Source organism: Columba livia, chromosome 1 (assembly GCF_036013475.1).
Source record: "Columba livia isolate bColLiv1 breed racing homer chromosome 1, bColLiv1.pat.W.v2, whole genome shotgun sequence".
NCBI classification, from domain to species: Eukaryota; Metazoa; Chordata; class Aves; order Columbiformes; family Columbidae; genus Columba; species Columba livia.
In genome coordinates this window covers 200,033,102-200,105,190 of record NC_088602.1, presented here as the reverse complement: position 1 = coordinate 200,105,190, position 72,089 = coordinate 200,033,102, and the positions used below count along the sequence as shown (strand labels likewise).

At 38.5% G+C, this 72,089-nt stretch overlaps 1 protein-coding gene across 7 annotated transcripts; it reads left to right on the top strand.

Moving 5' to 3' along the window:
• Window positions 1–20,963: 20,963 nt before the first annotated feature.
• Window positions 20,964–65,383, top strand: GNAT3 (G protein subunit alpha transducin 3). Of its 7 annotated transcripts, none has more exons than XM_065049185.1 (12): window positions 21,436–21,517; window positions 22,449–22,555; window positions 25,705–25,780; window positions 29,619–29,734; window positions 45,613–45,655; window positions 47,081–47,222; window positions 50,606–50,763; window positions 54,966–55,094; window positions 59,429–59,558; window positions 59,769–59,922; window positions 60,749–62,825; window positions 62,896–65,381. In XM_065049185.1, exons 4-11 carry the CDS (start codon window positions 29,728–29,730, stop codon window positions 60,937–60,939), a joined length of 954 nt encoding a protein of 317 aa, XP_064905257.1. In that variant the 5' UTR covers window positions 21,436–21,517; window positions 22,449–22,555; window positions 25,705–25,780; window positions 29,619–29,727; the 3' UTR covers window positions 60,940–62,825; window positions 62,896–65,381. The 7 variants fall into 7 exon arrangements, with proteins under 7 accessions (XP_064905256.1, XP_064905257.1, XP_064905258.1 ...); XM_065049186.1 differs by having other exon boundaries at window positions 22,449–22,560; XM_065049183.1 differs by lacking the exon at window positions 22,449–22,555 and having other exon boundaries at window positions 21,444–21,517.
• The last annotated feature ends 6,706 nt before the right edge of the window (window positions 65,384–72,089 follow it).

Here is a 72,089-nt window from a genome sequence, read left to right as displayed (position 1 = left end):
TTTCAGTCTTGCCAAACAGTATTTGGTTTTAATCATGAAAAAATATAAATCTCTAGGTTGCTCAGTTAAATAGTTCTCTACTATCTCTTAGAACAGAATAAGAAAGTCTTTTTGTCATTTTTTTAGCCATATAACCCAGAACTCTGCCCACCAGAGTCAGCTGGAGTGTTCCCAGCAGGATGCTCACAGTGCTCATCTCCCCTCCTACTGGAAAGATTCTTAACATTTGTTCTTCAACTCAGCAGATGTTAATTGGCTTCCATTTCTTTGGCTGCTCATTTGTATTTTCCAAACACAAGCACCATGTCTGTAAAACATCTTTTGATGAAAAATGTAAGGCTGAGCATGCCTCATGTCTTTCGAACAAGCATTAACTTTCAGTATACCCCATGTGTGTTTCAGCACATCCCTTCTTGGAACAACTTTGTTTGAGAGTTCTTGATTAACAAAAATATATCTTCAAGGACATAGGAAGGTGCAGCATGTAAAACCATAGGCTTTACAAAGGACTGACAAACAGTTCCTTTCTACTTTAGCAAACACTGGAACTGATTTTTTTATTTTTCTTTTTCTTTTTTCTTTTCCTGCTGAAAATGAGAAAGCAATGTCAAATTAAAGATATATATGTATATATATATATATATATATTTTTTTTTTTTAGAGATTTTATTGAATAGCTCTGTGAAACTAAACTCAGTAGAAGACACACTCTAAACAAATAAAGCCACTCGAAAGACTTTGTTTTAAAAATCAGGCCACAGGTATACCAGCAGAAGATATCATTAACATTAATATCTTAATATGTGAATTTACAATTTACAATTTCTATCTTTTAAGTTATTATATAAAAACTGTAAGCTTCACTGATCTGGTCATTGCATTTCTGAAATAAAGGCTCCTTTAACAAGGTACAGAAATGCCTTGACTGTTCTTGCTTCCTTGAGGCATCATTCCCTTGTGAACTGACCAACATTAAGGATTTGATCTATTTATGTCTTGAATAAACACTCTTTTATCCAAGGTTTGCAAACTTAAACAGTTAAATTACCTTTTCCTTTATGGAATATGCAGACTTTCTAATTAATGAAAAGCCCAAATAACAACTTGCATTCAAAATCCTCTGATATTTGCATTATTATCAGGGTCAGAATGCAAACTGGTGTGAAGAAGGGAAAGGTCTGTATCTTGTGGTCAAAGACTATCTGCCCTACTAGGCAGCTTTAACAGATGCTGATCCTTGTTAAACGACAAAGATACTGAACAAAATGTCACAAGAATGTTTCTTGCACTTTGTAAGGACTTGGAACAACACATGCACTTTGGGTCTCTAATGGCTCTGGCAGTAATTGTGGGAAGCATAGCAAACGATGTGATGCCGGAAAGTAAGAAGTCAAGAGCAAGAAACATATTGGGATTGAGACAGACCTTGACGTTCCAAAAGTCATACTTAAATAAGTGCCAAGAATGACTATTCAGAGGCCAGTAGCCCAAAGATACTTGGCTTCTCTTTTCATTTTTAATCATTTTGTTCCAGGCACATATAAACAATACTTAATTGTAAGAAAGCTGGGAGGAAACTTTCAACTCCAAAGAGTATGTAAAAGGGTAAAGGAAACTCTGATGTTAATAAGGGAGAACCAGAATTAAGTACTATCTGAACTTACAGCAAATAGACTAACAATCCTTGACCATGATTATGTTGTGAAAGAAAATTAGGAGAAAAGTAAAGATTCAAAACAGATACTAAAAATAACAAAGAAAATAAAAAACTAAGCAAGTGTGGTGGGTTGACCTTGACTGGCTGCCAGGTGCCCACCAAACTGATCTATCACTCCCTTTCCTCAACTGGACAGAGGAAGAAAATAGAATGGACTGAGATAAGGACATGAAGATGACTTCTCAATTATCATCATGGGCAAAACAGACTCATCTTAGGGAAATCAATTTAATTTATTGCCAGTTAAACAGAATAGGATGAGAAATAAGAATAAATCTGGAATAAGCTTGCCCTTACCTCTCCTTCTTCTCAGGCTCAACTTGCAACTTTTCTAACTCCTCCTCTCAAGCAGCACAGGGGGATGGGGAATGTGGGTTCTGGTCTGTTCATAGCACTTAATCTCTGACACTGCTTCCTTCCCTTTCCCTGTCACAGTGTGGTGTCCCTTCCATGGGATATAATCCTTAATTAACTTCTCCAACGTGAGTCCTTCCCACAAGCTTCAGTTCTTCAGAAAATACTCCAGTGTGGGTACTCTCCTTCAGTTCCTTCAGGAACAGACTGCTCCAGTCTGGGTCCCCCACGGGGTCACAAATCATGCCCACAAACCTGCTTCAGCACGGACTCCTCTGTCCACAGGACCACAGGTCCTTCCAGGAGCCTGCTCCAGTGTGGACTTCCCAAGGGGTCTCAGCCTCCCTTTGGTGCATCCACATGTTCCAGTCTGGGGTCCTCCATGGACTGCAGGTGGATATCTGCTCCACCATGGACCTCCAAGGGCTGCAGGGGGACAGCTGGCCTCACCATTTTCTGCACCACAAGGGAATCTCTGCTCTGGCATATGGAGTACCTCCTGCCTCTCCTTCACTGACTTTGGTGTCTGCAGAGTTTTTGCTCTCACATATTCTCCTTCTTTTCTCTCACAGATGTTTCACACCTTTTTGTTTACCCTTTCTTAAATATGTTATCACAGCCACTGACATTGCTGGCTGGTTCATCTTTGGCCAGAAACGGGTCCATCTTGGAGCCAGTTGCAACTGGCTCTGTCAGGACACGGGGACAGCTTCTGGTGTCTTCTCACAGAAGCCACCCCTGCAGCCCCTCCTTGCCCCATTTACTTGTCATATAAATCCAATACAGAAAAAAAACCACAATGTAGACAGTGAAATTATTGTGAAAGGGTAAACTGGCAGAAATACTTCAGTTAGCTTCGACTTTTATGAGATCAGTATTAACCAATATGCTCATCATTTTACTGTGGATCTTACAATGTTTGATATGGTTATACTTCTATTTACAGAGCCAAGTGTAAGTGCTAGTATGAGTATCTCAGCTTTCACTTCTGAAAAAAAAAAAAAGTTTCTGGCTATTATTGCTATTGCAAAAAACTGAAGAAAAAAATAATTATTTTTGCAGTGAAACCAATCTCCTAATTCTAGCAAGGTTAACTTATTATTCCTGGGGGTGTGTGGTGGGGTTGTCTTGTTGAAAATTTACAGTTTTGCAAAATGTTAGCAGCAATTGTGGGAACTCTAGTAACTATGTTTTAAATAGTGATATATATTATAGTTATGAAATTCTTGAGAGCAAATAATTTTTAATTAGTTTTCCTCTTTTCCATAAATCTAACAGAGTGGTAATAATTTGAGAACTATACACAGAAAGAAATCCAACTTTTGCAGTTTGCTTGTAAAGAAATGAAAAGGCAATTACAAGAGTCAGTGCTATCTCAATGGTTCTTAAATAAGACATATCTGTTCACTTAAAATACATCATTAAAGGCTTCCAGAAAATGCCTGGTGAGGCAGATCCCTTCCTTTGGTTTCACTGAAGATCTGTTATATTTCAGTGGCAGGATCTATGTTTCAACTTTTTTTTTTTTTACTCAGAAGACTTTTGGACACCACTTCTGAATGTTCTTGAAAATGACCTCCCTTTCTTACAGATTTCTAATCTCAGACATGCAGGAAGCTGTTATCATAAATTTTCTATAAACAGCCTTGTTTTGATGGACTAACATTTCTGATTCTTCTAGCCCTGCACTGATTGTCTAACAATAACCTAACTGAAAAAGTAAGGAAATGTTCTGGACATTGCAGCTCTTTCAATAGCATCTGAGGAACCAGTTATTCTTTTAAATTTTTCTGAATAAAAGTAGTTAATTAAATCCCATTGAAAAACATTGCTTCTGAGGAAACCGTTCTGCTGGTGATTCCCCAGTGTCACAGGGTTTCTCTGCACAGGTAATAACGTGAACAAAACAAGGAAGACAGCGCTTAATCATTAAGCAGACAAGCCTGACCTTGTCTCAGTCATTAAGATGAGATCAAATGTGAGAGAGGATTTCTCAATTGTTTATTTTGTGCATTACCTATTTCTAGCATCTTGTCATCCATCTAGCAATTAGAAACTCTTTCACTTGCAATTGCTGCCTAAATCTGTAATTACTTCAAACTGTGTAGGTGGTTTAACACAGTCCTATTTAAAAAATAATAATTCAACAGTAGTTGAAGGCTTGATGAAAAAACAAACCTATTAATATACTACCTGAAATCGAACATCGTCAGTGTAGTTTCTGTTTGTATGTGGAAAAAGCCCTTCTAATAGCAGTAAAACTGAATTCAAGAAGTATTTACTTTAATTAGGCAAGTGTATTCATAGATGTATTATCACAAAGGCAGTTCATACTGATTTTTATGATAATACAACTGTTTGCAACTGTCTTGAAAAGATTAGTTTGCATCCATGTGTGATAAACAAATATGTGCATGTGTTTATTGTAAATCCTGGTGTTTTACTAAGGGAACAGGATTTTGAAGTTATATTCATTTTGTCATGTCATGAAATTTTCCAGGAGTATCTGTTTTTCATGACACACCACTGTCATCTTTTTTTTTTTTGCAAACTCTCCTATTATGTACATTTAACTAAAATAAAGATTATCTGAACTGCTCAACAGCATTAAATAAGTTATTACCCTAAAGGATTTCAATGTTGTGTAAACCATTTCTCTTCATATCCCAAGTCATGCCTTGGCCTGACTGGCAGCTCTGACTGATGAATGCAAATCCTGTCCTTTCTTTCCTCTCACTTCAACACACCTGCTTTAAATTATTGTTTTCCTGATAACTGTGATGGAGAAACCACTGGAGTAGATAGGAATTAAAACCGAGTTAACAGATTATTTGTCTGTCATAGTCAGCATGAAGAGTTGATGCTAATTGGATGCTCCAACCCAGTTTGAGGTTTTGTTTATCTGCAGCTGGGTTTACCTCTGAATACATATGAGTTAAAGAGACTGGAGGTGGAGGTGAGAACTAGCATTTTGTTTTTGTCTGTGTTTTATTTGTGCATGAAGAAAGCTGAAAGTTCAGTTGTGCAATCTGTGATTGAAGAGTCTGTTCTATATTCAGATACGATGGGTAAAGAGAAACTGGATGCTTTTTATTTCAGCAAGAGCTGTGGGCAATTGTTGAAATCAGAATTTTTATTTGGGGTGTCTAAGTTGTGATTTCTATGCTAAATTACATAAACCAAAATCCAGTTAAGCCCATGTGCCTTGTTTATACGGACCAAAACCCATAAAATAACAACTTTCACCTTTTGAGAAATATACCAACACATCCTTTTGTCCCCTGTGTGTATGAAAATCTTATTTTTGGTTAGGGGAGAACCTTAAATCCACAATAGTTAAGACTTACACACAGACCAGCAAGTAACCAACTGGGATTTCTCCAATTCAGTTAAAATATCACATTAATACACTTAAAAAAATCCTCACCTTATTTATTTAAAAGATCAATTGTAAGGCAAAGTCCTGAAGTCCTCTCTGGCAACAGGAGCTTATTTGAGAAACAATACAATAACAAGTGTTCGAAGTCTCTCAGAATTGAAACAGTCTGGAAAAACATGGTCACAAATGATTAACAGAAAAATTCCCTATCTGAGGCAGGACAGGCAGGTGTTACGCTACAGTATTCCATGTCACTGTAAAGAGCTTTTAGCTTATTCTGCTTTATGTGAAGTAGGTGTTAAAAATGTAGTGCAGAAAAACCCTAGAATATTTTTTTTTCATAGCTCTGGTCTTAGAAATAAATCAAGACAGTAGAGGATTGATCCATTTTTTATGATTCAGGGGGCATTTTAAAGGGTTAAGATAATATTGTTTTAAGTCAGTGAGATATTATGATATTAATAATATTAATGTGAAATAATATTAATTAATAATGAATAATATTAATATTACCAACAACACAAAGTATAGAGAAGAAATAAATAATAACTTTAGACCTGCAATTTGAATCATTTGGTGGAGGTTTTCTGGTTAGTGGCATCTGCCATGATCTCAGTTTCCCAGTGGAGATGAGTAATTTTCTGGGAAAGTGCACCAGACCATTTGAAATTTCTGGCCCTTAATAAAACTTTTATAAAAAAATACAAGAATCCTCAAGCTTTACATGTAAGCACAGTGGTTTTACAGCCAAAGAAGACAGGTGCTATGAGCACAGATCTGAAAGAGAAGGGCTGCACAGAAAACCTGAGAGGAAAGGACAACCACAGCAAAGTGAAACTGGGAAAGTTTCAACAAGGTGATAAAAAGAGACAGTCATCTGTTAGTAACCATACCTTCCACCAAGGTGAACTTCTTCCCAGTTAGTCTAAAATATTGAATTCTAGTCTTCAGAACATTTTAACTTGACTTTTGACTGTGTGATGATTAAGTCCCTGCTTCCCCTTCGCTGTTGTACAGCATCGTGTTTTGGATGGTAAAGGAACAAAATGGGACAGGCTGAGAAAGAATCTGAACTTGGATCTCCAGTCTCTGTTGTTAACCACCAGACTCCTACACAAAAGGAAAGTACTTTTGGCAAGAGCACAAAAACCTGGCACCTGAGATTAGATTCATCCTGTTCACTATGGTGTATATCCCAGCGTAACGAACCCCACTCCTACAGCCTTAGGTAAAGAGAAGAAATAATAAATTGACAAATGTAGTGACAATACAACCTTATTCAGGTAGGAAATATGAAAACTCAGTATTAAGGATTGCAGAAAAGTCTCATGACATTAAACAACTATTCAATAATTTTTTTTTTTTTTTCTGAAAACATAAATGAATTGATGTACATAGAAGAAAACAGTGCTAAAATTGCTGGAATTGAGCTGTTATCAGTCAGGAATCTGTGTGATGAGAGATTTTGGACAGAATATGCAGTTCCATGAGAGTGTCCTCTGAATTGCAGTCAGAAAAGCAAGCATAATGTTGAGAACCATACTGAATTATTTATCCTGCAAAAGAGACTACTGAGGCAAGACATTACAGGTTCTGTAAGTAGAATGATAAAAGTGAATTGTTTTTTCTTCCAGAAAGGAATTAAAGCTAGTATCCCTTAGAGTAAAATTAAAAAAAAAAAGTAATTGTAAACCAAAAGGTGTGCATTTACAGATTTATTCTATAGAACTACTTCCTCCTATTAACTTACTTGGGTTCAGAAAGTAACAGAAAAAGATTCTTAAAACAAAAACGTCTGTTTAAAGATATTTAGTACAAAAAGATCTTTGTCAGTTAGCTACAGCCTGCTGCAGGCTGAGGGATTACTCAAAATTATGAGATACAAATATTTGGCAGGATAGGTCCAGTATGCAGATGTTCTGATTGCTTCTAGCTGTTTGTCACTCCAACGTTTATTTATTGTGTAGGTGTCCATCTTTTAATGTACGTAGTAGATAAGGAATCTCTTCCCCTAGATACTCTAACAGGTTTATTCAAATTGAGTGGTTCAATTAAAGGAATCACAAAGAATTTCTTCAAGAACACAGTCAAATGAAAGTAGAGTATGCGACTTGTTTGAATGTCTCATTTGATTCTGAATTAGAAAAGAGAGACACATAGGATGCTTAGTAGTAAAGTTTTTCATTGATACAGGGTTTTGTTCTCCAGTGGGACTCACAATTATAATTAGTCAAGAGTCTCAAGGCTCTAAAAGTGTGACTTTTGTGATGGATTTTAAATTTTATTTCCTATTTATATTTTCTTAGAAGGAAAAGAGAAAATTCCTTCAAAAATGAGTGAAGTATTCAGAAAATATTCTGGCAGACTTCAAATGAGCCATTAGTATTCACCAATAATCCTGATAACATTTTTTTTTCCAATTTGTTGTTCTCTTTTCTGTCAATAGTTAATGCTATAGAAGTCTAAAGAACTTTTATTTGTTTTAAAATAGATCTTCCTTCTATACGACTAGTAGTCGTCTTTCTATACCCCACTATCAGTTTTCTCTCTTACTAATAGCCATTCATACTGTCTTTATCTAAGCTCCTCCAATTTTTAGGTTTCTTCTTCAAAGAAATGTGGCTTTCACCAAATAAATTCTTATTATTCTTCTGCACAATAGCATGATTTCCTAATATTTTTCTTATTATATTTTGTATTGCAGTAGTAATTCCCTTGTCCTCTGTGACTCCTTACTGGTATGATGTTTTGCTACTTATTTTCACTGACCCCAGTGAATTGCTCCGAGTTCACACAGTCATGCTTCCCTTAGTTTTAATTCCTGAAAAGGATCTCAGGATTTCTGGCCAAGATAACTGACTGTTATATCAGTCCCTGATGGGAAGGACGCTATAAATGTAACATGGACATTAATAATGAAATGTGGTGACAGGATGACCAGAAGCTCTTTCAGACCTTGGCTACACAAAATATTATCTGGACTTTTCCCACTAGAATATCTTCTCCCACTTACCATTCCATTCTCAATACAGGCTGGGAGATGAAGGGATTGAGAGCAGCCCTGCAGAGAAGGACGTGGGGATACTGACAAATGAAAAGCTGGACATAGCTCAGCAATGTGCACTTGCAGCTCAGAAATCCAACTGTATCTTGGGCTTCATCAAAAAGACTGTGGCCAACAGGTTGAGGGAGGTGATTCTGCCCCTCTGCTCTCCTCTATTGAGACCCCACCTGGAGTCCCGCATCCAGCTCTGGAGCCCTCAGCACAGGAAAGACATGGACCTGTTGGAACAGGTACACAGGAGGGCTACAGAAATGATCAGGGGGATATAACACCTCTCTGATGAGGACAGGCTGAGAGAGTAGGGGTTGTTCAGCTATGGAAATGGACTCCTCCATGGGCAATTGTTCCTCATAAGTGGGATTGTAGTCAAGAGCATCACCATTTCAAGATTTGAATCCATTCACACTTTCCTACCTAGCTCTGAATAACAGATTGTCTTTTGTCATAGTGCTGCTCAGAAGATACTGAAGGGATCAGGTGTTGATGGTTTTCTCCTACTTGATTCACCAAGATTAAGACTGTGCCTTACATCTCAGCATCTTTGAATATGTACACTCTGAAAGAAGAAATTCAGGTACCAAGACCATAGGCCTGTATATCTATATACAGAAGTAAGGATAGCCTGAACAGTGAGAGTGAGCACTATCTACATTTATCACTGTTTAGTGCAACCATTCCTCAACCATTTTGAACCACTCCAACTAGTTTTAGCACCATGGATATAGGACAATCAGTGCCACTTGGCCTCAATGGTCCTCATTGGTTCTGATCCCTTTTTATTTAACAGCATAAACACTCCTAGAGGTCTTAGGTGAATTAAGTTTTTTAGGATGCTTGTGAAGTCTAAATAGCAGTTAAAGATATCCCAGGCACAACTAGCCTAGCTAAAGTAATCTCCCTCTGTGCTCTTCGGAGGTAGTCGGGAAACTGGAGAAAAAATTCACATCTTTGGGGCTTTAGTCCTTTTCTTCTTTCTATAAACTGCAGGGGGAAGCTGAAGTGACTAACCTTTTAACCTCACTGAATCCACTAACTGTCTGGATTTGAGCCCCAAATCCTCTTGGGGTAATTTCTTTCCTCAAATAAATATATATGTAGGTATAAGAAGCAGAGTGACTGGGACTAGAGCAGAACATTTCTGTGCATGTATTTAAGGATGTGTTAAGGAAGTTTCTCTTTCCTAGGTTTCTCATAACAGATACTTAGGCATGTATTCCAGAAATTATTCGTAAATAAATAATTTACTGCAAAGTACAGCATAGAGCAGCTTGAGCTGAGTCCCTCCAGAAGAGGGACCTCAAATAAAGACAGCCTTAGGCAATTATGCCCTTACAATCTAAGCTTCCCACCCCTTGTGTATGAGTTTGAGACAACTGTAAAATTAGAGTCTAGGGCCACCCCATTTTTCACTGGATTCCTTCATTTTTATCAAGGTGGCTGTTTCTTATCTCTGTGGGTAGTTGTTTGTCTCTCACTGTCCAGCCTGGACATCAGTCTAGGTGCTGTCCATCAGTTGCCATTTTGCACATGCAGCTGGGATGTTGGAGAAAGACCTTGGCAATAGCCAAAACATTCTTCTGTTCCTTGTCTTCTGTTAGACACTGTTCTGTTCCTTTATTTATCTCCAGGGATGTAGCTCCCCTTATCTAGTGTCTTGAACCACTCTGAGACGCTTTTTGCTTAACAAAGCAGAATGTTCTAAAGTTCACATCCTGTAATCTGAGCAAACTTACTTATGCTAAGCAAAGAAGCAGTATACCTAATAACTCAATAAGCTGTGGAAGTCTGTTCCCTAACAGATGAAATATTGTAACATTTTCCAATGAGACCAGGGGTCTTACTCCTTGTCTTCACCAAGGAGAAAACCCACGGGGATCTTTTTGATTATATGAGGGCTTCATAACTTTACTCCTTTTTAGAGTTTTCCACTTCATTTACTCCAGTGCTGAGAAAATATTTTTTTCCTTCACAGAGCTGGAACACAAGATGCAGGGTTTTTTCTTAAAGCATGCATGAATTAAACTGTTCTTACAAAATATATTAATAATAATTAAAAATAAAAATAAAAACAGTGTGTTACCTGTAATTAAAAATAAGTATTTATTACAATTATTCATTAAGAAAAACCCATAAATGTTCCCAGGTGTAACATTGCACAAAATATGGTTTAATTAACACAATGCTTCCTAATCCAGAATTGCAGGGTGTGTACCAAATACTCCACACTACTCAGGCTGCATATTCTGGGCCATAAACAAAACCTTATCACATTTGTGATCCCCCTGGCTACTTCAAATCACAACCAATGTAAATTACTTTTCTCCCCCATTTTAAAATGGTTATGGAGCATTCCATAATTCCTGCTAGGTGAAACAGATAACACAAGTTAAATCCTGTGCACTGGTGACTTGAGTGCTTCACCTCTGCTGTTAACAATCACAGGACTTGGATGTCAAAATTAAAAAATAGCAATAATTACAGCATTTAAGATACAGTAAACACACAGCATGGCTTAAGCTGGGTCCAGGTCCTGTTCTCAGGACACATAGACTTCCTCCTAAGTCACTAGAAAAGACTGAATCTGTCTGTGACTTTCCAAATTTGATTTACATCACAAAGGCTTGAAGCACAAGACAGAAGCTGTGTCAACTACATCATGACAAGCTGGCGATCTTTGGGAGCCAAGTTTAAGGTTAAGCTTTGGAAGCATGTATAAGGAAATCAGCTCCAACAAAATGATCTCTAGGGTAAATGAACAAAGAACAAATTGCAAGAGGAAGTATAAGAAAAAAACACAAAGAGAGCTTGTGCACTATGAGTAAGACTTGTGACAGGAAAGCCACCAGTGAATGGTCACTTACATACAGAAATACTTACAGACACCGTCAAGGAAATCCTTCACTCAGAGTTGACCATTTAGACATCCTGGCTTAATTGCACACACAAAAAAAACACACACACATGAAAACGCAAAAAACCCCAAAACAACAACAACAACAACAACAACAAAACACCTTAAAATCAAGCAGAAATCAGGAATTGCTTTTAGGGATCAAGGTATGCCTAGTGTTGGTTTTCAGCCAGATGGACTTCGGCAGAAAGTACACAGTGGGGGCTAGTAGATGTATTTAACATTTGCAGACCCAGAGAAGAACAAGCCTCCACTGGCACTTGCGCACAACAGCTAATTAGACACCAATGGACAAAGGTAATAAAATGAATTATGTTGTTTTCACACCAGTGTCATCTAGAGTGACTCTTCATGTGGTCTGAATTACTACACAGAGAGGAATTAAACTACTTATATAGTGACATATAGGAGGATGTGAAGCAATCTACTGGCCTGCTGGGATATGTTGGAATGCTAGAAACTAAACTACTTTACTTGCTTGGAAGCACAGTTGCCTTGCCCAAGATGATTATGTGTCTCTCTGAGCTGAGATCCTGAAAAGTCTTGGATTTGAATTAACATTTACATATCACCTAAAATTAGTTCAACATGAATCCGTTATAAGTACTTTTTCTCATAAAAATGCATATAGGGGTGTCTAAATAAGCAACCTGAGTAGCCACACAGGATGTGGTGGTTGTAGATTTAATTATCTCTGCAGGAAGACTTTAAATTCCCATCACCAAGAAAGCCTTAACTAGTAGTTTGAAACTGAAGTCACAAGCGTGGTCATGTGTATCTCACTCTTCCCTCCCACCCCGTTATGTAATAGGACCCAATGCAGTTATAGTGCGCTTTTACTGTGATACTTATCTCTCTTCCCCTTTAAATGGTTCATTATTATGCCTTTAAGACTGCCATTTGGTAATTAATAGTTTTTCTATTATACTATGCCATAAGACTAAATCCAGCAGTTTCCTGAGTTGGTGAAAAACTGAGTTTTACAGTTGTCAATCTACAGTTTGCTATTGCAACTTCTTCCACAAATCAGGGATCTAAATTGTCTTACTTATCATTTTTAAGCTCCTGAGGCAAGAAAGTAGCAATAAGACAATAACCTCATTGAGTAAGCAGTACAACATTTTGAGGAGTTGTTATGCTGATAGCATTTTATCTCTGGTCTCAGGCAGCACATTTTTCAACAAAGATAAATTGTACTGTCCATTTAGTCACTTGCTCAGCTATTTGAAAGAAAATCTTTTTCCTAGCACATTCTGAGAACTTGCTGGGCTATGTCACGGTCTATTATTTTCAAACAGTTTTGTGGTTAATTAGATTCTCTCAGGTTCTACCTTTGGAGATGGCCATTAAAGATATAGATATACAGTGCCCTTCTGGAAAATACATAGTCTGTAGAGAAAATAGTCTGTGATAATTTAAAAAGACTATATCTTTCTATATAGATATTCTTGTTTTGCAGTTTTTCCAAACAAATATCTTGATGCCTCAGTGAAATCACAATTTTGGCATTCAGACTTGGTTTTCTTCCTACCTTTCTACATGATCTTGATCTTTGAGACTAGACATCTCAGATGTTCAGCATGAATGGGGCCCTAGTCTGCCTAATAAGTAGATGTAAACTCAGGAATACAGTCTCTATTAGGTCATCTTCACTCTACACAGACACCTGTAAAGGACTGCTGTCAGCAGCTGCCTAAACGTAGGTGCACTGCAATCGGCAAAGCTGAGAAGACCAGAGTGCATCTTTGGTAGCTCCATTAACTATTTGCCACTTCCAAAGCCCTGTGTTAGCTTCCAGCTTTCAGCTCATTTTTTTCCTTTGGGATTAGTCCAAACTCAGTGTAAATTATCTTCATTTTTTGGCAAATTGTTATTATTTGACAATTTTCCTCATCCTACTCAGAACAGTGGTCCATAACTGCAGAAAGCTGTGTCTTCTACTTTCTACTCGATAATAAATATCCCTCCTGCATTCAGTTCTTCCTTCCTGAACTTTTATCTTTGCCAAGGACTAAAAAAGAATAATCCCTGTCCTGTTGAAACCCTTCTTTTTTTTTTTTTTTTTTTTTTTTTTTTCTTAGTGTCTTGCAATACCAATTAATTATTGTAGAGGACTACAGGGCCCCTTCAACTTGTCTCAATGACCCATCTTTCCTCAGCTGTTCAGTCTGCTCAGTGTTCTTGTTTAACCAAAGAAAAGTCTTCTCACTTCAAGAGTCATTTAGGTGTTTGTAGGTCCAGAAAGCTTGTTCTGCAGTACATTCCTGACAACATTTGAGCCCAGTGGTCGATTCAGTTTTCAGCACATCTAATGCACACTTGATCCAACTCATGCTTCCTCAGTTTACAGTTGGGAAAGCTGTGGAAAATAGTGTCAAAAGTCTTATGAAAGGTAAGATATCTGATACCCACTGCTCTTCCCTTGTCACCATAGTCAACCATTTCATCATATAAGGCAATCAAGTTGGTCAGGAATGACCCGTCCTTGGTTAATTTGTGGTTATTGTTCCTGAAGGACTTCCTTGTCTTTCCAGTGCTTTTAAATGGATTGCAGAAGTACATGACATTGAGATCAAGATAAAGTTGACCAGCCTTTCTGGCCTGGAGCCTCTCTTTTGCCACTCCCAAAGATGAACATGGTATTAACCCTTTTTTCCAGTCTGGGACTTCCTCCAATTGCTATGAAATTTTTGTAGGCAACAGTCATCCTGTAATCCAACTTCAGTGAATACCATCTAACCCATGGTTATGAATACACTTAGCTTTTTTAGGTAGTTCTTAGTTTGTTGCATCCCCATTGTTGGTTTTCCTCCTTTCTGGTCTCCTATAGGCAGTGATCTGGGACTAATCTTTATGGTGATTTGGGCAAAAAATTCAATGAGTTCTTCAGACTTTTCAGTGTCATCTGTCACAAAATTGACTCTCATCATTGAAAACACATCTTCTCTAAACTTTCTTTTGCTACCGCCATGCTTGTAGAATCCCTTCTTCTATGTCCCTGGATAGGGACAGTTTGAGCTCCAGCTGAGCTTTGACTTTTCGGATGTTTTCACTAAATTCCTAAAGAATACTCAGAGGTATTGCTGTCCTTGTTTCCACTTTTTCTGTGTTTTGTACATCATAAATTCATTAAAAAATTGTTTGCTTTGCTAAGCTGGAATACTGCCAAAAATCTTCCTCTTTCTATAAAAAGGGTGTATGGGGGGATGTTCTCGAGCTTTCAGTAAGTTTTCTTTAAAAGTTAGCCAGATCTCTGGAGTGCAATTTCCCCTCATGACAGCCTCTGATGGGATTCTGCTTGAAAGTTTCCTAAATAGGATTAAGTCAATTGTCCAGATGTCCGTAGTCCCAACTCTGCTGCTTCTCTTCCTCATCTTCTTGATCTTAAACTCAACGATCTCCTGGTCACTACAGTACAAACTACTATCTATAACCACATTTACCACCCCATTTTTTTGTGGGCAGAAAGTCAAATACATGTAATGAAAATTTTGCAACTAGCCCATGCTGACTGAGGAGAGAGGCTAGGACACGAAGTATAGAATTGCAAGAGTAGTTCTCATGGGACATGAGGTGTCCCATTCAAACTGGGCACACCAAATGTGGTTTTACACGCTGTTCTTAAATCTTCCAAGCGTTCAGGTACAATATGATTTGACCAATCACTGCTTACACAGGCATACTAATATTTTGAAAAGCAACTATGGTGTCATTATCCACTGCTTCTTTCTTGATCTACACATCCCTAGATAATGAAAGGGTTTCACAGAGGTGTTGGAGGGGTCGGTGTTTTCTTGGCTGGCTCTAAGAGTCTGAGAAATAAAAGTCCTTACCTTCAGGGTGAGGGTTGTACACATTGCAATTTGACAGTGCCCTTTAGTTATGTTGGTTTATCCATGACTATGCAGCATTCAATCTAAACTATATGTCTCTTAAGAAAGGTAATATATTTTTGTACTAATAGTAAAGGTCATACAATTTCCTACTATAAATACTAATTGGTACAATAGTTAGGGAATGAGATTTTCCTAACATAGACCTGTCTGGCTTCTCTAACATTTATACTAGAAAATTTTCACCAACAGGATCTAAAGATTTCTTGGATTGTTTGCACACTACTGTCTTCCACTCCCACCAAGAACCTCCCATGGGGACATGAGTTTGTGATCAGGTCTTCTGCACTAATTTTTATGCCATTTGTCCACATTTCAATTCAGACTTTGAAGACTATGGCGCCTTTCACTTTCTGCACATCTATTTCTGTCAGGTTTATGTTAGAAAGGGCATAGATTATGCTGACAGAGTAAAAACTTGCAACTTCATGTTGCCCCAACAGAAGTTCTTGCTGGCAAGCACCCAGCAGACCCAGTCTGGCAACTGTGCTACTGCCCATGCTATGACAATACATGCAGGAAAGCTGTGAAAAAACAGTAAGAGCTTTGTGGAATCTGATTTCCTGTTTCTAATGTTCTTTTTTTCTCTTAGAAATTAAAGAAGAGTACCATTGTTTTACAACATATTCCCAACTTTGTGGTTAGTGATGTATGGCTACACATTTAGTTCCGTTCAACTGAGTGGCACAGAGTTGCTAGCTAAATTTGCTTAAACATGTTTTCATAATTTCATCACTATTAATTCGCCCCTGTTTAACATGCATGCCTTAAATAAAGTACCACCTTCGTCTTTAGCTGTATAGTAGCCCTATTGTACAGACAACCCTCAGCCAAAAAACTGAATGTTGTTTTATCTCAGGTCAGAAAAAACTAATCTAGCAAGCAGAATTTCAGACAAAACTTTTTGAATATTTAACTACGCTTATCAGGAATAGGGGAACTAGCAAGCAATAAGGTGCAATTCTAATATCACTTGTCATTTTTACATAAGCTTTATTACCTAATCATATAAATAACATTTTAGTTTTGATCCAGAAAAGTTAGGTGAGAACATTTATGTGGAAAATAAGTCTGTTATTCTGTTATTGAATATTTTACAGCAGTCCTTGATAAATATTTGTGTCTGCCATTTAAGGGCATGAATTACGTTTTATGTTCATCAAGACCAAAAAAGAAAGATAACTGGTTTATTATTGTTTGTCAATATCTGCACATATGGTATAGAATTTTCATATCTGTTTGACAGGATACTTCAAAAAGTGTGTGTGCAATACTTTTGATCAAAATAATATGTTGAGAGCTACAAATTTGTAACACATTTTTCATCATTGAAGTAAATGTTTTTTAAAAAATCTAATATTTAAATTTGTATACCATTAGTTTCTGAAAAAACTGCTATGGGAGAAATGGAGGGGAACTGCTGTGAGGAAAATCTGGGCTGAAAGCATAACCGCCAGCAATCTGAGCAGCCCGAGCGTGCCCTGCCCAGGCAGCCCAACCATTCACCTACTGTCATTTTATAGCATCAGTATTTCCCAGTGTTCTCTTACTGCAGAAAATTATCAGCTGCTATGAACAGTTCCTTTAAATTATTAACCCAGAGTACTGTTTGCTTTGCAAAGTGACACGTGTAGAGTACTCAGCCCTTTGTTCTTTATATATTTTGTTTGCTGTAGCGCAACATTATTAGAAAAACTCGGTTGCATTAAAAGGACAGAATTGATTATGTGCTGCAACATGGACTGAAATACTGTAAATCAAAATTACTTAAGCGAATTATTTAATACCAAATGTGTGAGGCTGAAGAACTCAGTTTTTCTGTCAGCCAAGCGTAATAATCTTCTTCAGTGATTTTCTTCAATTAGCAAACACTGTTCACAGGCCCTGATATTTGTTCATGAGTGTTCCCTCTGGCTGTGGTGAGTCACGGTCAGCAAAAACTCTTTGCATGAGCATCTCTGAGGAACATAACATAGACTTACTGCTGAGTCAGAAGTTTTGAAATGTGTAATCTAGCAATTGCACAAGTAACCTTTATTCTAAAATAAGAATTATTTTAAAGGAACTCTGGACTGAAATTCCTCCCACAAAATAGAACTGTTCTTATTATCTTTAAAGTAAAACTGATAGGTGGCTGCTGTGGCCATTAAAGCAGCTTTATTTCTCTGTAGTGCTTGGTAGAAACAGGTTTTATTTTCTTTACTAAGTCTCTAGCTGTGCTTCTGGGAACAGCACAGAACTGCCAGCTGGCCAGATGCATTACTTGTAGTGCTGCTGGGAGCAGCATGCCAGTATTTGTATAAACAGTTTGTCCCTGTTGTTTTACTGGGGGAAAAAGAAAAAAATCGCGCTGTTTCCAACTGTGTCTAAATTTGAGCCTTCCTGCATCTTGAAGGATAATCATATTTTCAAGTTAAGTAATCAGGAAGTGGCATCTAATCACTGAGCAATCGGGGGGGAGGACTTGCACTCTAGTAACACGCCTAATTTCTGCTGAGCCATAGCTGTGGGAAATGCAGGGATACCAGAATAACTGCTCCTCTGAAACACTATCTGTGAGACCATGTCATAGCAAGAATTTACTACAAAGAACAACCTGCTCACTATGCCATAGTAAAGTAATTACTGTCAGAACTTACACCCCCTTATACCTGCCTACAGTGAAATAAATTTCTGAAATTCACTCTTATAGTTACAAAGCAATAGGGAGAAAACAGACACAACTAAGTAATCTCATTACATATTCATAAGCATGCTAAGGCTAATTAAATACTGTTCGTTGCTCTTGCACCTTGGTATTGCAGACTCCCGGCAACCCCGTTGATGTTCCTTAAGTACACAGAAGGATATTCTACACCAATACTGAGCAGATTTTGAATAAATTCCCTAGAGTCAGCAGAATAATATGAGTATGGCAGCAATTCAAAAGTCAGGACCAGGCTCCCATTTTTCAAATTTAGCAAAGCACCGCTGATTTTTCCTTCAGTGACTTTTCAGACTTTGCTTTCCTGACTTGTATTTCTTGTTTGCATTACAGAGGTCAAAGGAATACATGTTTTCAAACAAAGGTTTCATATTGATCACTGTTTTGTATATTTTATACTGCAATTGTGCTTTCTTTGTGTAGGAGTACTGTCAAATACTAGTATGAAAGCCAAAGCATCAGAACCATAGCAGTCACTGTCTCAGTATTCAGAAAGCATCTAATAAACCCTAACAATAACATATCCCCTTCCCCAGAAAAGTTTTAGATTCGCCTGAAATAATTAAGTCTTCTTGTAAAGAGACGGAAAAGTCTTTCAAGGTCTGCTTAATCTATTTGTTTAGGGTCTTTAGGAGGAATGTTGTGCAAATGGCAAAAAATCAGTGGGAACTGAGAACGTGCTGCTTGTGCTGGACAGATGGCCATTTCCCTGAGCAGCAAAAGGCAAAGTGGCTGCAAGTCAGAGGGCTCCTCAGGAGTGTGAGGAGGCACAATCACGTGCATCTTGCCACGTATACAAAGAAAAGAACCTCCAGTAAGCAGCATTCTGTAAAACAAAAGGTCAGCATCACACACCAGAAACAGCAAACTAAATCTGGGAAGTATAACTTGGGACCATGTCCTTAACAACTGGAGATATGTTTGGGGGTTGGGTGTTTTGAAGAGTTTTTTGTTGTTTTTTTTTTTTTTTCATTTTGTTTTGTTTTGATTTCTATTTTTCAACAAATCACAGCAGTTAAAATGCTATAAAATGTGATAGAAGAGAAATTCACAGACACAGTAAAGAAAATACATCCAATTCAACTTGGCAATTTAATGGCTAAAAAATCATAACATTATGCACTCCAATATGTGATACTGCTGTAAGGAAGGTTTCACAGCTCCAGGCCAGTAAGAACTGAAAGGTTAAATTCAGGAATTGGTACCTAAAACATCAAAATAAAAATGTTCTTAAACAATTTATTCAGAAGAATGCATTAGAACAAGTCTAGTTTTCCCTGTCCATAATTACATTAACTTCAAAGTTATAAAATTTTGAAGACAAGCACAAATCTATATTGCTTATTCAAAAAAGCTTCTAAAAGCAGATTGTTAAGGAATAAAGGTCTTCCACAAACTGTCTAAGTTCTCTGGAAACTTCAAACAACTTCATTGGCTTTCATGGTACAAATCTGTACAAATAAATCAGAGGTCAGTTGACACTAAGTATTAGCCTGTACTGGTTTATACCCAGTTTCTATACAAGAAGAACAGTAAAGCTTAATAAAATTGTACACATATGTAGTTTTGGCATATTTCATGAACATTTTTGGCATTTTTATGTTGTTTAGAATAGTGAAATACAGCACTTACTCAAAGTAAAAGCAATAGAGCAACCAAGTTTTACTAAATGAAAGCCATTTAGCCTCTTTTAAAATAAATTAAATTTCTCACCATGAAATTACATTGCTAATAGAAGATGTAGCCATGGCTCAGGTGAAACAGTAGTATGAAGAATTCACACAAGTAACATTTGAAGTTACTACTTTCACAAAGCATCTCAGGAAATACCTAAAATTATCTAATATGTGAAACAGAAAATCCTAATGAGAAGGAACGGCCAGATATGTTGTTTAGTCCATTAAAGGAAACTCCCAAACATGTTTTTTCTTGGAAAGTAATCTCCAACAGTTGCGCATAATGGGCAAGAAAATTTTAGAAGCAGCATTCACCGACTAAGAGAATCACGATCAAGGCAACAGAAAATCATCTATGAGAAGTGGAAGTCCTTGACTCTGCAACCTCCAAGAACCAAGGCACCGTATGTAAAGTGTATTCAATATGAAGAAATGTATTATTTAAAAAGATTGTTAAGCATTCCTGAAAAAAATGAATGGATACCAGCCAGGGACAAATGTTTATGGATGCCAGCCATGTCTGTGACGATAGCCATGACTGGATTGCCCAGTCTTACTAAAATCCATTTGAGTTTTAAGAGAGGGCATGAAAGGTCTGTTCTGGTTTTGAAAAATGTGCAGTAGTGTGTTATTTCAGTGACAGCAATGAGCCATCAAAACAGGACGTAAATTTGTCTGTTTCTACTGGGAAAGCAAAAGAGGATCACCTTCCAGAACCCCTGCAGGAGTCCCCAAATGACTCAGTCAAGTACAAAAGGGAGGGCCACTTCACTGGACTGCAATAGGGGTTTTCTGACCATTCCTGGATACCAACTGGTCCAGTCAGAGGCATTTTCCTGTGCTAATGAGCAAACACCAATAAACCTCTGTGACTCCTTAAAGCTTTTTGTTATAATATAAGCAAATCTCAAATGCAAAGCTTGAACTAGGAGGTCAGAAGAAGAGCATTTGCACAGCTGAGAAAGGAGGTAAGATGGCTTGGCGTTTTGGAAAATAGTCACTGAAAAGTGGTGTAGCAGGAACAGGTTCTAGACAGGGACTCCACAGTACTAAATGTTCTAAATGAAGCAGCACAATGGTTTGCAGTTTTTATAGAAATACCTAATGAGTTTCCCAAAAGGAAACCCTCATCAGATTGGACTAATACCAATAAACATGTTATTGACATAAATAAATTAGGTCACACTGAGCTTGCCAGAAATAGATTGTACTTGAGATAAATCAATGATAGCTTGAGTAGCTGCCCACAAGCATTTCTGTCAATGCTGTTCTGAGAAACCAGACTGCTTTGTTCTACTCTCTAACAGAAAGTATTAGCAATTGTAATTAAGGTGAAAGGTTATAGTATCTCACTCCTATAGATGATTGATTCAGTCATAGGCAATGTAGACGGTTGCTTAAGAAAGCAGATAAAGAAAACCAAACCAAACAAAACAAAACAAAACACAACACCAAAAAACCAAAACAGGTGTCCTTCTCCCCTATTCTTGTTTATGATACTGGAGCTTTGCAAAGATGGTTTGTCTTTCCATGTTGAGTGGACTCGTGTGTAGTGCTGGGGAGAGCAGGAAGGGGAGCTCCTCCAGGCACCAGGCACCATTATTTTCCTGTCTCCTGGGTGGCAGCAGAAGCAGCAAACCTAGCTCCACACATTTTCCCACTAGCTTCCTCTTCCCTCCTTGTAGTGGGAGTTGCTCAACCTCAGCCAACCTCCACCCACCCCTCGAGTCTATTTCTTGGAGTAGCAAAACTCAGTTTTAGCTCCAAGGTTTGACCTGTCTCTGTTTCATGTATTCAAGATGGGGAACTGCTGTGCCAGGTAAGTCTAAGTTCTAGGAGGTCATTGTGAAACAAACCTAAGGAAACACATTTGTACCTCTAGAATAAACAAAGATGAATCCTGTGATTCAAGAATAAATGTCAGAGCTCTTCCTGTGAAATGCTTTATATAACACATATAAGGGAAGATGCAGCACGGCATGAGGTGGGGGACAGTATAGGCTGTTTTTCTCCGAAACCTTCCCTAGAGGATTACATTAGCCTGACCTGTCTAAGGGTAGCTTCAGACATTTCATTTAATTTCATGTTTCCATTAGAGGACATAGCTCTTCTCTTCCTTGGAACACTACTTCTAAAATTCACCCTAACAGAAAAATTTCTTTGTAAATGTATTGAATATAGATGTGTTTGTGTGTCTAACTCTGTCTCAGTACTTTTCCAAACAAGTGAAACAACTGGGCTTGGGGATTTCAAAAGCCCCTTCTCACTCTGCATACAGAAATTGCTTCTCCATCTAATTCTTTCTTATTATGAGGTGTGTGGGTTTAGTTAAACAATATTTTTATTTTAGAACAATGATGTATTTGTGTTTTCCTTTACACTTTTTGCTTCAGTCAACTGTGTTATAAAATTCAATTAAAAAAATTCTGATTTCAGCTTTACAAAAACCCCTTTATTTTGTTTTTGTTTCTAATCTCATGTCTAAGCAAAAACCTCACAGGCAAAATGGGGAAAGAAAAAGGTTTTGTAGCCTACAGTGAGAGAGAGAGAAAACACTTTTATCATTTCGAGGCTGGGGTGTATGGTGGTGGATTCTGGCCTGAGGTATGAGCATGTCATTTGACTTATATTTTTAGAGCTTGGTCTAGCTGGACACAGATAAACACCAAACCCACAGGATCAGACTGAGCTTGGAGACAAATCAAAATTATCTGTTTATCCTATATTTTTGCTGGTCACTTTAATGTTAGAACCATTTGAATGGGCACGGTCCAGACAGAAGTGAGATGGGACTGCTGTGGTTTTGGCAACTGAAACAAATGGGAGGTGGTCAACACTGTACGTCAGCCATGGAGAGGTACTGTAAGCTAAAACTCTTTTATCTTTCCTGCTGTCCCTTCTTCATAATAAGAGAAATCCACTTAAGTGGGGCTGCTGAGGGAGCCACAGCCTAAAGAGGGTAAACTTACTCATTCTCCATTGTCTTCCCTTTTTCCACTGCTGTTTGGCCATGCCAGAGGCTCTAAGATAGATCTAACAGCAAGGTAGTTCCAGCATTCAGTGTTAACTCGATGATGATAAGCACCAGGTCTCTGTTTCAGATCCAGCACCCATACAGGGCTCCAGGAAGCCTCCTGTCCACCCCTCCACTTCCCAGGTGTAATGCCATGAAATTAAGGGACAGAAGCTTTAAAATTATACAGGAAAGGAAACAATGCATTAAAAAAAAAAAAAAAATAGAACAAAATGCCATGTGCATTTCTACTGCATCTATACACTTGTGAAGGAAGAAGACAGCAAAAGGTTCTGATTCCTGAGACCAGCAAGCGAGACTGGATAGAACAAATTTACAGCACTATGCTCATAAGTATTGTCAAAATTTCTGAAAGTTTTTTTGGAAGAAAAGCATCTATTTATGCTTATAAAGGTCTCTCTAGTCAGTTAGTTGCCATCAGTGTAAGGAAACAGATTCTACTTCCCATGAGCTGTTAGGGATCCTGTCATACAACACTAACAATGCTTTTACGTCTGGTGCTACCATTGTACTTAAATGCACTGAGTGAGTATCAGAGCTTTTTCTGTTTAGAACTGAGCAGAAATGCAGTACAAACCAGTCCATAACTGACAAAACTAGTGCTGTACTGTGATTATCTTTCTGACTCTCTGCATAACACGAGACATCAAACTTCCTTGAAATCCTGATTTAATAGCTCCATTCTTGCCAAACTCTCCCTCCAGGCTCTTAGAAACTGTCATCAATTAAGTAAACAATTAGAGGTGGGAGGGAAGGAAAATTAGGAGCTACAAAACACATACATCACCATAAATATAAGGAAATTTCACCACCCTTGTTACGTATCACCACCTAAGCAATGTTTTTTTTTTTTATTATTAAATGCTCAACAAAAGAAGAAAACAGAGAGAAAATAGCTAAACCGTTTCCTTACTTTAATAGCTGTTTTGAAGGCTTAGAGACATCCTCAAAAAGCAAAACATTCTAGCAATTTCTGAAGTAATGATCCATTCATAGGTAATAAGGCTCACCCAAATTTATTTGCTCCTATTGTGAAAAACACACAGGATAAGATTCAGATCACCTTCTTTGGTGCCAGTGATAAACCCGAAGAGCATTTAAGAAGCTTGAGATTAATAAAGAGAATATTGACTGTCCAGTGTGGTGTAAAACTGAACCCCAGGTTCAGATGACATGTGTTTTATGACATAAGGTCTTTCAAACTGTCTTGACCAGAGCAGCCATGAAGGTTCCCACCTAACTGTCCTCACAATTCAGACTCTTCTTCTGCTAATTTTAGCAGTTGGAAAGTGCTGGATAAAAGGAAAAAAATATATATTCTCGAATGTCTATTCACTATTGAGTACCCAACCACTAGTTTACAGAGCCATCTTACTTTATGATCATCTTAACATCTTCTGTTCTTGGTGGAAAAGTCTAAGCTAAATTTCACACTCAGCACCTCTTTGGAGAATTCAGCATCTCTTGTGGAGGTGACAGCTTCCTACCATTGACTGTACCAGAAACCCTGGTGCCAAACTTCAGCTCTGTGACTCACCTCACAGGTCCGAGCAAGCCCTCCTATGCACTAGGGTGGCTAATTCAGGTGGTTAGAGTCTGTGTTTTGAATCTGGATCACATCAACAACTGCATACTGAGGTAGCTAGGCACTCCTCACTTTTTCTGGAGGAATTTAATACATAACTTTCAATTTCTTTGATACTGTGTTGTTCACTCTGATCTCCCCTTTGAGCCCTGGAGCAGTGTATGACCACATGATTGGAGGCTGTAGGAAAAATCCTCAGCCTAAAAAAAGTTTCTGAAATCCTTGTAATTTTCTTTAAAGTAAGTAAACAGCTATGTTTTAATCTGGCACACATCATCGAGGCATGTGCTATATTTCAGTGTAGCATTCAGAAAGGAAAGGGAAACTATCATGATGATCTATGCAACTAGCCAGAAAGACTATTTGAGGAAGAAGAGGTCATTGAGCAAGTTACATATGTGTAAAGGCACAAGAAGATTCGTGGAAATAAGGAGAGAAATCATGTTGAAACTAAATCTTCAGTTTTGTCCTAATTCTTATGAAGATATCACAAGTAACGAAACGTAGAAGTACACAGGACAACAAAAGCAGTCCCATTCTGTCTCTCTCTGGGTTAAATATGGCTGGATTTACTGTGCTGTAACAGTCTCTGGTAGAAATTAATCCCATTTGTTTCTGTAATACAAAGGGATTTCCATAACCTTCATATATAGCGTGTCCCAATGCTTAAGTACCAGTACAATTAGAAGGTTTTCATAAGATCTAATAGAAACCTTCTTTGTTAAGAATTATGACTATTTTTTTTTCCTGACCCTAACATCTGATCCCCATTCTCCTCAAAATGCATGTTTGCTAATTTTAGGCTATCGTGACCACTTCCACATCTCATTTCCTTGTTAGGCTATTTTCCAAAGTTTAAATGAAATATTTTTTTTTTTTTTTCCACTATGACCATTATTTCCATAAGCTTTTTTTTTTTTTTTTTCAATGCTTAATACAACTTTGCTTTGCTTTGTTACTTACTTTTAAACATCCTAACCCCTTTGTATAGTCTTCATCAATTAATAATAACAAAATGCATTTAAGCTGTTGAAACTACTACTAATACAATAATTTCATGGTCATACTTTCAGATTGCATTTATTTCATTAGATGAATATGTCAGAAAAAAAATTGTTATATATTCCTTGTAAAGATTAGGGCACAGGAAAGATCTGTTGCCCATTGCATTCACATGGTGTTTACTTATAAAGTGGTAAGGTGAATGTATACAACATTTTTGTCTAGAATGCCCCTGACATTTTCAGTCAGAAATTGTGTAAGAAGAAAGGAGCTATTTCTAGAATTTTGCCTCTGTTATGAGCTTCTGCACTTAGCTCTAAGAGGCTACTCTAAGGAGATGATGGAACCAAGCATGGTCTCATATGAAACTCCTTTTGTATTTCAGGAGTATAATGGTACCTCTGAGAAGAACTCTCCTGGACTGCATTAACTATGATATTATCAGCCACAATTCCTTTCAGGTATGTCTGTTATGACAAATCTGAAAATTTAAGACAGGCATATTCAGAACATATTTGTATATCCACTTTCTTCTTTCCATTAATATATATGGAGAAATGAGACTTTCAATATTTTCCTGCCCCTAGAGCATGTAATTTCCATGTGCACCCACACAGAACCAGAACAATTCAGAACTTGGCCTGTAATAAAACAGATGTTTTTCCGTAGTGGACTATAAGTCTGTGTAGTCAGACACACAGTAGCCAATTTTGTTTGCCTGTAAAGTTCATTTATACTTCTTTTTTCTGCTAGAGAAAACAGTTCTGTATCATTTCTGTTGGTTTGCTGCTGTATGTTTTGTTTTGGTTTGGTTTTCCATTTTGAAAACCATGAGTTCTGAATGAATGTTTTAATATTCAGACTACAGGCTAACAAAACAGTCAAAATTATTCCAGAGATGGATTTCATTCTTAGTTATTAATTCGATATAACCTCTGAAATAAAAATGTCCTTTCAAAAGTGAGACCTAGATGGATGGTTAGACTATACAACTAATCTAGTAAAGTGAAATTAAATGTGTTATCTTGCACGCTGAATAGGAAAAAAAAAAATAAACACACCACCCCACACACAAAAGAGCTCTTGTCAGCACAAAGATGCATGTGACTATTGTCACAGGGACACTCCCTGCCTCCCATTGTTCTTGATCACCGTTTCCTCATTTTGTGTTCATAGATCAACCACTGCACTATTTTAATGAAATATGTGTTTCTATCTATAAAATTATTTCATCTTATCACTCCCATTCCAGTGTGTTGGAAATTATCACTAGCTTTGGCTGTTTTCCAACTTCCTGTCAGTTTTCCAAACTTTTTGGGAGCCACTCATGAATTTCACATGGACCTTTTGCCCAGGAGGTCTCAGTGTTTATCAGGTTGTCTCCAGAGTGGCTGCCAGTAACCACTGCAAGAAACCTCCAGTAATGAGTCAAACATGTTCATGTGCTAAAGCCTGGAAAGGCTCTTAAATTCACGATCTTTTTCACAGTGTTTTCTTAAAATGAGGAATTGAACTTTGGCTCTTGGAGTCTCTCTGGACATTGATGCAATTGTCATGTGTCCAAAGACTTTGAGAAAAATAGTTCATCCTTAGCTTCTGTGGTGAAGAAAACTTTCACCAGATACTTGCATTGGAGAGGGACACTGTCCAAATTCTCCCTGGAGAAAGCCTGAGTTTCGAGCAGAAAAAAAAAGCTGGAAGGTTCTCATGAAATACATGCTTCTGATGAGAACCATTCTCAGAAGAACCTTTTTGAGAATAACAGCGAGAACACTGGAGATGGAGACAGCAAAGATTGTAGCATTCTTGCTGAAGATTTTCAGCAGTGAAAGATAAGGTCTCTATACTATATGCTGCAAGTGTGAGAGGAAACTGAACTCTGGAAATGCCTGTTATTTTTCATTGCCTGTGAAAAGAACAGGACACTAGTTCAGATGCAGACTTGTACACTGAAGGCATCTTCAGACAGCTGCAACTCTTGTCAACAAACATGTTTCATCTTTGTAACAGCAGTGATGGAATGTAGTTCTATTAAGCATTCACTATTCTAACAAATTATTGATAAAGAACACACCACATGAATGTGAACAATAAATTATTATTATTTATAAATATTCATATTTGTTGCTTCTACACAGATGTGCATTTTTAAAATAATATGATGTAACCTAGAAACCTTGGAGTATTTTCATAGATACAAACTTGTATAAACAAGATGCTCAAAATGGCATCTTGGGCTATCAAATGTTGATAAAGTAAGAGGATCTTTCAGTTCTTTTTCGCATAGTGTTACATAATTAGAAATGCCCCTGGAGAATGTAATGAACATTTCCCAAAATACACACATGTCAGAGATATATCCTCTTGTGTCTTCGGGTATGTCTCTCAGGGATCTTTTAGAAGTTACATCTCTTCCTCTCACTCTTACAGTTCTCACACAACTCATGACATTTTTAACTTTGGCCACTGTGACATCTCTGATATACCCCAAAAAATGAAATAAAAAGGATAGTATTGCCCACACTGCAGGTGTCTATTCACAATGATTTATCATCTTTTCTCATTTGTTATTTGGTGCCCTTTCCCAAAAACTCTCCTCACTCTTGGATCTTGGAAGCAGTAAGACTTTTTCACAGTTTACCCTCATTACATAGGAACATATGTTCCAAGAGGATGACATGGGGACAATGATAAGCAGGTGGCTGATCGGCATCTTGGTCAAAAAATGCTGTTTGTGGAGACTGATGCAGTCACAGACCAAACACAGACTAATAATTTCAATAGAGTAGAAGGGAGCTCATCATTGCTTGGTCACTTCTGAATGCAGCATTTTTCCATGTGTTAACGTTGAGCATTCCCTACAGATCAGACAAGGTGATTATGAAATAAACTGGTGGGTAAACTAAGAGAATAGGCTGCTCTGCTTCTCACTTTATCATGGTTAGGGCTGCGACAGGAGTGGAAGAGAGCTGCAAGATGCCCTGACAGCACTAAAAGACCACTTTGCTAAATAGTCTTTGTGTTCCTATGGGACACAGGTATTGGCTTCCTCACACACATGGATCAGCACAGATTGTACTAGGATGTACTAGGATAAGTAGGATGCTGCAGCCAACTGAAGAGAAGTACGTTCTTGAAAGCTTCTGCCATTTATTGACTAATTTGCTCTAACCGTTGAAGATATTAATGAAGCCACAAGAAAAATAATGCTTCTACTGACCTTTTGTTTTATAAGACTATTACTATGCTAAAGGTAATCTTAATTCAAGGGATTTCATCAGATGGGGAGAGAGACGAGTTGGCTATAATAGAGGTTAAAAAATCCTGGTAGCTAAAGCCTCTTGGCAGCCAGCATCCTGACAGAAAGGATCTAGGGCAATACAATAATATATTAGCATTAGATAGCACAGGGTGTTTCAAAAAGATGGGCCCAATATCAAATTGAAATTACTTGGAAATTGGGTCCATCTTTTTGAAAAACCCTGTGTACTAGAAAGACTTTATTTAAAGTTTAAATCACACCTGTGATCTAAGTAAGTGAAACTTCCAGCTCTGACATTGCAGATTTGTGCATATTGTGTACACAGAAAGCACCTCAGCCTGTTCTCACACTCTGACACTGGCTTAGAAAGCACAGGAAGGTGTAATGAAGGCTTTGAGAGGCAAGATCCAGAAAGGCTGATCATGAGACAACTTGTGAATACATTGTCCTTATCATCATGTCAGCTTCAGAACATACGACTTATACCTACAGTTACCAAAACCAACTATCAGAATCTACCTCAATTCTGTATTAATAAACTGTCACAGCTTTCAAACCAAGAGGTTGCAAGTAATCTGCCTTTAGCTGTGCCAATTTTCTTTGGCAAGCCAAGTCTACGAATTCTCCAGGGAATGTCATGAACACACCAAATTCTTTACCAGGATTGTCCTAACTATTTACAAGCACAGACAATCCAGTTCTAGGATACTTGCCAGGCATTCTTGAACTTACTAATATAGCTACTGCCTATAAATTCAAGAGATTACTGAGTGTAGGGGGCAAATACTGAGTGACGAGACTAATTTCTTTCTGTCACATGCCATGAAATAATCTAGGAGAGCTAATTGTCTGGAAAAGCACCCTGCATTACCAAGCTATATGTGTAAGGAATGGTTTAACTATGAAGTGGAAAATCTGGAGAGATATGATATGATATGATATTATATGATATGATATGATATGATATGATATGATATGATATGATATGATGTGATATGAGGAGTTTGATCACAACTGCTTGGAATTTGACCCTGCAGTGTCTGCAGTTGAGAAGGACTTAGACGCTGAGGAGGACCAAACGAAATCTAACACCCAAGCAGAGCACCACACTGAAGCACCAGGCGTGACTGCTCAGCTGGCAGGAACATGACAGGTATGTGACTCCCCTCCGCAGAGCTGGAACCACATAGGGCAGTGCATGGAGTCCAGCCAACACTTCAACCCAGAGATGACTTTCCATCAGGGTGACTCTGGAGCAGCAGATGGCATGCAGATAAATAAAGAGCCTGACAGAGTTGTGTGACATATCAGTAACACAGGTTGCCAGCTGCACGCCACTTTAAAATAAGGGATGGGCACTACAGTGACTTCTGGAGGCGCCACTTTAAAATAAGGGATGGACACCACAGTGACTTCTGGAGGAAACCTCACCCTGCAGCCCAAGAAAGTACTACCACAACAAATTTAATAATAAATATGAAAACACAAAATACATTACCGTGACAAGAAAAACATTTGGGACATGTGACATTATAACATGGGATAACTCACGTTTCCCACAGAGTATCTTTAATAGCTGCAGCCCTACCTTGCAGAATCCCTAATGAGAAAAATGCTCAAATGAGAAAATGGGAAAACACAGTCACTGTCCAAAGAACAGAGAGATTCTCTTCTGCACTTCAGTTAGAAATGGAGTAGACAAAGCCAACTTTGAGACATGATAAATGCTGGAAAGAGAAGAAATTAAGTAGAGAAATTTGTACAAAGCATCTGTAGATGCCAAGAGAACAAGACCTCAGGAGACTAGAAAGTAATTCTACTTAAAGATACAACCTTGAGAGTAAAAGAGGAGGGATAGTATTTAATTCTGGAAATTATTGTGTGGTTTTGAGGAACAAAAATATCACTCTTGAAGCCATAAACTAATGTGCTACCTGAAGGTACAAAGGCGTTCCCCATCTCAATGTTACTCTATAATTACCAAATTAGTTTCACACTTCCTTTTAGGCAGATGAAGTTGGACACCACTGAACACAGAGCCCCACTCCCAGTTGTGATCTGTTATGGAACACTTAGACACTATTGGCCTTCACAAAATGTCTGGCTAGTCTTGTTGGCTAGTCTTGTAGGCTCTTTTATTTCCTTTGCACCTAAGTCCTGACCTCATTTCTTATGAGACCTGAGGATTCAGGGCTTTACTTTTTTTCCCATCGACTTATTGTATGTGGGTGGAGTTCTTAACATATGTGCTTAGGATCTCCTTTTCCAAATACCCAGGGATTTGTGCTCATTCCATTCAGGAGAGTAGTAAAAACACTTTGTTTTTGTTTTTCCTTCTCTCCCTAAGAACAGAATATTTTTGGGGTGGAGGCCGACCTAGCTCAGGAAGGAATGCTCAGCTTTTACATTCCCCTTTAAGCGGAGTTAGAGCTGAGAAAAATGAGATAATTTCCGTTTTCCCTTGAATTCTTCCCAGGACAATACACATTTTTCCAGGGGAAGTGTCAGCTAGAGTTCTGTTAATTAGAACACTGCTTTATAACCAGAATGGAAGAATACTAAAACCATCACTAATTCTGACATTACAAAGAGTGAAAAGACCCAGTATTTTCACCACATGCTGCATGTGTCAGGATGAGGTACGTCATGCTGTTGTCTCACAGTATTTCAGGATACCATCAAGAAGGAAAGCACTCTAGGAATCTTGGTTGAAGACACTTGAAAGTTAAGCAGATCTCACCATAGAAGAAGACAGTGTATAGGGCTCAACCAGAGACTAAGATGGTTACAAGCCACAAAGATACTGAGAGATAACTTTGCCCCTCTGGACAAATAACTTTCCTGCCAGAAGTTATACTGAGTAGGAGACAAGGTTTCCTGAGAATAATTTCAATATTATAGATGGATTTCCCTAGGAAATCTCTCTTTTGCCTTAGCACATTTTGCTGCCATGCTCTATTATTTGAATCAATCAAGTCTAAAAAAGTGAAACGTATTGTTAAGGAATTTAATACCACCATGTTCTCTAAAAATCTACCAAAATAAGGATCTTATGTAGTTACTATTATGTCTTGGAGTGTGAATGAAAGAATATCATGCAACAGATGTTAGACAGTTTTCATAAGTATGTACTATAAGAATCTATATAGAATAAAACAGATCTCTTCAGATGCAGTACATTATGTCAGCAGCGGAACAAACCTTTTTACAGGGTTTATTATAATATGGCAACAACTCTTATGGAAAATAAATTTTGTGGACACATTCTTCATGCAGCACAGTTCAATTCGGCTGATATCCTGTAAATTACTCCAAGCTCTGAAACTACCTACTGATGTTCTCTTTGGTACTCAGAAATCAAGTTTTATCCAGCCACTACACAGCTATGTTGCAGTACAAGGCTGCTCGTATTCTGCTGAAGGGACTGCAGTCATAGACTGGTTAATTAGAACAAGTCTGAAAGATAAAAGGGAGGGAATAGTAATCTGCTGGGAGAAATGTCTTTTTGTCTTTTCCGTATTTTTCCCCACATGTTAGTTTGACACCAAAAAGAAAGGTTAGAATGTTTGTTATTCAAGGAGTACTACAAGTCAAATCAGAATTGTGTTTGCTTTTACTATTCATTCATTTCTGGCTGTACAAGGCACTGTGGGACTTGGCCAGTCTTAATAAATGGGTCTATTGGGAGCTGGAAACGTTCAGACTGGGATGTTGACAAAACCTTTCCCCATTGTTTTAAGCTTTTTTTAAATGTACAATGTTGACTGTTCACCTTGTACTAGAAACTAAATCCTTTTAGCAGAGATAGCAGACATCACCTGCTTTCTCACTCAGATTCCCTTTTTCTTTTTTTTCCCCCCGAAAATATGAGATGCACCTCTTGCAGGATGCAGCTGGTGTGAGCGTCAGACACTCTAATGGGAAATACATGTGAAACAGTTCAAAGACCCCAAATCATTTATTCATTGTAGTGCATTACATCTCACTGTTCTTTTTAATTTTCTTGGGTGAATCAGCAACAAGCCAGGAGAAAATTTAAACTCACCGTAGCATAGAGAGCATTTGTTAATCTGTGTAAAAAGGTCAGACCCTGAGATATTTGCTGTCCTCACTGCAGTTCGCAGCTCTTTTAAATGTATCACAGACATCCCACAAGCATGGTCTGGAGTCGGAGTATCAGATCAGCAGAGACTGAAGGGTTTGGTCTTCTTTTATAGCTTTGCACTGGATGGGATTTTTTGTCACTGGTGAGCCAAATCTATACATCGAGTTTCAAACTTTCAGAATGAGCAGTTCTTAATCAGAACATAGTGGCTCAGCCATGCATCTGCTGTCACAAAATTGGCACTGAGAACACAGCCTATGTTCAGCTTAAGTATTTGTAAACACGCCAAGATTATGTGAGTCTTATCTGGACCGATAGTCAGCCAGCGAGGCCCCACCCAGAACTCAAAAATCTTTGGTCACACAGTCACAAATTCCATTGCATCAGTGATTGTTGCAATTATAGAACTAATGGTAATAAGTGTACTGCAGCTAGTACAGTTCATGTATCTTATAGTGAGTCTGACACTGTCACACAAAGAGAAAAGAATTACTGGATATGTCAATATTTTGGGAAAAAATCTGTTTGACGGGGTTGAAAATACAACACCATTATTTTAAAAATGTTTTCTCTTGGCATTTGTAATGTTGTTTTTTTTTCCTTCTTCTACTTCCTTTTCTTTTCACCTGTGTAAGCAGTAAAAATAAATTACTACCTCATTCCCTTTTCCTTTCTTGTATAACTAAATGGCTTTGCAAATATTACAGTGCTATTACTGTGATACTGCTATAGAGATAAGGGACAAGATTTACTGTTTTCTTCTGCTATTGGGTAAAGTTTCCTAGATAGAAGCCGACAAACTGAGGGGGGAGAAGGGAACCAGAAAATCATAGGCTGAACTCTTTTTTATACTGAGTGCATGAAAAGGAAAGGGAAATATTAGGAAGGATTCTTATCCAAAATATGGAGATCTTATAAACACCAACAAAAAAAAAAGCACGAAAATATGAAGTATTGAAAACTAGACATACAACCGTCTCAGCTGATATTAACCACAACATTTTTTTCTCACCAATTATCAGTATATTAGTTATTCTTACTTTAATAAGGCTTTTTCCATAGCATGGAAAATAAAGATGATAGTTTATCACACAAACCTCAGACATGGTATCTACAATGCTAAGTTCAGTTACGTGACTCTACTGAAACAGCTATGCTAGAGTTAGTTTAATTTCTGAAAAATCATTATGAAAGGTATGTAGACCTGATTCTATTTATTTTATTTTTTTTTTTGTTGACACAAGAGGTTAAACAGCAGGATTCATCAATAAATGGAATCTGTAGTAAAACTGATGATTACAGGCCATAGGACTACCAGAATCTTACCTTTCATGTAACAGAATATTTAAATCACCATGGAATCATGTAATGTATACAGAAAAGACTTCACAACAGGCACATAATAGGAATATTAAAGAATTGCTAGATCATATACCTGAGTTGCTCTGAATTCAACGCTCATCTGTTTTCATGAGGACATAATTTCAGCTGTGCTTGAAAAGACTCAAGGAACTTGTTAACTTTTTCCACTAGCCAATAGTGCTGTTGCCCAAACACTGTATTTCAAATGTTCTTGCACACTGCTCTGGGTCAACATTAACTCTGGACAGTGCTCATTAGTGGTCGGTATGCTACAGGGCAGGGCTGCCTGTCAGGCAGACCTTGGCAAGCTAGAGAAATGAGCCAACTCACAAAACACAAGGACAAATGCAAATTCCTGCATTTGGAGTAGTATAACTCCATGAAACATTACAGTCTGGGAGATGACTAGAGAGAAGGTGGATTTGCAGAAAAGGACCTGAATGGTGGACACCTTAAGAATACAGGGAACCCTTCCACTGAGCAATCTTGAGGACACATCCAGAGAAATGTTTCTAGGTTTTGGACCACTAATTAAAAAAACATAAAAAATAAATAAAAAAAAATAATTTTAAAAAATGGTAATGAGCCAAAGGAGATTAGAAGCCTGAAGCACATGCCAAAGATGGTGCTGGGTTTTCTCAGCCTGGCTATGGAGAGAATCTAACTGCAGTCCTCCATTAAGAAAAAGGGAACCTGATAGAGCCAAATTCTGCTGAGAAAGGAGGCAAAAGTCACATCCTCCAGCAAAGGAAATTCCAACCACAGAAATGGAAAATAAATCTTCACACTGAATGTTTAAGTGGTGAAACAGGCTACATGGAGAGGCTGTGAAATTTTTGTCTTTCCATAGTTTAGAATTCAGCAATGCAAAGCCCTGAAAACTTTAAATTCGAACTTATCTCTGCTTTGAACTGAGAGTTGGACTAGAAACCGAGGGAAGTCACTTCCAACCTAAATTGTTCTATTATTTTATTAGAGAAATCTCAACTAGTTTTACCTTAACTTAAAGTTATGAAACTGGTCTATGAGTTCCTAAGGCCTCAAGGAGTTTGACATGGCACTCTTTAATGTCTCTTTCTTAACGAACCTTTATATTTTAATATAAAATCATTTCAGTAAAAGACTACTTATGTGTGTGTCTGGAGAAGGGGGAATTAGGAAAAGATGAGCCATCTTTGCTGATGAATGATGTATCTCAGATATCACCTGTCTTTCATATCAATGTATTCTGTTTTGACCCTTCCAGCACAGGTATCTGAAAAATAAATGGATTTGCATTCCATAACATCTCAACCCCATTTTATTATTGTGTACATTCACAAACAGAGCTACTGCTTATCCAAAACAGAACACAAGAGACCAACCTGTGAACTTGAATCACAACCATTAATTTCAATATATTTCCCTGCTGAGAGGACAGACAGTCCAGAGAGGTTTTTCGGATTAAGTCACCTTATCTTATACATATAACTGAACAGCGGGTAGCAGCATGATAAGGTCTAAATATTCATCCCTCCATCAAATCTTGTGGCCAAGTTCTTAAAGGTAGTCCAAGGTCTGACTACCCTTGAGTCAAAAAGACTGAGCATGCCACATGTATGCATGGGCAGAACAGATGGCAGCAGCGCCACAGGGTAAACCAAAGAACCTGGAGAATGTGCTGCCAGTGAACCTGGAAGGTCTGCTGATGAATATCAGAAATAATTCAGTCTCCTACTGTGATTTCTATAAATATTTACAGAAGTATGAAGCTAGCTGGTAACACCAATTTGATGATCGTCACCTTTGCTTTTTCTACATCAGATATCTCAGTGTCATAGTACAGTTGGTATGGAGACTGATACATTTTCACTTTGACTTGAGATGTATGGATATGATTCTTAAGAGGAACAGGATACTTACTGGGACAAATGTTTGTGGGTTTCATGTCACACTCAAGTTTCAGCAGTTTCAGTTTCCTGACTGAGTCACAACATCTTGGAAGAGGATTGGAGTGGAAGGAGGATATAGCATGAGAAGCCCTCCATGGCCAAACTACTACACAAAGATTCTCCACCTGTTACTGCTTGGCTAGATGGGCAGTTCTGAAAGTCAAGCCTAACAGCTCCTTCTAGGTCCATCTTACGTTTTTGCAAGTCTGAGAGATGAAAACCTCACAGAAGGATTAACATCCATCTGGTATATCACTTATGGCTGTCCGCAATACAGCTGTGTGTGGAGATAGTACCACAGATCCACAAATATTTCAGCCCCATGACCATGTCCGAGTGCCAGAGGTAATAAATCTTGACTCTTAACAGGTTTCAAAAGCTCTGGCTTTATGCCACATTAATGCAGTTTGCCATGGATCCCAGTTAATACCAGTACTGACTGCGAGCATATAAGGAGTCCCTGCACCTACTTTGTTATGTCTCTAGAATACCTGTCATTCAGCAGATATATCTGCACATCAATAGGAAAAAAAGTCTAGATGGGCTTGTCAATGTTGCTAAAACCTCCTCATTTTTCATCAGTGTCAGTCTTCAATATTTTATCAGGGAAGAGGGAAAACATTAGTTATACTGAAATGTGAAAAAACAATGATCAGCCTTCAGTCTGAACAATTTGTAAATGCAAAGACTTGGGAAGCAGACAAGAGAGAAAGGAGGTGTGAATTTCCTAAGCTATCCCTATTTCTTTGACTGAGAACAGTATAGTACTTTCAGAAGAAACTGAAAATAAAAACCCAATTGAAAGACAGACTATTAACAGAACAGCCTACATTTTTTGCCAAGCAAAAATCCCCAAACAGTATCAGTTTAATATAAGTTCCAAAATAAAAAAGTGGAATTTGAATCCAGAACCCTAAATCCATGACTTCTGAATATACTGTTTAAGCCTTTCAGAAAGTCTTACAGAACTTACAGCTCGTACTACTTATAGCTTTTACTAGCTACAGACTGCCTTTGGAGTACACTCTACATTATCAGCACCACCTAGAGTGCATCATTGGAAACAACTCCAAAAACATAGTATTATTTACAAAGTGTGATTGTATTTCAAAAGAACATTTTCCAGACTTACTCTCTCTCAAAGACTTTCATATCAAACATACATGGCTGTTACAATAGAAGAGACACAGTGAGAATCAATATTTTATTATTGCACCTAGAAGAAGCAGAGGAAAGATACCACATTTTAGATTCAACTGAACCCTGTGAGGCAGTGTCTATAGCTTCTGGCTTGATCACCTTCAGCAAGTTCCTCAATCAGAATACAGTTAGTGATGATAATGATAATGATGATGATAATGATTACGACAGCATGTGAAGCAGAACAGAATCCTGTTCATTCTTTTAAATCTGCTTTGATTCACCAGAGAAATAGAAACAGATTGTTTTTTTTCAGTAAAGTATTTAGATAAAGGTTTGAAGGCAGAAGTGAGCAAACCAAATGGATAAGATACTATAGATATCATATGCTTATAAAGTAACTGTTTGTGTCTGTATTTCTTTATTCTGTTTACTTCCTGCTTGTATCTGACACCTACTTACTTAAAGCCAGCTCCTGTAGGTCCTCAAAACAGCAACAGAGGATGGTAGGAAACTTATGCTATGGGATGCACACTTGCTTTTCCGTTGCTTCCCATCTAGGAAAAGTGATGTGAAGCTTTCTGTCTTGAATTATTTAAACTCAGTTTTTGAATGGTATAACTGAACAGCACCTATTTTACCATCACAGTATTCCAGTTCGATAATGCAAAAATAAAATGCAAAATGAGTAGACTACTATATGCGTGGAACAACTCAGTAGTGAAATGGGCCCTTCATCTGGAAACGATGTTCTTCTCTGTGATTTGTGACTTTATCAGTTAATTTGTAAATTCAGTTAGCATTCAGAAATACTCAAACAGACTTACTTTTCAAAACCACTGAAATCCATAGCAGCACTGTACTTGCCTATGTTTCTGATAAACAGACACCTGCCACTGATATCACAATTCTGAAGCTGCTTGTTTTCATTTTTTAAACAAATCACTTGTTACTATGGTTGCATATATATCTTCTTACAGTCTATTTTAAAAAATAACCAAAGTAAGAATATAGGCTAACAAAACAGAGTGTTTTCTTGCATTGTAAATGTATATGCAAAAGTTCAGCTGCTAACAAGTACTGATTATTCATTTCTGGCAAAGTAGCACAAGGAGACTGAAAACAGCTTCCTGCTCCACCAATTGAACAGCATATACTGAAAAAGCTCAGCTTCAGATCTTTATTGCAGTACGTGGTCTTAATTTTAAGTCTGAGAAGATAATCACATTGCATGGGATGAACACAGCAAAGGACCTGTCTTTTCTCAGAAGAGAGCTCTCTCCTGCTCTTATGGTACAGAACTCATTAGTACCACTGACGATCTTTAGTCCTTGTACTCCTATATTTCCCATTCAGTACCAGTTGCTTTCCTGTTACATCTGGGGTCCACCTACTTCTGCTGTGGGAAAGCTGCTTTTCTATGCAATACGATGAATTAAATACTTTGCCTCTGGCCCTATTTCTCATATATCTTCTGACCTAAAAATATGTTTAATACCATTCAAACTGACTGGGATGCTTATATTTCCCTTGAACATTATTTCCAGGCTAAACCTTTTAAGCTTACATACTGTAAAGTCAGAGTGATATACACTATTGCTAGTCAATAATTGTAAATTGTAATATCATTGTATTATTTCATCTTTCTTATGTTTGTATGTTTTGCATAATTGAAATATATAATGAAGTGAATAAGTAAAATATTACAATTAATTTCAATATAGCACACTAATAAGATATATTTTATTGGAATTCTTAATCTGAAGAGAAGGAACCAAAAAGAAAGTATTTCTATTCTTTTAGTCTTGATGGTAATTCTACTCTTACCCACTACCACAATATTACAGTAGAGTATATTTTCTCAATACACAGCTGATACTACATGGCAAGAATATTTCCACTGTATTGCATAAAATATTTCTATATTTCTATTGCACTATGAGAAACTAAGATGAAATTATTACATCAATGAGGAGAATCTGGCCTGTGTCCTTTCTTACACAAAAAAGTTGTGGGGCTTTCAGCCAAAGCTAGTAACTGCTAATAACATCATAGAAAAATGGAAAAGACTGTGACATTTATCAAGGAATGGTTGCACAAAAGTATCCCAAAGACATTACGAATTGCAGTAAACTACCTATTACCATTACAAGAAAAGAAATGCACTTTCTATAATATGAAAATACAGCAAACATTCTGCATGTTAACTCATAATTGTAACAAAATATGCCTTAACTATATAAATCCAAATTCTGTTATTTTAAAATAAAGAATGCATATATTTAGAGCTATAACCACTGAGAAAGATGAAAAATAATTTATGTAAATGCTTCAAAGACACATAAACCTTCAGGTGCTTCAGGACACCAACACTGATTCACAAGCTGAATTTTTTTTCCTTGAGCTGAGTTATTCTGAATTTCACTCTTTCAAGATATTCTGCACATTTCTTTGAAGCATGTGAAGCTGGAACCTGTCTGAAGCAAGACAGATATCTATCTGGCCATTGGCTTTGCTCTTGAATGGATTATTTTAATTCTATGACCTCATAACAGCACATTTTCATGTCCTATATAAATCCTTCCCTGTAGCATCTCCAGATCATGTGACAGGTGAAAAGGGACCATTTGCTCTGAAGGGACCATTTGATTTGAAGGCTGAACACAGAGGTTGAATGGGATTTTTAAATTATCTTGAAGCACAGGCTGCTGTCCTCCTTCTGAATTAAAGCAACTAGTCTGATAAGAAGGAAATCAGCTGGACAGAGGATTTTTAACACCTCAAGATGGGCAGTGGAGCTAGTTCTGAGAGCAAGGAGTCGGCCAGGAGATCCAGAGAACTGGAAAAGAAACTCCAGGCAGACGCAGAGAAGGAAGCCAGGACAGTCAAACTACTCCTGTTGGGTAAATACAATAAAAATAATTGATAATGCTTTTCCACTGAGGGGTTATTTTGTTCTGGAATTACATTTCAGTACAGCGAATTTCCCACCTCTCAGTATTTTATTTGAAGAACAGAATCCTGTAATACATGCACAAAATGTTTTCTAGTTATCAACACTCTTTCATCAATCTACTAAGTCACATGTAACAGGCTGGAAAGTGCCATGTCACTGCATATATTTAATTTTAAATATTATAAATATTTAACTTTGAAAATATTACAGAAATGAGAGCCTACTGTTGGAATAAATGTTATGATGCTTACTTGCATAGTATGTAGCACAGATGTACCTTTTTTTCACGGATCTCTATGCATTTGTTTGCAGAACTAAGAGAGATAACTGTTACATAGAAAATCCACAGGTGTCACAAGGTATTGATATTGTTTACTTTCCAAACTGTTGCACTTCATTTTTTACAGAAGCAGAAAGTGACTTAGAACAGCTTTTTTCAATGTATAACAATTATATTGTGGAGAGTAGAATGGAAGGTAATGAAACGAAATGAATCCAGATGAATATTCTCAGAGACTGCTACTTCTAATCCACACTATGATCAATTTATTAACGGCCAGCATCTATAGTGGCTAAATAACTTTTTTTTCTTAATGCAGCCTTATTCTTCTCTCTTTTTCCCATGGCACTGCATAGCCTGCAAGAAATATCCAAGAGCATAATAACACTGCCATTATCTTAATATTTTTCTTTTAACAGCATGATGATAGTTTACATTGGTTTAACCAAACAAATAGAAAAACAGCCTTTGGTCATTGAAATGTTTCTATTTTTTCTTCGTTGTAACCACAACTTCAGTTTTTAGTGTTTCCCAATGTATATGATCAGGCTTTTTCTGACACTATTACTATCACATATTCTAGATAACTTTAGTCAATTACTTTGGGATTAATTGCAAGCTATGTGAGAAAGACTTCTAGTTCATTAATTTCAAATCTGAACATATTTCAGTTTCATCAGCTCTATAAGCACTCTTTTCATGAGACAAGATGATCATCAGAATCTGAAATACTTTTTCTGAAGTTTTCTTCCTTTATTGATGTCACACATGATAAAGATTCAAATTTGTTATGCTTTTTCTGACAAATCACAAGGAACCAAGGACTTGGTAACAAAAGCAAGTTAGGAAAAAAAAATAATTATAGACTCAACAGCTTGAATTTTCTTGTTCTTGAAAAAGCAAGAGGTGAATGAAATGTACATCTGTTTGGAGCCTATTGCACAGCTAGAGTGAAAGCGTCTCTTGAACACCTGCAATCACAGCTGCTGAAGCACTGTATAGCCCCTGCTATAGTCAACCAGCGAAATGGCCAGATAGGAGAGGATTAAATCTTCTATGTTCAGATCTAGACCTGTTGCCTTTCCATATATCTGAAGTGATCTCAGAAATGATTCAAATTTTTCACTTCATAAATCAAGGGCAGCTCCATTCAAGACAACCGGTCCAGTCCTACCCTAGTTCTAGGTTCAGATTTCACCATTGTTTCTTTCACAGTAGGCAGTTTGGTAGAAAATGCTAAAAAAAAAAAATATGAATATGTATATCATAAGTTTCTCAGTGTGAACATTATGCTCTTAATACTAAAATGTAAAAACAAACAAACAAACAAACAAAAGTATTCTGACCATTTCCCAAGAAGATTATTTGACATCTAGTCTGGTCTCTCTGTATCCTCCCATAGATACCTTTACAAAAATGAAATTATATCTAGAAACCAAAGAGACCCCATATGTTTATGTTAAGTTCCATGATGTGGGTAAACACATTATCTGTGTTGAGGTGATAATTTACAGTGTATATGACATACAACTAAAGACTACAGATATAAACTGGGGAGGTGAAAAATCATGCCACTTTCTGCTGTTCATCACAAGGTGTCAGGGAGCCAGGAGGTTTAAGTCCTGTGTCAGCTGTTCCTATGTTGTCAAGGCCATCCCAACTTGTCCACAAATCTAGCCTCTACATATTTATACTTTAAAAAAGTCATATTGTTTTATGAGTCTGGAACAAACTCCAAGGTGAAAGTTTTATTTCCTTCGTATCAGGGCCATATCTTGCCTACTGCATCACATGCAGTTTTTATACTTTGTTGGAAGCCAGCTTGCAGTTTATTTGTGTGCAAAGTACTGCACGCATTTGAAATGTGCCCAAAATAGCTGACACTTAAAGTGGTGTTTCACAAAAATAACTTCACTTTAGTTGAAATAATCATTAAAACTTTGGACTTATTTATTTTCAAAGTATTACTCCCTGGCCCCATTGTCTACAGTTTTCAGTGACAGGACAAAGCTCACCCTCATCTGAGCTGGTCATCCTCAGCTCACTTTACTGAGAAATACTCACTTTTAGAACACGGCTTACATAATTTGATTAAACTATTTTCTTTAGGGTGACAAAAATTTGAGGCTTCTTTTTTTTTTAGTTTTAGAAGCAAGTATTTTTCTCCAGTGACTATAAGAGGCCTCTGATAAGCAGTCTGAATGTAGAAGCTTATAGTATAGACATTTAAAACCAGTTAAATTAATTAAACCCTGCTCAACTACCATAGTACATAGTTACCATAGTACCAAGTCAGACTTAAGTTCCTGTTGTTAACACCTGCATTGGAAGCAAAGGCTTTGAGTACAAAGATGGCTCAATAGTCCTATTGGCTGGAATACACTGATTTTCTCTTTTGGGGGATGGGAAGAGGGGGAGCATTTAAGGACCTTATTCCCTCAAGAGGGTTAGATCTTTTCTCTAGTTTCTTTCTCTCATGGAGAAAGTTTGTTGAGTTTGCAAAGAGGTCCGGGAAGATATAATTTAATAGTTTCCAGAGTTCTGAATGGCACACACAATGCTCGGGCAGAGGTTTGCAACCTCTTCTGATTCTAATTTGAAGATTTTCTTTTCCTGTATTTTGCTATTTTATGTCATTGTCAGTGGCTTTTGTAACAGTTTTCAAACAAAATATTCAGGCAGTAGTCTCTTAGTTTTCTGACTTTTGCTTCTGGAAACTTTCCTAAACCAAACCTCTACTTCCACATAAATAATTAGTGTTAGAAATAATAGATCTTTCTCTGAGACACAACAGCAGCTTAATATATAGAAAGAACCTTCTTCAACAGCTCAGCAGATGCTAGTCTTGAAAGGGGCTCGTACCCGCCCCAGTTTCCACAACTATTCGAAAAAATTCTTCTTAGAAAAACAATAACATCAAGTGACAGCTGAGGTCCTGCATTCTGTTTTCCTTTGAATATGAGATATTCTCACCAGCTTTCAAGTTGCCTTCAGTTTTTCCTCTATTTCTGTTCTGTCTGTTTGCCTCAGTGTTCTGCAGGGAAGGGACCAGGCAGTTCCGGAGCAGGGGACAGGTCAGGCTGCTGGGGACGGTTCTTTGTGGATCAGTGCTTGCAGCCACACGACACAGCACTTCTTGGGTCTCCTCTGCAGCCCCAGCGCACCCAGAAACATGATGGGCTGGGGACTTGAGGGGGTGCCATCCCAAATATCTGAAGCAAGAAGAGAGGCAGGCTACAGTCTTCCAGGGTGCTGTGTGTACACAGGTATATGTGGTGTGCCTTGGGGCACGGTGACCGAGATCTCTGGGAAGAAGTGTGGGAGTAAACTTCCATCAGGTTTACTTGCAGTGAGGACACCTTCAGCCCCCAGGAGCAGGGCCAGAGATTCAGGCACTGACTGAGATTTTTGTGCCAAGAAAATCTTGGCTCGATTATAATTGGCCTTTTTGCTGCCTCCTAAAAGGCAGCTGCCTTCAGCTCCCTGTGCAGTCATGGAAGGGCTCTCACGGTGGACTCTTGCTGCTGTTTCTGTGAGCAGAGGGGTTCTGCCATGGGTGGGAACGCAGCCCTGTCCCTGCTGCCCTGTCCTGGGGCCCTGCCCGAAGGAGCAGGCTGCACGGGATGGGGAAGGAAGAAAGGAAGCAGGTGCAAAGTAAATTGTTTCTGACCCATTTCCTGGGGTGCAAATGCTGCTACAACTAACACGGTACTCCGGAGTGAAGCCGAAGTCTGAGTCATCTGTTGTTTAGATAAAGGCAATACTGGATCATAAATTAAAGATGAGCAGAGGTAGAAAAATGCACCCAAATGATACAAATTATGCCTCCCACTCTATTTTAACTTTGCCTTTCAGATCTGGAAGAGACGTTCATTTCTGTATTATGTTTCCTGGCATCTTCCCATAAGGTGAATGTGTGTATTCTCACCACTGACTGCTCTCTTCCCTACATAAAGTGCAGTAAATGCCACCTTGCCAACAGGGCTTTACCAGGTTCTACAGAGGGCACTGAAAAGATAATAGATGATCTATAGCAAATTTGCATTTTTTCCAAACTGTGGCAGATGGCAGCATCAGCCCATTTTGCATAGGCTTGCTTGTCTCTCACACTTTCTGCCATTCACGTAATGCATTTTGAAAACGTTTTACGTACGGTTTGCTGTCTGCTGCAATTCATTTGAGTAAATTAATCCCTGTCATTTAAATGTTATTAGCTTTACAAAATCTGTTTGGAAAGTCTGTAATCAGTTTGTTCCATTCACTGAGAAGCCTTCAGTTAAAATAGCTATGTCTCAGATTTCTTCTTTTGTCAAAAGTATTTGACACCCCTGAGTAAGGTAAATTAAAATCTGCAAAGAGAAATGCAGCAATGACTCCTGTCCTATGGATTCACAACCAAAATCAAATCCACTCTTCAGGTGCTTTAAAAATCCAGCTCTTGTTTGGCAGTTCTTGCCAAGCCTCACCACTCTCACTGACAGAAGATGATAGTCACCTGCACTCATTTCCAATGGAGAACCTTAGCATTGTGGTTACTCACTTTCCATGAGATAAGAAGAGCAAATTAATGGTAAAAAAAAATCTGATCAAAGCTATGTCTTAGTTCTGCAACTGGTTGTGCAAGCAAATGACTGTACCTTCCCCCAGACATGGGGATTTACTGCCGAATCATTCCCAAGCTGGACCTGTTGCATTGCTCTGCAGGTTTCCCACCTCCAGGCGCCTATTGCATAGCAGAGGCCATGGGACAGAGGATCTGACCAAACACCAGTGTTGAGACATTTTTCTCACGTGCTACCTCTGCATCATAAGCTAGACCTCATGCAAGTCTTCACGCTCTGTTCTTCCAGTTGTTTAAAGAGACTGGTTAATGAGCATGGAAATGGTTGGTTTGGCTTACAAAAGGTTGTGATGAACCTTAAATGAGCAGCTACAAATCATGGAATGAAGAGGACACTGTCTGCCAAGGGTGAAATTGAAATATGATTCATATTTAATTTCCTTGATAATTAGAGTCTATATTTTTCTCTCAGTTGACTGAATGTTCCTTCTCAAATGTACCTTTCCTTTTCAGAATCAATACTTTTGCCAAGATTTCATTGGTTTTAAGTCTGAATGGACACTAGTGAGTGTTATATTTAGTACAATGGGGATCTAAAACATCTGTATCCAAAATTCTGTGTTCCAGAGAGTTATTTTTAATACTTGCTACTTAATCACCTACAAATCACATCTTCTCAACATTCCTCTTCTGCAGGTGCTGGAGAGTCAGGAAAGAGCACTATTGTAAAGCAAATGAAGTAAGTATATGAATATTCACATCAGTTGTTGAATTTGGTATTTGTAGTATAAGCTACCTAACTAATGTCTTATTACAATATTTATGCTTATTTGAATAAAACGCAAAGAAACACCATTCAAATCCAGTTCTCATTCAACCACAGGAAGAAAAACACAAAGTGACTAAGATACACAGCTGGATTGGTAATCAAATCTTTCTGATAAAATTATTCACTGGTTCAACTCCTTACTGAAGACCAAGGAAGCTTCTACATTGGCTTTGGTAGGAGCTACAGTACTGCAGTGGGAACACAAATGCATGAGACAACCAGCCACAGCAGATCCACGCAGCCCAGCATCCCGTCTCATGTTGTAGCTAGTCAAGGGTGTTTCCAGAAACTGAACAGACCAGACAAGAAAACACACAGTAACTTTTGCATTGGATACTCTGATAGTGCCTGATAATCTGTGACTCAGGCACCATCCTGACCCAGAGGCAGCATTGTTGTGTTGAATCACCCTCAGTTAATTCATGTATGTGTTTCTTCTGGACCTCTTCTGAACCAATGTAAACTAATAACATCCACAGTATTCTACAGCAAGTAGTTCCACAGTTTAATTATGTGATGTGAATTGACAGCACACTACATCAAAACAGATGAAGTTTTCATCCTTTTCCACCATTCATGGAGAAATACCTCCCTGAGTCATGACATAACCTGCACACTGATCTTGGAGAACTTTAACCACGTGCCATTATCCAGTCAGGGAGGACTATGAAATTATAATTCATCTCTGAATTAAAGTAATTGAATCTGACTACTAAAGTTCTTTGTCTTCTGTAATGTGGGGCAAATCCTCTGCAGTAATATGCATGTCCCCAAACCTTATAGATAATAACAGTAACACCTGTCAATAACTAGAAATTGTAACTGATGTATTAATACAAAGAAATATGAAAGGTTTGTGGTTTTTTTCCTTGAGAAAATACCTCAAAATATAGAAATATTTTTGCAATATTTTTTCTACTCTAGTAAAGATTCAGCTTAAAAATGAGAATGACTAAACAAGAGATGTGAGAGCCCAGGACTAACTATTTTGGATCTAAGTCCCACTATGCAACTTGCCCTGTATCCACAAGAATGGGCCTGCATCTTGTTCTGGATTCACACATTATCTTACATGGACCCACAAGGCAAAAACTAACACCTTTTCACTAAGACTGGGGTGTCAAAGCCCAGCCTTATTAATTTAACCTCATATAGCTACAGAAACTGCTGTTAACCTGTTCCAGCAGAACAGGCAGATCAAACATTGATAAATACTTTTCCAAGATGGATTCAGTTCTTTCTCACACTGACCACAAAAGCATCTGATCCAACTTTTCATTACTTTCTTTCTTCAGATGCATCCCATAAGCCTTTTGTTTTCTATTTTTTCACCAGGATCATCCATAAAGATGGTTTCACCTACAAGGAACGCATGGAGTTCAGACCCATCATCTACAGCAACGCAGTGCAGTCTATCCTCTCTATCGTGAAAGCAATGGCTAAGTTAGGAATCAGTTATGAAAACCCAGCTAGAATTGTGAGTATGATGCCCTTTCGCACTAGAATATATATTTTTTGTAATATAATAGTAGGGACTAGTAGAACAAAGACAGTTCAGTATTTAATTTATGATAGTGAAAACTAAGTACTTCTTCAGTTATATATGTAACAAGATGTCATTACTTATCTTCATTTTCTCAAGACTGATGCCGGAGGTCTAACCTTTGCATAAACTGCTATTTGGTTTGTTACAAAAGAGGTGTTCTACCTGCAAAGACATAAGAAAGAAAAAAAAAAATAAAAGAACATTTTCTTGGCTGCTTAGTAACTTATTTGTTGCTATTGGGAAATGTAATATTTCCCTTTTATGAACAAATCTTGGGGCTGAGCCATGTAAGGAAGGGTTATCTAGACATGTTGGGAATATTTCATTTGGACATGACAGAGAAGTGGAGCCTGACCTTTCTGACCTTTCTGACATGGTGAGCAACCCTATGCAGAAGCTCATAGAACAAGAGCCACAGAAAGAAGACCTGCTGTCTTCTGTCAATCGTGCTGAATTTTCAGGGGCAGAAGTAAAGGAAAAAGACATACCTTTCTTCTCAGTGTGGTGATTTAGTCTATTGCCTGTAATTCAGACCTTCCTTAGAATGTCTCAAAGGCTTGTCAGAATATCAGTTGTTCCAGCTTTGGAAAATTCTTTCTGTTCTCTAGAGGTTTATCTTAGAGGGAATTACATCTGCTCGTCTGAAGGAGTTTCCTAGTTCCAGAAGTCTAAATTTCATTACACTGTCATGTGGTACTTTGACCTAAAAAATGATAAACAAATGCTTCAAATTCATATAGTCATTTGACAAAACAGAAACTGTTTTCTTCCTGTATTCTTTTAACGGTCCATGAATACAAGTCATTCAAACAAATGTAACAGTGTCCAAAAGCAGCACAGAAAATAAGTTCATGTGAGTGTGCCACAATTCAACCCTGTCTCCTCAGTTGTGACAGATAGATGTTCTGCATAAGGACCCACCTGCCTGTCTACATGGCCTCAGGCAGCTGAATCTTGCAGCACCTACCACGGGTCCTGGCTTGGCCTCTAGCGTCCACGACATGGTCCCAAATCTGTTTGCTATCTGTAATAGAGATATGTTCTGCCTTTATCCCAGTACTTCAGCCTCTTTTCTCAGCCCTGCTAAACTTTCTGAGAGGCTTATACATCTCTCATCATCTATCACCTATGCCAGCTTCAGAGACATTATCTTAAAGGGATTTCACAGCCTTGGGAACTGGGAATTGAAGATTTTTGTTAAATAGCCCAGCTCATTTCTTAGCTTTATATTTAACCAAATGCTGAAAACACAGCTATTTTAAGTTTATTGCTTTGTAGCACAATAAGCCCATTCTTACTCTCATTGGCAGAATAGGCCTCTAGGAATACAGTTGAATACACCTGTATAAAATATTTGAAGTGCCTGCCTTCTTTTCCCTCAGGACCACATAAGAGCTAAGTGGATATGAGTTTTAGAGAAATGGAAATTTCAGTCACATTTGCTTGAATGTCAACTAAACATTGTTCTTTGTTCTAAAAACAAATTTAGCTTACATTTTCTGTAAAATTACAAGCCATTTATAAGCCTGACTTGTTTTGATATAAGCTTTGATTTCAGCTGGATTTTGTTCTTGCTCTGTTGTAGTCCATATTTAGCTGCTGAAAGTCGTTTAGCCCAAAGTCTGGGCTCATCTTGAGCCCAAAAGCAAGACGTTTATCCATGTTCCAGGATGGCCTGCAAATACCTCTTAGTGATCCTGAAAGCATCTCAGTACGTAATTTTGAACAACATCTGTTCTAGTCAGAAAGGTATATTTTTCCTCATAAAGCACCATTGCAATTTATTTTTAATATGAAAATCATATTAAGTGTGTCTAAATGCCAGAGAGAAGCAAAACATTATATAAATCAGGGTTATAACCTTAGTCTGCCGCTATCTTCCTTTTTTTATGTAAGCATCAAAATTCCCCGTTGACACCTTCTGTATAATAACCAATGAACATTTACTGTACACTTGGAGTTTCTGAGCTTAAGGCTTCTCCCTGTAAGCTACTCAACCAATAAATGCAACCTTGTAGGACGATAGTACTAATCATTAAATGATATGTGATATCTCCGAGAATAGAACATTCTAAACCTTACCTTGAACTGAACAAGTGTGCACCCTGGAGAGCCACCCAGGGGAAAAATGCAGGGCACACGTGAGAAAAAATGGCCCAGTTCTGCTGATGCTGGAGCTGAGCAAGAGGATGGGGGTGCAGAATGACGTTGGTTTTGTTCAATGTGGATGGGCAATTGTCCAGCTGCCCTCCTTCCTCTTTCAAACGAAGGCAATTCTCTAGTGGTTATTTCACCATTTTTTTTTTTTTTTTCTTTTGCTCTGTGCTAACCAATTTCTCTGTTATTTTAGAAAACCTGTAGAGTTTTATTTTTGATCAGTCATTGACTTCTACAGACATTCCATAAACTGTGATTTCTATTAAAACATATAGTGCATTCTCTAAATAAATTTGTTACAAATTATTGTGAAGATGTTTTCTATTTTTGAATAATATGTACTCCCTGCCAAATTAGCATCTGTCAGAATCCATTTCTACATTTGCCACTATTGATTGTAAGTCTGCTTATACAGCTAGGAAGGAATTATATTCCATAACTATCTACTGCTGTGACAATGTATCAAATGACCCTATTTTAATTGTGTTCTCTATTTACAATACATTCCTAAGCTGTTAATCACTGAAAATAAATGTAATAGATTACTTGAAGCCTTTTTTGATTGACTGCAAACAGAATAAATTACAAAATAATACATATAAAATGTTTGGGATTTCAGTTACAGGTTTCCTCTTCCTCAAATAAATAAATAAATAAATAAATGAGGAAAGCATTCACTAGTTATATTCACTTTGCTACATTTCTCACTGTAGCCTAAAGCTGTAATTTTTTTCTTCCAAATATATTAAAAAATATATTTAACTATATATTTCTGCTTTAATATATGTTTAAACTTTAAATATCCTTTAAAACTTGTTTTTTGATACTCCAACACTCTCTCTTACAATAAAAGCCTTCCTTCCAAGCTAGAACTTTAGTGAACATCTATGGTAAGATGCAACTGAGCTCTTGTGTGAACAAAACAAAACAAAAAGAAGAAAACTCTGTATATCACGATTTCAGTCTAATCTTGGCACTAACTAAAGTGTAGTGAGCTTATAAAAGAATGTTTGCATGCACAGGTGAGTACAGCTACTTGGAAAAATCAGTGAAAATTAAGAATACAGCCCCTTGAATTCGTTGTATACCAAGCACGTCTTCAAGGAGGTGGAGGGGCACAGTGCATTTGCACAATATTCACTGAAACTTCTCTTTAGGAAGACGAAAGGAAGCTCTGTGCCATGGCAACAGCTCTGGAGGATGGCAACATGTCTTCTGAACTCGTTGAACTCATCAAACAGCTGTGGAGCGACGGTGGGACCCAGGCCTGCTTCACCAGGGCAGCAGAGTACCAGCTCAGTGACTCGGCAGCCTAGTAGGTGACACCAGCTGCAGGTGCTGAACATCTGGCTAGGACCATAACGGGCAGCATAGGAAAGTTTGAGACAAGAACCCTTCCTCACATGCAGAATAGCCTAAGAAAATGATTGCCGATTAACCTGAAAAGAATGAGGTTTATTCTAATGTTTTTGACTGTGCTGGTTAGAATGAAAAGGGGTTAATTTTCTTCATGCAGTTATAAACCTTTCTTTTCATAGCTAGCACACTCATTATTTGGACTTAGCTTGAGAACAGGAAGGCAACACCCCAGCAGAGAGTTAATGTTTTTAATTGCTCTGGTCTGAGAGCCAAGGACATTCTGAGTGCTCTGCCCACAGGTGGGAGGTATTCAGGAAGGTGGGCATGGATGGGGCAGAGCTTGACTGACATTCAGACTGATCAATAAGAGTATTCCATCCTATTAGTGTCATGGTCCAGATTTAAGAGTGGGGCCTTCCAGTTTCTGGCCCCCTCTTCTCTTTTGTGCTTCTCTCTCTCTCTCTCTGGGGTGCAGCCGGGAGAGTTTTTGCTGCAGGATGTTTAGTCTGGCTTTCGCCATTTTGCAGAGGCCTCTGAGCCTTTCTGCCTTTTTCCTCTCTATTCTCTCTCTGGGATTGGCTTTGGGACCAGGTGTGGCTTGCTGCTACTTCCTGCTCAGTTGTGGATGGAGTTCATTTGGAATTGCCTTGAATATTTTTTATTTATATATATATATATATATATATATATATATATATTTACTAGTAGTGTATTGGCTTTTTGTTATTTTATTAAACTGTGTTTATCTCAATCCAAGTTTCCCCCTTCCCTCTTGATTCTCTCCCATATTGAGGCGGGTGGGGGAGGACATGAGTGAGCGACTTTCGTGGTTGTATTGCTCACTCGGGTTAAACCACAACATTGATATATTAGAAATGTTTGACTGAAGGAAACAAGTGAAAACAAGGAACAACTTGTTTCTATGAGTTTGTTTAAACTGTTATAAAAAAAAAAAGTCTGTTCTCTCTCCAGGTAATTCTAAGAATGAAAAAATGAGGGAAAAGGAGAACTGAAGCAGCTTAGTTTTCACCTAGATCTGTCCTTTGACTGTATACCTTTCAAGCTGCTAAACTTTAAGTCTGGAGGAAACTATAGAAAGTTTCCTCTAGACTAATCTGGCTATATGGATGAGCGTTGAATGTTCCCTGGGATATTACCATCTCAGCACCCAGCTGGTCCTTGCCAAGTGGTGCTGCAGCCACTCTCCAACCTGATGGACCCAGTTCCCTTTTTTGAGACTTGGAGGTAGCAGACAGATAAGCAGGGGACTAGGGGTGCTCAGGTCTGAGCCAACACAGGGTCAGCACACAGCTGGGACACATCTTCTAGTTTAGAATCACAGAATCATAGAATCATTTTGGTTGGAAGAGACTCTTAAGATCATCGAGTCCAACCATAACCTAAATCTAGCACTAAACCATGTCCCTAAGAGCCTCATCTATACGTCTTTTAAACATGTCCATGGATGATGACTGTACCACTTCCCTGGGCAGCCTGTTCCAGTGCTTGACAACACTTTCCACGAAGAAATGTTTCCTAATGTCCAATCTGAACATTCCCTGGTGCAACTTGAGGCTACTTAGATATAGTAAGTAAGCTTATGCTTTTCAGGACTCCTTGGTTTGGTTGCTTCTACAGCTGTTCTTGCAGGCTAGATTGGTCCTGCTCTTCTGTTTTCTCCCTAAACTCACACAAGACCCAGAAAGGAGGTGCCATCTGTGTCAGTTTTTTCTGGAGTGCATAAGTCTGACTCCAGACCTGGGGCAGAGGGTTGTTCCAGCTGAGATCCATCTTCCAACACCTGCAACTGGAGGTTTCTCTGCTCCTGCAGCTCCTCCTACAGGCTGAGGGCACCTGCAGGGTGACACCTCACAAGGTGTTTGGTGCCCTGCTCACTGGGCAGGGAAAGGCACGATCCGAGTTCCGTCCAGGAGCCAGGCAACGTCACAGCACTAACAGCTCACTAATTGTAGATAATATAAGGGATATTACATGAAAATACAAATATTCTTCATCTCTTTATACCGTCAAACAAGAACAAAAATCTTTCTTTGGAAGATACCCAAACAAAGAAAATATTGCTTGTGTTAATTTGAGCCTGACTTCACAGTATTTTATAATTGCCTTGTATTTCCTTAGGAATAGTATGGGGCAATCTTTTGCTTCTTTATATATCCTTTGTGACAGGCCACACCGCAGTTCCCAGCACTAAAAGGCAGTAGTAAGTCAGTGATCATAATTAAAAGGAAAAACACTTACTGAACTTAAAATCAAACAAAAACCCTAATGCAGAAAACAAAACAAAACAAAACAAAACTCTTCACCAAGTAGCATTCTAGTGTGTACATGGTGCTTGGCAAATCAGGTTTTGTGCCTAAAAGAGAGTCTAAAGTAATTCCCTGCCAGTGTTATGGGCTGTTTTAACCCGCCATAGGTTTCAGTATTTAAGGGAGCTAGTATAGATTATAAAGGAGCCAATAATCATTATTTATTGCTAGAGTTACATTAAAAACAACAGAGATATGTTTTCCATCTTCTTGAACACTTCTGAAAATCCCACTAATCCTCTGCCTTCATCTTTAGGTACCTGCTGCTTCTGAAAATCTAGCCTTTGGCTCTGAACCATTAAAATCAACTTAATTTTTGCCCCTGCTGCTGGGCTTCTAATGATCAGTTCAAAACAAGCTGGAATCAACCAACCATCTAATGTTACACTTCAGTTTCTTTTAAAACCAAAACCCTGATTCTCAGCTCCTGTTAATCAGCTCCTACACAGAGTACTGATTTATACTGTGTAAACTCTGACTTGCTGAGGTTATCTTTTCTGAGTCTGTTCATTACTAATTCATGCTAATGAAGTTTGATTACTGCCTTTCCTCTGTGTATTTTAGTAGAAAGAAAAGAGATCTTCTGAATAATGGAAAATCCCTGTATGTCAAATTTGGCTCTTCTTCTCCTTTTGTCAGTTCATAACCTCTTTACACAGATTTCCAGACTAGTAAGTAGGATTCATAGACTCTGTCCAGCCATGTCAAGAAAGCTGAATGAGCCTGGAAAAGACAGGAGAAGGGTTGGTGATAGAACAAGGACAGGCGTCAAAGACCTAGTTTGGATTCTCATTTCACGCAGATTTTGTGTCTGTGTACAGGATAGAAAACCAGATAATCCACTCTGTCTCAGGGAGCTTTGAGAATACTAATTTAGGGGATTACAAAATGTCACAGAATCACACAGAGTCACAGAATGTCAGGGGTTGGAAGGGACCTCGAAAGCTCATCCAGTCCAATCCCCCCACCGGAGCAGGAACACCCAAATGAGGTTACACAGGAAGGTGTCCAGGCGGGTTTTGAATGCCTCCAGAGAAGGAGACTCCACAACCTCCCTGGGCAGCCTGTTCCAGTGTCTGTCACAGTCACTGAGAAGTTTCTTCTCAAATTTAAGTGGAACCTTTTCTGTTACAGTTTGAACCCATTACCCCTTGTCCTATCATTGGTCGTCACCGAGAAGAGCCTGGCTCCATCCTTGTGACACTCACCCTTTATATATCTGTAAACATCAATGAGGGCACTCCTCAGTCTCCTCTTCTCCAAGCTCCAGAGACCCAGCTCGCAATGTATGGGGTTTTTTTTTAAATTATCATTTACCTTCTTCTTGTAAACTGATAGTTCTGCAGGGAAAACAGCCCCTACATGTGAATTCCTCCAAAATATCATGATCTCCCTTTCACTTAGGAAAGAAGGTACTATTATAACAGGTCTGACAGGCTGCGATAATTTCTAGAGAGACGTCTGGGGTTCTTCCCCTCTGGTGGCAGCTTCCACTTGCTGAAAGCAAATGGCCAAAACCCGTTTCCTGACAAGATGGTTTTTTAGCATCCCTGAGGAAAATAAGGATTTTCCTGAACTGAAATTCTCAGAAAGATTTTTCTTATATAGAACTAAATTACACTTCTATATACAAAAAAAAAAAAAAAAAAAAAAAAGAAAAAGAAAAAAAGGCTCTGGATTTTGGCTTTAGGTTGTATAAAAAAACAATAATATTGAATTTAAATGTGTATTTTACGTAGCATACATAGAAGCAGCTCAATATGAAGTGACTATGTAATGTTTATTTCACTTTTTGAATTCACCAGTCACCATTTCTTTTCACTCTCCTTAGTTACCTCAACGATTTGGACAGGTTAGCAACACCGGACTATGTGCCTAGTGAGCAAGATGTTTTGCACTCCCGAGTGAAAACAACTGGGATTATAGAGACTCAGTTTTCTTTCAAGGACTTGAACTTCAGGTACAAAAGCTGTATTTGTCAGTTTTCTGTGGGTTTTATCTTCAAGCATATTCTTTTAAAAAGTATTGATCCATTATAATATTGCTAATCTCATTGTGATATTTTTGAATTCACTCTTATTTAATATTTTGAAACAGACAGAAAAAGCAAGATACTTTAGTATCAGTACTCCAACTTTAAGTATATAATGGACCGTTATTAAGAGATCTCTGAATATCAGGTTCTAAAAGGACATTTTTACATATGCAAGTGTCTTAAAAGCATTATTTGTATCCCATCATTTGAATAATTGTTTGTGACATTTACGAAATTTGTCTACCTAAATGTCCTTAACAGCATGCAAAACATTTGATGACTGCTAATTTGCATGCACTCTCAACCTTTCACTCTTTTCCTTTGAGATGGAAATAACTGCTCTTAACACCAGAATGCATTACAGCTGGCAAAAAATCATCATTTCTGTCCCATGGGAAATTTCAGTATTAGCATGCATGCCTTCATGCTCATTTCAGATGAAGAGCAAAATGTTCAGAAAAGATCTTGAAAACAATGTTTCTGAAAAAATCTGACTGGAAATAATTGACACTTTCAGATACTCAGGATTTTGTTATGCTTGGTGAACTAATTAAAGTATCTAATTCCACATGAAAACGTATTTGAATGAATTATGATAGTTTCAGTGTTCTGTAATGCTTTTCTCTATGGACTGAATTCAATTTAATTCTTAATTTAAAGGCTGGGGTGCACATTGAGGAATGTCATCTAGACAATGAACTGTCTGTAGAGATAGACAGATGTACGAAGCATCAGGATTATAACTTTTATATTTTTCATTAGGCTTCTTTTCTCCTCTTGTGTCAATTAATGATCCCCCAAACCATCCATGCTACTAGACAGATGCTTTGACACAACTGAGATTACATATAGAAAATAAGATTCTGAAGTAGATGCCCTACAGGTAAATTATTGTCACCTTTTAATACACCATGCAAAATTCAGCATTTACCCACAAATGCTAAGATGCAATGTTGTAAATATAATCTTTTTCTCTGATTAACATACTTCCAGACAGTTTTGTGCACTGGAAATCTGAGCACCTTCAGTTACAGCCATAGTTTACATTAGAAATAAAAACAAAATCAGGATGGAGAAAGAAATTATCAGAATGTAAACGCCCTTTGACATGAATGCTACCAGTCCTGATATTAGAATCATAAAATGTCCTGAGTTGGAAGGGACCCACAAGGGTCATCGAGTCCAACTCCTGTCCCTGCATATGACAACCCCACAGTTCGTACCATGTGTCTGAGGGTGTTGTCCAGTCTCTTCTTGAACACTGTCAGGCTTGGGGCTGTGACACCTCCCTGGGGAGCCTGTTCCAGTGTCCAGCACCCTCTGGGGGAAGAACCTTTTCCTCATGTCCAACCTGAACCTCCCTTGGAATATCAGAATTGGTGTCCAGGTCCAACTGAAATGTGACACAACTGAGAATTAAGTTACCTGAGTGTCTGCAGACAAGAAGGTGGCTCCTAATGCCACCATAAACACAAACCCCACTGTGTTTAGCCTCTCTGCTATGCATCACAGTAGTGTTAAGTTAGTAAATTAATTTGTGGTTTTCGGTACTTGAGTAATACGAGGTAAAATCACTACAAAATAGTTTGATGGTTTTGAGCTGCTCTAAAGATGCAGAGCAGCAATAAATCTACCTTAACCAGCCAGTCACTCTGACTTTGCATTGCCAGAGCAATGACAACAGCTGGGGGATCCTGATGACTCTGCAATTATTTTGATAAGTACCATAAAAACATCTATAAAGAGAGGAACACTTCCACATTCAGAGTGAGTTTTGATTCATGTGCTTAAATGAGGTTTGGAGTCACAAGCCATAGAGGGATAAAACAAAAACACGAACAGATGCCTCATTCACTAAACACTTGTCCCTCCTCTGAACCAAATAAGGCAGAAAACATTTTGTATCCATGCCGTGAAAGTCTAAATTCGAGTACTGCTCTAGAGAACTGAATTACCATTGCACAGGCAACATCTCTTGTTATTTTCTATCTTCTCAGTGGTTATTTTGCTTGTTTAATTTAGTTTTCTTGAGCTCTTCAATTTATTTCACTAATGTTGACCTGAGAACATACTTAAATAATTTTTAAAAGGAATTTGATCTTCATAGGTCCTCTCCTGATGTAGTTTCCTTTGATGTGCTAGGAAGAGTCTTAATGAAATCAGGCAAGCTTTAGTTTTCAGGTCTTGCTATATGTACCATTAGAACACATTAATATACAGTTAGTCCCATATCTGTGGCTAAATTTTCCAAGAGTAGTGCTGGGCAAATACAGAGGTTTCAAGACTCATTTTGTCTTGGCAAAAGAAAAAGATAATTTCAGAAATACATTACCTGCTATTCACACAGGAACTTCACTTTTACATGTATATTTGTTAAGGTCTGGGGTGATATGAGAAGAGCCAAGCAAGCTAAGGTCAGTACAACAAAAACCTGCCCATAAACATTGCCTCTGGCCTTGATCTTGTCCTTTTTTAACTGGCTTCTCATGTGCATTCACAGGGCTACATGCTAAAAGTTTGTGGGAAATGAATACAGATTCACGTGATGATACATGCTTGTGAAAGTTGACCACAGACTGAATTTCAAAGCTTTCTTCCTCCCCATAACCCTGATTTCAGAGTTAGATACCACCAATCAAGGAATATATGTAACAGCAGGTGACTTTTGGGCACTAATCACAGCCAAAAGTCAAGATATTTTATTCATACTGACCTCACTCTTCCGTAGGCATACTGAACTCAGAGAAGATACACTTGGAAGAATGACATTACTATTACCAAAAGCTTGCTCCACAACAGCCTCCTAATTTCCTAATAATTCACATTTATAGGCACCCAATGATCAGACAAAGAGATGAAATGTACTAGAAAAAAAAGTCTTTTTCTCTAATTACTCCTCAGCTGCAGAAACAGTTCCTCATGAGCATTGGGAAGGGTTTCATGTCTTCTAAGCAGGATGAAAAATTATAAACTATAACGTTTGTTTCCATCAGCTGCATTGCTGAAGAAAATAGAAGAAATATACTGCAAAAATGGTGTTTCACTAACAAATTATTCTTGCACTGTTTGTTACTGATGTGCTTTTTCATATCTTGAATCCAAACATTTTCATTGCTATGAAAATTGAGTTGTGTTTAATTTTCAGATTCTGGAGGAGATACATCCAGAGAGTAAGATCTAATGCATTTTCTTAAAGGAAAAATGCAACAAAGGACTAGATTTTAGAGTTTTAAGTTCAACAACAGGCAGCAGAGGGAAAAGTCATCATGCACACAAGGAAACAGCAAAAGTAATAATAGCACAGATCTGGGATTTTTACAATATTTTTTCTCCTTTGTAATGCATTTGAATAAATGTCTAGGATTGGCATCTTTTATGTCAGAAAAATAGTGAAAAGAAAGCCCAAGAAAAGAAAAAAGAAAGCAATTTTGAAAGCTACTGCTAGGCAGAGCAATGGTAGATTTGGTGACAGCTCCATCTCAGTTGGGCCCTAACTATGTCACATCTAATTGTGCTCAGTTGGCTTTGGGCCCTATATAAAAAGTCCATAAAAAGCTCATATGACTCTACCCAAAGGTGGTAATTTCTGGCAAAGACTGAAGTCAATGCAGAAGAGGACAGCCCTAGATTTTTATCTGGTCAAATGAAGAGATTCCTGCTCCCCATGACTTGCTGCTCAAGCAGCGACTACTGAGTTGGATGGGGCAGAGACCCCAGACACAGGCACACACTACAGGTTGCACAGCTCAGTCATCACACAAGGGCTGTGAACAGATGACTAAATAGAGATCTACACCAGCCAATTGAACATAACCAGTGGGTCAACCCGCGACTGGTTTCCAGTCAAGTGCCTGATTGATCAATGTGTTAGTTCACTACAAGCAAAACCACGAAGTAACAAATGACTGTGGATTTGAGGGTGTTTTGTCAATGTTTCAGCAATGAACTCTGCCTGCAGGGCTTAGTGCTGCACAGAGCTCTTATTCAGAGACCCACTTCTTCCACACAGGATGCCACCTGAGAGTACCAAATATATGTCCTATATGCAGGTATTTTAGCCTTTATGTTGCATTTTATGCGCCCTACAAAGCCACAAGTAAAATGCAGTACTTATTGACCTGTTGGGATAGAATAGACCACTGTTTGGAAAAACTGGGTATTTTATTGTCATTCATTTCCGGTTGCACTCTACACATTAACAACATGACTACATCCTTACTAGTTAGTGCTTTACATTGTGTGTTATTTTTTCTGTAAAGGATGTTTGATGTGGGTGGACAGCGATCGGAGAGAAAGAAGTGGATTCATTGCTTTGAGGGAGTTACTTGCATCATTTTCTGTGCTGCACTCAGTGCCTATGACATGGTTCTGGCGGAAGATAAAGAAGTGGTGAGTCAGAAGAGACAAACAAACAACCCTTTTTGCTGCTAAGTTGTAATGTACTTTCTGATGGCATATCACAACTATTCCTGTTCCCTGATAACCATTTAAAGGCTATTATGCTGTATTGCTTCTTGCCAGTAAAGAACATTAAAGTAAAAACGACATATGGGGATGAGATTTGTCAGTCTCTCACATTCACCTTTTGCATCTATACAGAACAGAATGCATGAAAGCCTTCAGCTGTTCAACAGCATCTGCAACCACAAGTGCTTTGCAGCCACTTCCATTGTGCTGTTTCTAAACAAAAAAGACCTCTTTCAAGAGAAAATAACGAAAGTTCATTTGAATGTCTGCTTTCCCGAGTATAATGGTAAGTTTGAGGTTTTCAGAAGAAAATACACTCAGGTTGATTAGCTTAGGCTGTGCTTTAAAGACTGAGGCTTTGACTCAGACCACCTATATATAACCATATAAATGCTAAGTATCTTGCCTACGCATTTAGCCTTTCTCTCAAAAGGATGGTATGGAACAGACATGGCCCAAATCCAGTTCATCTCCCTCACTGTGCTTATCCTAGGGTGGGATTATCTCTCTCTGAAGATGCCTATTTCTCTTAACTGGCAGCAGAGGAAGCTGAGAGAACTAGAATTTTCAGATGGCTGAGTGTGGTGTAATGAACCCAGCCAACATTTTAGAAGAAGTCAGCGGCTTATCACTCACACACAACCCATAACTGAATCCAGGTTTTTTGGCCCTGTTTTGAAAACCCATTCCGTAAAGGAAGTCTGGCTCTTTTTGTATGTCACAGTAGAGTCTACTGTAAATAGAAAACAGCAGCTCTTACAATGTGATGCAAGAAAATATATGAGGCTATGTCAGAAAGTGCCAGAGAAAAAACAAAAGTTGTCTGTATTTTAGTATTAACCTAAAATATCTATGATAGGGAGTGTCCAAAATGAAATATACTTACACAAACATTATTATTAGAAAATAAGAAATGAAGACTTCTTGTTAGGCATTGAAATTTAAAAGTAGGTGCACAGTGTAGATACAAAATTTTCATACCTAATGCATGGTTATTTCCCTTTATTAAACAAGAAAAACAAAGGCAGGAAAAGAATTCTTGTTTCTTAGCAGCTGTGAAGCAGTATCAGTTGCAATGTGTCTTCTCTTCCTTTTACTGTTCTCTCTGCTAGGACTAAATACATTTGAAGATGCTGGAAATTACATCAAGCAACAATTCCTAGACTTGAACATAAGGAAAGAAGATAAAGAGATATATGCTCACTTGACTTGTGCCACAGACACTCAGAATGTCAAGTTTGTATTTGATGCAGTTACAGACATAATAATCAAAGAAAATTTGAAAGACTGTGGGCTTTTCTAGCCATTCATTCCCTTGCTCATAGATTGACTTCAGCTCAGTCCACTTTCCTCTCTTCATCCTGTGTGCTGACTGAAATAAAAAACTCCAGGGAAGAAATAATATCAATTAGGCTTTTGTTAGCTGCCAGTTGCTGCCTTGGGCATAGCGTGAGCATTGCAGACCAACACTTCATAAGAAGACTGAAAAAAAATATTCTAGCTCCATAGAGGTGCCAGCTGCTGATAAATCCTACTGAAATCAAAAGGAAATTCCTATTTTAATCAATATGATTTGAAGGTAATCAGAACTTCTCAGAAAACCTCAGTATCCTGTGTTTTTTAGTGACTGGAGGAAAAAAAAAGACAATATATAACAGATAACTGACTTTTATTTATATTTGAAGCCTTAAGGAAGCTATAGCATTAAACAGTATCAATAGATAATTTCTGTTCAGCACTTTTTTGTTTTCATGTTACATACACAACTAAAAATGACAGACCATTAATTGAACAAATGCAAACCCCACAGGCTTAACTGGTGTATGACAAAGAGCAGTGCAAATCTGAATGTTTAATTTTATTATACTGTTTTGTTAGAAGAGCTGAGGGACAAGTACATAAAAAACCGCACATGTATAAAACTCACAAGTGCTACTGTCCAGTTTGGGGAAAAAGAAAAACAAATCAAACCAAAACAACACAGTGAGATGGAGGCATGTTTTTTGAATTCCTGAGGAAGCATAAAATATTATAGTAACTGTCAGTTCCTGCATAGACTGTAAAGGCCTGTTGAAATTTTTTTTTTTTAGCAAGAACTGACTCTTTTTTATAATAATAATGAATAGTCCTGCTACTGGACAACTTCTCCAGTACCTTGTGACTGCAACAATCATTTCCACCCATGCAGAGCTCATGTAAACCACCAGTCCTTGTGGGAAAACCGCAGCCTTGGGTCTTTGGTACAGAGGTCTATTCGCTGTGCAATGAACCTGCTAATGAAGAACTGCTCCCCTTTAACTCCTCCTGATTTACTGAGACTGTTAACTACAAAAAATGCTAAACTATGTTAACCAGAATGGAAATTCTAAATATATGAAACTGAATTCTTAATTTTAACACTCACTTTTGAAATTTGATCACTGATAGAATTTTTTTCTTTTTTCTTTTTTTTTTTTTTAAGACATTTCAATGTAATTTTTTTCCATACACTCACTGTGTTCTGGTTAATGTAATTACTGAAAACACTAGAACAGACAACACGATCACCAACAAGAGTCCTGCAAGCTGTCCCATAAGCAAGGCTGTCAGTGTGTGCAGGTGTCCCAGCAGGTCTGGCAAGTGTGGAGCTAAAACATGTTTTGCACGGTCTGGATTCCTATTACTGCCTGATCTGTAATGCTTCACTTCATTAATTCCTTGTTTGTGTTGAAAATAATGGATTTCCATGGTAAGCTTTCTGGATTATTTTCCAGCAATAAATCTAATTTAAAACAAATAATGTGAACTGTGGAGGCATCAACATTAATTTCTGGTTCCCTGATAGTGTAATAAGGTCTTTAAGAAAAAAATCCATGAGCACATTTTCTTCAAGCAAACAAATGCTTAAGAAAACGGACAGATTTTACAATATACCATCAAAGTTAATACACGTAAGACTGTACAGATGGGGTTTCCTGCTCTGGGGTTTCCTGCTCATGCTTTACAAAGTTAGGCTGGCCTAAATTTGCCGGAGTTCCTGGCACAGCAGTGGCTTTGTGAACCGCCGGGACCGACCTGCGGGTGCTGCCACCCGTTCCCGGGGTTGAGTGCTGGGAAACCGGGGCCGCTGTGGGGATCTGCTGGGGACCGACCGACCAGAACCGGCGCCCAGATCCCACGTAATCCCGGCCCGGGAGGAACGGGCGGGAGGCGGCTCCGCTGTCCCCGGGAGGAACGGGCGGGAGGCGGCTCCGCTGTCCCCGGGAGGAACGGGCGGGAGGCGGCTCCGCTGTCCCCTGGGTCCGTGAGCGGCGCCGGGCGCGGCCGCCAGGGGCCGCCGTGGTAGCGCTGCGCACAGCGGCTCAGCCGGCCCAGGGCAGGCGGGCTCAGCGGGACGGGCCGAGCCGCGGTCTCCGGCCTCGGCACCCCCTGTGCTGTGTGCCCGCGCACAGACATGGAGCTGTGCTGCCTGAGGGAGGCAGGGCTGTCCTGCCGACCAAGTCTTCATCTTTAATGTCGTTTTCTGACCCTGGTGAGCCCGCACGTCGAATCTTGGAGTTAGTTTTGGGCCCCTCACGACAAGACATTGAGGTGCTGGAGAGAGTGCAGAGAAGGGCAATGAAGCTGGTGAGGGGCCTGGAGCACAAGTGTGATGAGGAGCAGCTGAGAGAACTGGGGCTGTTCAGCCTGGAGAAAAGGACGTTGAGGTGTTATAGTTGGCTGTATTTTGCTTTTGTAAACTGTAGCCAAGATTCTCACCTTATCTTGAAATTTCACAGGTTGTATACAAGTTTTATCTCTTAGTTTGAGAATAGAGAACTGAAAGTTAGTTCTGTTAGTTCTCAGTGGGTCCTTATCTTATCTTGAACGGATAGGATGTGCTGAGGATGCACATCTAAGAAATATGAGTATTTTACATGATTTCATAACAAATATAGGAATAGTGCGCATGTGCACTGACAAAAGGTGAAAAGTACAGGAGTGAAGAAGACTCCTTACTTCATCTTGAAGACCCCCTGAAGGACCACCAGAGGACACTGTGCATGCTTAGAGTAGTTCCAAGGTGTTGCAACTGATATTGTGAAATAATTGTGTAATCTGATGAATATGCAATACATACGTTGTAACCCTAATGAATATGTATGTAACCAAATTGTATAAATGTAGTGGAGTTCGAATCAGTGTCGAAGCCAGCTTTGGGTGTGAACCCCTGGTTTCCCAGCGCTGAAATAAAAGCACCGCATATAACTACGTCCGTGGTTGTGTGTCTCGTTTGCTAACAGAGGGGAGACCTTATCGCTGTCTGCAACTACCTGAAAGGAGGTTGTAGCATGGAGGGGGTTGGCCTCTTCTCCCAAGTAACAAGTGATAGGACAAGAGGAAATGGCCTCAAGTTGCACCAGGGAAGGTTCAGATTGGATATTAAGAAAAAATTATTCACAGAAAGGGTTGTCAGGCATTGGAACAGGCTGCCCAGGGCAGCGGTTGAGCCAGCATCCCTGGAGGTGTTTAAAAGATGTGTAGATGAGGTTCTTAGGGACATGGTTTAGTGCCAGTGTTAGGTTAACAGTAGGACTCAATGATCTTAAAGGTCTTTTCCAACCAACATGATTCTACGATTCTAAGTCCAAGTATGACAGCTCTTACTACATGGGGTTAATCCAGGTCACCTGTATCCCACTCGAGCTGGATGACCCCACACGTTGAGCTGGATCGGTCTGTCCTCAAGGCTGGACAATCCTTTACGTTACTTAACTGTCTCCAAATTTACCTTCTGGAATCACTGAGCATCCAAGTTCAGGCAGCAGCTCGTGGCTGACCCTGACCCTGCTGCAGGCATGAAGTGATCCAGTGCCTGAATTCCCAATGAGGACCAAAAAGTGAGGCATGAAGGTGACTGCAGTCAACAGGATGCTTTCCAGCAGAGGACAAAGAGGGAGGACCATGATATCTGCCACATGTTTTTCATACATGGTATGCTTTTTATACTTCTCTCTCCATGTACACACAGAAAAACCATCCTCCCCTTCTTTTTTTTTTTTTAATAGGTTATTATTCACAAGGGAAATAAATATTTGAGACCAGATGGCAACATGAAACATGACTTTCAGAGAAAAATTATCCAGAGTTTTCCAAAAATCTTCCCAGGGATGTGTCTACACTTTCCCTAGAAGAGATACTAGATAATAGAAAACAACTTTCTCCATCTCTAACCCTAACTATAATTTTTGCCTTAGCTGGAAATGAAGTTGATCCCATGACCAGGGAATGATGAAGAAAAGTTGTCTCCAGCAGTTTGAAACCTCTTCTGTACACTCAGGGACCTCCAAGTTACAGCAGAAGCCCAGGCTCATGAGCCACTACTTTTCAAAGCCCTGGATGTAACCCTGATCTTGGTCCTATCTCATTTCAAAATGTAAAACTGGCATGAGACAGAAGTCAACAAGGGGTTAAGGAAAAATAGTTTTGAGGAAAATGGTGCGAGTCCTCTACCCAGAGAATATCTGAGATGCAGCAGGAACCTGGGCTCTCCACCATGCACTTTACCAAATTCTACCCCTACTCCTGCTTTTAAATCTATCCTAGGCTAGACATCAGGCCCAGTCCTTGAGAAGTGAATGATAGAAGGGAAAGTAGCACTTTAAACCGAGATGAGCCCTTTTCCTTTTTCTCAGGGTCCTCAAAGATGTATTGAGATTTTAGGTTTCTCAAAACTGTTCTTGTTCAAACCCCAGCACTGTCACCCTAATCATCAGTCCCAGTGCTGTGCATTTCAGAGGTGTGAAATTAATCATTAAATAATAGTAAATAAAAAAAAAAAAAATAAAAAGACTGGATCTCTTGGAATCTCTTTCCAGATCCCTTGCAATGTCTTCTTCCTAGTTAACAATGCCCTGTGTAGCCCCATGCATTAGTAAGTACAGTATTGCTGTTGCAGGTAACAAGTCACAGGCTTTGTGTTAACACAGGCCTGGGAGCTTATCAGATTTTATCTAGACTAGTCTCAACTTGCTTGGAGCTTTGGTTTAGGTTTTTTGTCCATATTGGCAATTGTCTAATGAGCAGGTGACTCTTACCTTTCTTGTTTTAGTTTTGTTTGGCTTTGTATAATTGGTGTAATGTCTGTTGTTGAATGTTTTTATATAAATAGGAATAACAAGTAATTTGGCTGTGCAGAATGAACTATCTGTGACCCTAGACTAATGAGGAAGCATAAAGAAAGAAGGTTATGGCACAATAGTGGTGGCTGTAAAGGTCTGAGTGTAGGATAATACCAGAGGCCCCAGTGCTATTGGGAACTCAACAGTGAGGGCACTGCAAAGCTAGGAGCCGTGTAAAACCAGTTGTAGGTACAACAAAAAAGAAAAGTGTCTTATGTGTTTAAGTCCTACCATAAACACTAAAGTTAGGTGCAACATAATAACTGTGGACCAAGGAAGAAAAATCAGTGAAGAGCATGTTAACAAACATGTCAAAATGGGCCCGTGATCCCTGGAGCCAGGAGGAAGCAGCCATCAACATCATTATTATCTCTGCATTTTCAAAAAATAAACCTGACCTTGACTACTTTCACCTTTTCTGAAATTCAAAAGTTACAAGTTAAACATCCCTGAGGCCTTATCTGGGATATGGACCACTTCAGCAACCTCTACATGCATCCTAGATTTCCCTTTCCTAGGTTTCTGTCAGTCTTATTCCACTGTTCTCTTTTAAATAAGTGTTTACTTTTACAGCATTCCCATTCTTTCTTCTGTTTTCCTGCATCCAATCCCAGGAAGCATCCAAAGGCCTTAAAGATCATAGAATGATAGAATGGTTTTGGTTGAAAGAGACCTTGAAAGACCAGCTGGTGTGACCACCTTTGCCATGGGCAGGAACATCTTCACAAGGTCAGGTTTCTCAAAACCCCATCCAGCTTAACTTTGAACACTTCCAGGGATGGGGCAACCACAACTTCTCTGGGCCACCTGCTCCAATGTTTGACTCCTTTTATCATAAAAGAGGAAAAAAATAAATCTCAGCTCTTCCCTTGAGAACTGCTAATAAGCAAAGCCTTAGAGAACAAAACAAGTTATCCTGTGATGTACTTACTTTTGCACTGCTTTATCTTTGAAGATGAAACACTTCCCAAGGCCCTGATTTAGCAAAAACATCAGTCACTGAGAATGTGAAAAGAACACTTTAAGCAAGTAAGACTGCTTTATGTAGAGCCACTGTACTGGGGCCAAGATGACCAGAGAGGCCACTCAGGAAACACCCAAAGAATTTTTTTCTCCCTGGAGATTACAAGGAGTTTTTCTACATTGGCCCTAGGAGCAAACAACTGATGTGGAAAGGTCACACTCTTCTCAACTCTGAGTCAGCTACTCATTCTTATAAATTGAATTAAAGACTCTGCAGTCCATTCTTTCATCCACTGGGACATGTAAATCTTATTAGTGTCAATGAAGGTTGCAAGACACTCAGAAGATATAATATACCCTTCATATAATGTGTATCTGTAAGATACATTACATGTCCTAAAACCACTTTCTGTTACAGTGTAGAAAACCCGCCATAAATACAGCCCTTTTCTATAACATTTTAAAAGCATAAGAGTGGCATATAAATCACAGGACAGTGAGACTCCAATGATGAGCATTGTGAAAGCTTCTTATCCTTGGTACAGTCCATTAAAAACAAATCATAAATTCTGAAGAAGCATGTAGGGGGATCATGTGAGACCTAAGATCCTACATCCTGAACATGCTTTGATCAAAACTTCTACCTGTGCTTACCCATGGGAGCAAATCCTGCCCACACAGGAGCAAGAAGCTGTAAAATGAATTTATCCAGCCAGGGAGATGCATTCATATGGGGTCTTACTCAGAAGATACAAAACTACAATTTGCTACCTAGCAGCACTGTTGGGTGGCTGGTTTTGTGTCAGCAGGATGCGTAGAGAGGGGTGAGATGGGCTGAAACTCTGCTCGGTTTATGGGGGCAAAGAAGCCAGTAGACCTGAGGGTATTTTTACAAGTTGTGTGTGTTGATTGAAGCTGTGCTTAAGAACTGCAGCTTAAGGGGACATCATTCCTCTTACAAATAGCTATTTATAAAAAGGAAACCTTAATGTCTCTCTTAAGTGTCTTTTTTCCCTGTAAAAAAGGCGGTTAGCTAGTTTGTGAGCTACACTCACTGTAGTTATAGGTGGATCATGTCACGCCCCTGAGTTTTGATCAGAGCTCACAATGAATTAAATTAGTGGTTTGTTCTGCTTAACATCAATAACATGATGTACTATAGGGGATAATTTTCCTTGGGCTTAGTTTGATCGGGTAACTTTTCTTCTCTCTTATTGTCCTATTATTGGAAAATAAATACAAACTTTGTCTAGGAGTTCTGCTTAAAATTGATGTTCACTATATATTGTATTAGTAATAAAACAGCAATTAGCAGTTAGTTTATATGTTGGCTTTCCTGGAATTTCCACTGAATTTTTATGTATGTGTGTGTGTCAATGTCTAAGTATATTTTCTTCTCTCTTTCCTTGTTCTTATTTTACTTGGGATCAATAATGACTTTGTTGAATAATGTGTCTTGTTGTGTATTCTAATGTGCTTCAATTCAGTGCTTAGAATAGAGAACAGTTAGAAAAAAACAGGGTTTCATCCATTGAAAAAAAATAAGCCATTAGTTAAACAGAGACTGTAAGTAGAACTCGCATGAAAGTAAAATGAAAGCTAGATCTTAATAAAATACATTACATTCTCCTTTGGAATAAACAAGCTGTCATTTACTTTATAGCTCTTTTACAGTCAGTGTTTCTCATAATATGCAATCTGAAATTCTAAATAAATCTCCCTCTGAAAAGCCACATGAGGCAGAGAAAATACTTGTATTATTATAACAATTTTGGAGCTACAGAGAACAGGAACTACAGAAACAAGGTGAAAGTGGCCAGGCTCTAAAGGAAAGGGCATTAAATGAAGGACAGGTACATTTTCAGGCAAAATAACACCCATTTTCTCCCTTTCAAAACTGGGGGGTTTTATTATTTTTGTGTATTACAGCTGAAAAGTTTCAAAGCTCAGACAAAACAGCTTGTTTTGTTGAAATAGAATATTTTGATAGATCCTAACTATTTCCCTTTTCATGTGTAAGGAATTACCAGCATCTGTTAAACAGAAACAAGCACAAATACTGAAAGTCTCAGAATCTTCCCTGATGAGGAACACCCATTCTCTGCACATCCCCAGGCAGCAACATTCTTTTTCTCAGAGCTGGTTTGCATTCAGCAGTGTTTACCAAGTCTGGCTTTGACCAGCAGAGAGCAGTCGTAGCCCCATCATGAAGGGCTGGACCCTGCAAGATCAAAGTGGTATTTGTGTGGTTTAGGAAGACGGTGGGGGCTGTGGGCACTAATTTACAGGTGACATCCAGAAAGCTCTCTCAAAATCAAGTCTGTTTGCTGTATCTTGGTCCTCCCAGCTCAGGGTCTGCACAGGCGATGACTCAGTATTTTGCTGTTCTCATTTGTGTTTTTCTTTAGGTTCACAGGATCGCTGACAAATTCTGCCCACAATATTTCCTTAAACTTATCATTGCTGAGATCACAAGTATGAAGGAGCCACTTCTTTCCCCTTTCAATATTTAATATGGAGTTCCTTTTAACTTCTGTTTACTGAATTCAGGTGTATTATATTTTCTTCCATAAAACAATGTTTATATACATTTATCATGATGTTTATACTATAACAAGATTTCTACCTTTTAAAAAGGCTCTTTGTGCAAACAGAAACCTTCTGGTTCCGCCAGGCCCCAGTAAACGCCTGTTTACATTATCTCTGTGATCTGTAACAAATGAGCACCCAACTGAGCTCCTACAGATTTATGAGTGCAATGGATCCTTGAGGTTAAGATATCAAACATCCACTTGCTAATTGTGACATTAATCTCACACTGCTGCTGAGATGTTAATGCTGTACTAGTGCCACGTTGCCATTTAAAGTCATTTCATCCTGTAGTGCAAGTCATGTGGTTCTGCCTGCTGGTACAGATCCAACAGATGGATTGTGAAGGAGTAGGAGGCAGAAAGCAAAATGCAAACAGACTCACTGATTTTAAAGTACAGCATATTCAAAGATTGCATTTGCTTTTATATTTCTCAGTTCTTAAACACCCAAAATAAGGTGGCAGCTCTCATTGTAGTGTAGTCAGCTCAGAGGTCCAGACCTGGGTGCTGGGAGATGCTTGTGCCCTGCAGTTTACACAGGGCAAAGGGATTTAGACACAGGCAAGCAGCTCTTGAAGAAAAAATCACTCCCCTGAGTACAGTGGTGAAGTTCCCTACAAAGGAGAGAGAAGAATTCAGTGAGTCAGAGGGAGGTCTCAAGAGCCAGAGTGCTGCAGAAGGAGCTTGATGTGGTCAATAGGAAATCCTATAGAGAAGGTTTTGCTGTAGAGAGATTGTTTTTTCTAAACATAAGTGGGAACCCAGACACCTCTTTGAAGGAGAATCTAATACCAAAAAGGACCTTGCTGCCTAGGTCCCTTTGGGAAGGGACTTGAGCTCTTTGCTGGAAGTACTCAGCACTTGGTAGAAGTGGGCCCTGAAATGTTACTCGCTTTGTAAATGCGTTCTGCAACAAGAACAACCTACAGAATTCATGAAAATAACCTAGTGACAAAAGTCTGAATGTCTCTCAATGTTTCCATTTTCCTAATGTTCACTGAATGCTAAAATCAAATCATATCCACCTAATGGCAGAGAGTAGCAACATATCACAGAATTTGCATATAGCATCAAAATAAGTCAAAAATCCACACATGTATTGCACAGAACACATTTCCAAGGCAATGGAACATGTGGTAGCTTTAAAGGTATTTTCATAGCTCCCCACCCCCCCCCCCCCGAAAAAAAAGCTTACATATGCTTTCTAGTGAAAGTTTGTATAATATATTGAATTCTGACAGACATGAGGCCAATAGGGAGAAGTCAGGAAAGCTGCAGCCCATTCGAGGGAAGTAGCTGCTTTCATCTGGAACTGACTGAGAGCTATCATCACAGAAAAAAATGTTAGCCAAGAAAAAACTTGCACTTAGCATCTCATAAAAGGTTCAGCCTGTTCTCTCTCTCCTTCTCCCTCTCTCCGAATAGTTTATTAGGAAGTGAATTTTCCTGGTCAAGTTGCATCAACCACAGGTCTGATTTTTTTAGCTTCTGCAGTAATGGATTCATCTTCTTAACCTCACTGTTTAGCTTCTATCTCCTCAAGGTTTCAGTATTATACAGCATTCTACAATACAAAAGAATACTGTTAATGTAATCAGTGCTGTGAAATGAGATTAATAATGACTGTTCAATCTGGCAGGCTGAAACAGAGGATTCCTCATGCACAGGAGAGATTCTGTACTGCTAACACTGAGTTTTCCTTTCCCAGGTTCATTAGCTCTGCTTCTTCCTCTGAAGAAAGTGATTTGCAGTGAAACATTTTGCACTTCGGCAATTTTGTTTGATGAAAAACATGCAGTGTAAAGAGGGCAGATCTTGCCATCAGTTTCTTCCAGACAAGCCTGCAGCCTTCAGTGGGACTGCATCAAGTCTCCATTTCATGTTTTCAGAGCACTGTACAAACATTTTGAACACTTGCCAGGTAACCCTTTGTGTTGTCTGAGGAGGTGTCCAGGTCTGCAACACCAGCTGACCACAAACAAAAAGAAGCTCAAGCAGAGCATTAGGATAGTGTTTTCCCCCAAACCTCGTGATGCAATCCAAAGGCTTTTGAACCTTCTGGAAAGGATATTTTTTTTCCGATTCCATTTTCCAAATTTCCTAGGGGCAAGATGACCTGGATAATTTTGCTGAAGGTGAATATACCTTGACACTGAGAGTCTCTTTTAACTTGACCTCTCAGCAGGTTAGCTGAATACAGGTGAAGTGATGATCCTAGGCCAGCTCCATCTGGAAAAGAAATGGCTAAAGCAAACTTGGCCCGCAAGATGAAGTGCTGTCACTGGACATAAGTCAGAACAAAGCAGTGTGCCAAAATGTGCATGTGTGCATACATGCAAGCATCTTTATATGAGAATATGAAAAGTTTATGGGTTGCTTTTGATATATTCCATTTTACAGAGCCCTCCTGGGAGTAAAAAATCCCAGCCCCTCCATCTGTATGCAATAGACATTTTCTCCTAAACAATTCTGAACTGCAACATACCATTTTCTGCAGCTACAAAAATTACAGCACAGTTAGGAAGCTGCTAAACCAACAGCATGAACAACATGAAGCTCTAAACTCATAATGATTTGAAGGCTTTTCTTAGCTGTAGCAAAGTGTTTCTTGTGTTTCTTGTAACCTGTAATAAAGAGTCAAACTTTATCCCCCAAAATTGTGGGGCACACATTTAAAGAGACAAAGCCATCATTTGTTGTGGAACTTTCTATTTAAGGCTCTGCTCTTCAGCAGTTGCAAAGAACAATGCAGATTCATG

What these genes read in the sequence shown, in the direction of transcription:
- GNAT3 (XM_005512074.3), top strand. Translation starts at nt 39,905, where the DNA reads ATGGGCAGTGGAGCTAGTTCTGAGAGCAAGGAGTCGGCCAGGAGATCC. An exon ending in TTCAAGGACTTGAACTTCAG is followed by an intron (nt 55,095 to 59,428) that starts GTACAAAAGCTG and finishes TTTTCTGTAAAG; the next exon opens with GATGTTTGATGTGGGTGGAC. An exon ending in TGGCGGAAGATAAAGAAGTG is followed by an intron (nt 59,559 to 59,768) that starts GTGAGTCAGAAG and finishes GCATCTATACAG; the next exon opens with AACAGAATGCATGAAAGCCT.